General features: G+C 33.4%; 1 protein-coding gene and 1 long non-coding RNA gene across 3 annotated transcripts; both read left to right on the forward strand.

Moving 5' to 3' along the window:
• The first annotated feature begins 25,879 nt into the window (after positions 1-25,879).
• Positions 25,880-27,959, forward strand: LOC134247432 (fibroleukin-like). The gene is made up of 4 exons (XM_062729802.1): positions 25,880-26,125; positions 26,249-26,388; positions 27,443-27,539; positions 27,784-27,959. Exons 1-4 carry the CDS (start codon positions 25,912-25,914, stop codon positions 27,957-27,959), a joined length of 627 nt encoding a protein of 208 aa, XP_062585786.1. The 5' UTR covers positions 25,880-25,911.
• A 7,025-nt stretch (positions 27,960-34,984) lies between these two features.
• LOC134247433 (uncharacterized) lies at positions 34,985-52,099 on the forward strand. 2 transcript variants are annotated; one of them, XR_009987837.1, is made up of 4 exons: positions 34,985-35,255; positions 38,082-38,266; positions 45,289-45,377; positions 50,941-52,099. It is a non-coding gene; the product is annotated as an uncharacterized LOC134247433 (long non-coding RNA). The 2 variants fall into 2 exon arrangements; XR_009987836.1 differs by having other exon boundaries at positions 34,985-35,251.
• The last annotated feature ends 19,990 nt before the right edge of the window (positions 52,100-72,089 follow it).

Below are 72,089 nucleotides of genomic sequence, written 5' to 3' on the forward strand. Positions count from 1 at the left end.
CTACCCAATGAAGCCAGGCAGTTCCACTCATATGATCAATTTTCAAATTACATTTCAAATGCGGAGAACTAAATTGTAAATGCAGCTTCTACAGACTTCAGATTTCTATGCCTCATACCTAATTTTCAGTTTTATAGATGATCATCTTAAGTTATTATTTATTTATTTATTATTATTATTATTTTTACAGTATTGTGCTTTCTTAACCTTTCCTCCTTGTTTGTGTGCATGACTTTTGTTTTAAGTACTTGTTGTTCTCTTATGTTGACTCTTTTATTTTCTTTGTGTGTTGCTCGAATGTTTTGTCTTTTTAGCTCACCTGAGCTGAAAGCTCAAGTGAGCTTTTCTGATCACATTTTGTCCGGCGTCCGTCTGTCTGTCTGTCCGTCTGTCTGTAAACTTTTCACATTTTCGACATCTTCTCAAGAAACGCTGGGCCATTTTCAACCAAAATTGCCACAAAATATTCTTGGGTGAAGGGGTTTCAAGTTTGTTCAAATGAAGGGCCACGCCCTCATTCAAGGGGAGATAATTGGGAATTAATGAAAATTTGGTAGCATATTTTAAAAATCTTCTTCTCAAGAACCACTGTGCCAGGAATGATGAAACATATGGGAAAACATCCTCAGGTAGTGTAGATTCAGTTTTGTTCAAATCATGAACCCCGGGGGTAGGGCGGGGCCAAAATGGCCGACCAAAGTTTTACATAGAAATATATAGGAAAATTCTTTAAAAATCTTCTTCTCAAGAATGTCAAAGCCATAATTCATCATGTTTATATGGAAGCATGCTCAGGTAGTGTAGATTCAAGTTTGTTCAAATCATGAACCCCGGGGGTAGGGCGGGGCCAAAATGGCCGACCAAAGTTTTACATAGAAATATATAGGAAAATTCTTTAAAAATCTTCTTCTCAAGAATGACAAAGCCATAATTCATCATGTTTATATGGAAGCATGCTCAGGTAGTGTAGATTCAAGTTTGTTCAAATCTTGACCCCCCGGGGTAGGGCGGGGCCAAAATGGCCGACCAAAGTTTTACATAGAAATATATAGGAAAATTCTTTAAAAATCTTCTTCTCAAGAATGACAAAGCCATAATTCATCATATTTATATGGAAGCATGCTCAGGTAGTGTAAATTTAGGTTTGTTCAAATCTTGACCCCCGGGGGTAGGGCGGGGCCAAAATGGCCGACCAAAGTTTTACATAGAAATATATAGGAAAATTCTTTAAAAATCTTCTTCTCAAGAATGACAAAGCCATAATTCATCATATTTATATGGAAGCATGCTCAGGTAGTGTAAATTCAGGTTTGTTCAAATCATGACCCCCGGGGGTAGGGCGGGGCCAAAATGGCCGACCAAAGTTTTACATAGAAATATATAGGAAAATTCTTTAAAAATCTTCTTCTCAAGAATGACAAAGCCATAATTCATCATGTTTATATGGAAGCATGCTCAGGTAGTGTAGATTCAAGTTTGTTCAAATCATGACCCCCGGGGGTAGGGCGGGGCCAAAATGGCCGACCAAAGTTTTACATAGAAATATAAAGGAAAATTCTTTAAAAATCTTCTCAAGAATGACAAAGCCATAACTCATCATGTTTATATGGAAGCATGCTCAGGTAGTGTAGATTCAAGTTTGTTCAAATCTTGACCCCCGGGGGTAGGCGGGGCCAAAATGGCCGACCAAAGCTTCTAAAGATATATATAGGAACATTATTTAAAAATCATTTTCTAAAAATTAGCAAATCCATGATTGGTCATGGGACTACTTTTGGATTTTAATTTTACAATAAAAAGCCATTTTCTACTTTTTCCTACCATTAGTGCTCAGGTGAGCGATGTGGCCCATGGGCCTGTTGTATTTCTTTCTTTTCTTTTTATGTTTGTTTATCAATGTCTTTGGTTACACTTGTGTGTTTAAATGGACATCTGTCTTTGTGAAACTTTAATGTGATATTTGTGCTCTTATGTGTATATATGTACTTTTTATTATAAATATGTTTTTATATTTCTAGTCGGTAAAAGAGCTTTATAGCTCATGTTCTCTGTAATGTGTATGTAGTCCGACTATAAATAAAATTTACTTACTTACTTACTTACTTACTTACTTACCAGCATGGAGTCTTGTTTGAGGTCATCATTTCGTAAGTTCTATGGTCGATACAATGACCTTGTCAGCAAATTCAATTTAACATTGAGTCAAATGCTGACTAAACAAGCAAATTCAAGGAATTGTGGTCCCCCGCTTTCGGTGTCTTTGCGGGCGAAATATTATTTTTGAGGGTCAAGGTCAAAACGTCAACGTTATCGGTATCACATGTAAGGTCTTGCCACAAAGAATATAAATATTTAAAATATGATAGTCCTAGTTTCTACCGTTCAAAAGTTGTGACCAAGGTTAAAGTTTTTAAAAAGTAGTTTAAACTCCAAGGTCAAGGTCAAAGGGTCAAAGTTCTTGGTATGCAATGAAAGGCCTTCTCACAGGAATTACATACGTGAAGTACGAAAGCCCTAGCCCTTACCGTTTAAAAGTTATTGTCAAGGTTAAAGTTTTTCAGAAGTACGTAAATCTCCAAGGTTAAGGTTAAAATGTCAAAGTTGTTGGTATCCAATGAAAGGTCTTGCCACAAAGAATTCATATGTGAAATATAAAAGTCCTTGTACCTACTGTTCAAAAGTTGTGACCAAGGTTATAATTCTTAAAAAGTAGTTAAAACTCCAAGGTCAAGGTCAAAAGGTCAAAGTTCTTGGTATCCAATGAAAGGTCTTTTTACAAGAATAACTTATGTGAAGTATAAAAGCCATAGCGCTTACTGTTCAAAAATTATGGTCAAGGTTATATTTTTTTCATAAGTACGTAAATTTCCAAGGTCAAGGTCAAAAGGTCAATGTTGTTGATATCCAATGAAAGGTCTTGTCCCAAAAAATTAATATTTGAAATATGAAAGTCCTAGTACCTACCATTCAAAAGTTATGGCCAAAGTAAAAGTTTGGAATTTTTGAGTAAAAGTTGGTCAAACTCCAAGGTCAAGATCAAAAGGTCAAATTTGGTGGTACCCAAAGCAAGGTCTTATCACAAGGAATACACATATGAAATATGAAAATCATAGCTCCACTAAATCAAAAGTTATGGGCAAGGTTAAAGTTTTTGTGACGGACGGACAGACTGACGGACAGACGGACAGACAGACGGACAGACGAATGAGATTTAATGTCCCCTCGCTTTCGCGAAAGCGGGGAAAAATTAATAGTTTCATACTACTTGTAATGCCATTTTTTACACACTGATTTTTTTACCGCTATTTCTAGATCAGAAAAAGAAGTACATGGTGAGTGATAAGCGGTCAGAAGGGGATACTTATATCTCCCTAATTTCTGTTCTGATTTCTGAAGTTTTCTTTAATTGCTCTGTTTCTGTGAATTGTTTAATGGACTTTTGATCCTGAATACTGTTTGTTATCTCTATCTCCATATATTTGAAATAAATGTTTAACATAAATTTAAAATGAAACTAATTATAAATTATCATAATTTTGTCAAAACATTTTATGAAGAATTATGAATTTCTCCAACAAGTGTAAAAAAAAAAGGACCCTACCCTCTCCCCTTCCTCACTGTTTTACATTAACATTACGTATAGATTTGAAAGGAATATTTAGGTCAATGACATTTTTACCTTCTGCTGAAAATCCTTTATAAATGTACATTATTCCCAGATATTATAGGCAAATTAAATGAGCGCTATGATTTGTTTTCTTTTTCTCAGAGTTTTTTTTATATTTCAAAAGCCTTAATCGGACAACTATTTCCTGTATTTGAAGATATTGGGTAAACTATTCTTTTCAGGTTTGAAGAAAGGAAGGAGTAATTTTGATGTGATACGGTGTTGGGAAATTTCCATAGGACAAAGGGTACAAAAAACCCTAACGATCAAATCAACCCCGATATTTCCTTTCTTAACCCTCATTTTGGGGACAATTGGGGTTGGAGGGTTTCATCTTTTTCAACGCACTACGTATGATGACACATTACGATGGCTGTTCAAAAGTTTGTGGACAAGGGCGTTTTTGTCAAAAGCAATGGTTTAAGATATATTTATTTTATACCAAAATGTTAGTCATGAAAATATGGCTTTTATCTTATTGTTTGAACTTAATATTTTGGTAAAAATCTCAGTTATTAAAGATAATGGGAATGGGTAAGGGTTGAAATAATATAAACTCTCAGATAAAATCATAATTAATCTTTGTGATTAAGGATAGCCGATCCTCAGCCAGGAAGGATAACTCCAAAAGATAATATATAAATTAAAATGCATCAAAATGGCGCTTGAAAATGAAATTTTTTCATGCAACAATTTTCATTTTATTTATCTTTATAAGTTTTAATGTTTTTGGAAGTCTTACAAAAGGTCTATAAAAAATTGACATTTGTGCCCTATAAAAATGAAAAAAAATTAATAAACTTTAAGATTTTCTTGAATCCAGCCTAAGAATTCAATTCTTATTAGCATGGTATGTAATAAGAAGTGATTTGTGGTGTCTTGTAATGATAGCAAAAGCCTTGTACACTATGTATTATAGAATGCACGACGGGAATAGAAAACAGAAAATACCAAATATGTATAAAAATCATGACAATTTCTCTGAATGTCTGGATACCATCCCTTTTTTACCCTAAAGTTTATTTGTTGATCAATTTGCAGTTTGAAAATGCATTGCTGATATTCGGTTTTTCTGCAAAAATATTGAAGATTTGATATTTTTCCCTATATGATATGATTAACTTTAATTTTTAATTTTAAAGAAATACTGTGGATATATTTACATAACTTTGTGGATTCAGAAATACTTTTACAAGGAATTTTGATAACTGCTATTTTTATAAACCGAGGATCTGACTACCTTAAAATGATTATTTACTTAATAAAATGAGTCTAGGCTTAAAACTTTAATGCTTCACGAATATAGCGGTTACCATCATTTTACTGACACCTTAGTATCGCTAACTAAATAGAAAGTGAGAACATCAAGCGAAAACCATAGGTGATATGTTTAAAAAAAAACAAATAGATAAAGCTACGTCGTCCATCCGAACGGGACAGATCCAACATGCAATCATCGTTTAACAAGGTTTAACGACGTTAGACACAAAATATTTATTCAGACAACTTGAAATCATTGGGATATATTTATTCTGTTGATGTGTAATTGGTGTATACGATTTTGAAACGGTGTGTAAATTTGGAGACACTACAAGAAATGGAAAACCACTGTTATTTGATAAAAAGAGGATATCCTTATTCATGACTTTGTTATAAATATAACACCTTCGGATGGGGCTCTGTACGAGGTGTTTGTATTGATGACGCATGTTAATTTTCTTGCATCAAATAGTGTCTTTTTTATTTTTAAAAATTAAAACAATTATTTCTAAACATATGTATTATTTTACACAAATAGCAGTGTGGCCATAATAATGAAAATTAACGTGTACCCATAAACATGTGATAGAAAAATCAAAATCCATATGTTTGACGCTATCATGAAGTTAGCGTTACGTTAAACTGCCACGTTTGGCTTTTATATACAATTTTTTACGCCTATAATTTTTATTATTTTGTGTGCATTAATTTGATTTATTGTATGTTTACTAAAGCATAGTCTATATAAAAATATTACCGTACATTTTTGCCATTGTGGACATTATTAAGAACATTTAGCATTTGTCCACGAACCTTTTGGACGAACGTAGTATAACTAGATAAGTGTTTAAAGTAAGGGACAGTCAATTTATTTTGTTAAATGTATTGCATAATCTCTATAGTCTGCATCCTGTCTTCCGTTTTGTGTAGATATTTATTGCATACGGTTAATAATAGGGGATTATGATTGCACACGACATCACTTGTATTATTACTTCACGAACTTCCTTATAAAAAACCTTATGATTTGTGAATATATCTTTTCATCTTTTACAGAAAAAAAGCATTAATCATTCTTGTACACGTGTTTTATTCTTTCCTGTTTCAGCAAAACAGTTTCCTTGGAAAATAAAAATAATGATCAAAAAGCAATAGTTATGTTCTCAATAATATTAGTGCATCCTTGGTTGAAATGACTTTAATTTATTTTCTACATACATTAGTTAATATGCACAATAACTGTAATAGCTAGAATTATGGCAGTGGCGGATCCAGACCAAGCTTATGTAGGCAGATCCAGAGTGGAGTTCTGTGGTTTGCGATCCCTCCCTCCCTCCATTTTGATTAGCTTTAGATAAAAAGATGTCCATTCTTTTGTTGTGTTTTTCTAAAGAAAATGTTAAATGAAAGGCTAATGATAAAGTATATTGAGTAATGGAGAAATTTGGTTGTACAAACAACATGGAACTGCCAACAACACATCTTTACATACTATAATTTTCAGTTTCGGAGATTTCTTAACAATCCGTCAAAAACGTTGAGTTTATCTATATCTTTACTACATCCCTGTATTCCATCGATTTGTTTGATTTTATGTGAATGAAGGATATGGAGATGACGAACAGTATTCAATATCAAAGTCCATAAAACATTAATTTTAAATATTGTACATGTGAAAATCTCATTTTTAACCATCTCCATTCCAATCCCCTACCAATACCTACCAATACAAAACAGGACAGAGCATCTGATCCCACCTTTGATGGTTTGGCGGTCCCTGTTTGCTCTGCTCCTGTTTTGTTTCTTATGGTCTTTAGATCTTGAATACTGTTCGATATCTCCACATGTCTCAGTTGACGTTATAATCAAATTATTTTCCTTGACTGTGCATTGCTAGATGTGTGAAGAACGCATTCCAAAATCAAAACAGAAAATCTTTTTTTCTGTTTTAAGCATTTTGCCCTCAGGTATTGACAAAACTCAACAAATAACACAGTTTACAAGATATTTATTGGTGAATATCAAAAGTTTAAAGAACGCAAACCATCGTTTACATAGCTAGATTTTACGGAGTAAATTTCCTCCCAAAAACTATCACTGAAACAGTTTTCACTACCACATTACAATTTGAAAAAGGCAAAAATCTACGGGGTAAATTTCCTCTCAAAAATGACATTGATACAGTTAACATACAGTAGTCAATTCAAAAGCGACTATCCTTGGTATAACAAGATTTTACGGAGTAAATTTCCTCCCAAAGAATATCACTGATACAGTATTCACTACAACAATTACAATTTGAAAATAGCAGAAAATCTACAGAGTAAATTTCTTCTCTAAATTCACATTGGTGCATTGTACATTCAGTATTTCAAAGCCAAAGCAACAATCGTTTACATAGTTAGATTTTACGGAGTAAATTTCCTCCCAAAGAATATCACTGATACAGTGTTCACCACTACAGTTACACTTTGAAAATAGCAAAAATCTACAGGGTAAATTTCCTCTCTAAATTAACATCATTTGGTTCATTGCCTATTCAGTATTTCAAAGCCAAAGAAACCATCGTTTACATAGCTAGATTTTACGGAGTAAATTTCCTCCCAAATAATATCACTGATGCAGTGTTCACCACTACATTTCAAAATAGAAAAAAACTCTACAGAGTAAATTTCCTCCCTAAATTCACATTAGTGCATTGTACATTCAGTATTTCAAAACCAAAGCAACCATCGTTTACATAGCTAGATTTTACGGATTAAATTTCCTCCCAAAGAATATCACTTATACAGTGTTCACCACTACAAATACAATTTGAAAATAGCAAAAATCTACAGGGTAAATTTCCTCTCTAAATTCACATTGGTTAATTGCACATTCAGTATTTCAAAGCAAAAGAAACCATCGTTTACACAGCTAGATTTTACGGAGTAAATTTCCTCCCAAAGAATATCACTGATACGGTGTTCACCACTAAATTTCAAAATAGAAAAAACTCTACAGAGTAAATTTCCTCTCAAAATGCACGTCGGTGCATTGTACATTCAGTATTTCAAAGCCAAAGCAACCATCGTTTACACAGCTCGATTTTACGGAGTAAATTTCCTCCCAAAAACTATCACTGAAACAGTTTTCACTACTACATTACAATTTGAAAAAGGCAAAAATCTACGGGGTAAATTTCCTCTCAAAAATGACACTGATACAGTTACCATTCAGTAGTCAATTCAAAAGCGACTATCCTTGATATAACAAGATTTTACGGAGTAAATTTCCTCCCAAAGAATATCACTGATACAGTATTCACTACAACAATTACAATTTGAAAATAGCACAAAATCTACAGAGTAAATTTCCTCTCTAAATTCACATTGGTGCATTGTATATTCAGTATTTCAAAGCCAAAGAAACCATCGTTTACATAGCTAGATTTTACGGAGTAAATTTCCTCCCAAAGAATATCACTGATGCAGTGTTCACAACTACATTTCAAAATAAAAAAAAAACTCTACAGAGTAAATTTCCTCCCTAAATTCACATTAGTGCATTGTACATTCAGTATTTCAAAGCCAAAGCAACCATCGTTTACATAGCTAGATTTTACGGGGTAAATTTCCTCCCAAAGAATATCACCGATACAGTGTTCAGCACTTGAAATACAATTTGAAAATAGCAAAAATCTACAGGGTAAATTTCCTCTCTAAATTCACATTGGTTAATTGCACATTCAGTATTTCAAAGCAAAAGAAACCATCGTTTATATAGCTAGATTTTACGGAGTAAATTTCCTCCCAAAGAATATCACTGATATGGTGTTCACCACTACATTTCGAAATAGAAAAAACTCTACAGAGTAAATTTCCTCTCAAAATGCACGTCGGTGCATTGTACATTCAGTATTTCAAAGCCAAAGCAACCATCGTTTACACAGCTCGATTTTACGGAGTAAATTTCCTCCCAAAGACTATCACTGATATAGTGTTCACAACTACATTACAATATGAAAATAGCAAAAATCTAGAGAGTAAATTTCCTCTCAAAATGACATTCATACAGTAAACATACAGTAGTCAATTCAAAAGCAAATAGCCTTTATATAACAAAACTTTACAGGGTAAATTTCCTCCCAAAGAATTTCACAGATACAGTGTTCACTACTAACATTACAGTTTGGTAATAAAAATCTACAGAGTAAATTTCCTCTCTAAATTCACATTGGTGCAATGTACATTCATTGAAAGCCAAGGCAACCATAGTTTACATAGCTTGTAGATTTTACGGAATAAATTTCCTCCCAAAGAATATCACTCATACAGTGTTTACTACTACAAATAAAATTTGAAATTAGCAAAAGAGTAAGTGTCCTATCAAAAATGACATTGATACAGTGTATATTGTGTCTTGTAGACACCTTAACTTTACGGAGTAAATACCCCCCCCCCCCAAAGTATAGCAGTGATACACATGTACAGTTTTCAATATATCTATAAAACGTTAACATTTTCAAGTAAACAAAATCTACTGAGTAAACTTCCTCTCACAAATGACATTGGTGCATTGTATATTCAGTATTTGAAACCGAACCGTATTTGATTTTACCATGTTTACGGAATAAATTTCCTCCCAAAGAATATCAGTGATACAGTGTTAACCTACTAACATTTACAGTTTGAAAATAGAAAAAAAAATATACAGGGTAAATTTCCTCTCTAAATTCATATTGGTTCATTGCACATTCAGTATTTCAAAGCCGAAGCAACCATCATTAACATACTAGATTTTACAGTCATTATTCGCAGTAAAAAAATAACATTATATATAGAAAACAGCAGAACATCAGAGGGTTAATTTCCTCTAAAAATAAATTGATACAATATACACTTTTTACAGAAAAGAAACATACATGTTACATCTTATTAAAAAAAAGACTTTCGAGGGACATTTTTATCTCAATATACTAATGATGTAATACATTATTATTTAATCTATAAATAAACAACATATAATCTATACAAACGCATACAGTTTTTTGACTGATTTCAAGCCGTATTCAACGAGCGGAGGGGGTTCAAAGCGCATGCAGTAGCATGTTGACGTCACAAACAATATATCAAAGTACGTTGAAAATTGTATTGTCCAGTCTCTATCCGAGAAGGAAAAAACGGAGAAGGAGGCAAGTCCCTCTCTTGATTATTGTCAAACAATTTGATTTCAAACACATCCATCACATTTACTTTCTTTGACCGAAGCTCCACTTCTATGCTTTCCTTATGGCTGATACCATTGAACACTAGCAGAATGCATTTCCAACATGTCCAAAGGAAATCTGGCCGCCATATTTTGAACAAATCCATAGTTGACCTATTGATAAAAATTTTTAGACTCGTAAATCATCTCATATAATTATTTTTAAACTTTCAATTTTTCAAAACCCATGGGCATTTATTTCTTTAGGCATGCCGGATTACATGTTGCGCACCACAGTCGAGCAGTGGTGCTTGCACAAATGTAAAATCGAAAAATAGTCTTTCCGTTGGTTTTTCGTATAAAAATTTCATTCATCTAAAGAACACGTATATATATCCCCAGTCTACACACACATTTAGCCAAACTAAGACAAGATAATTTTTATTTGAGAATGATGTCAATTTTCTCATATAAATCCAGATCATATACTTTTGCATTAAACACGATTTTGAATTCAGATTAGTTCAGACAGTACATTTGCAATTGAAACACTAATTACTAACGCCAAAAGGGGAGTTCAGAGAGGTAAATGATAACATGTATATGCAGGTAGTTTTACTACAAATAAATTGATCGCTAAAGTGTTTAGCATTTCACACAATAAAGAGAGCAACCACCTTGATCAAGGATCGAAATCCTCATGTAACTGTAGATAGGGATAGAATTCATATGCCAGACACTACCTTAATTACACTTATTGTAACATATACATATATAATTGTAAATTTACCTTTATTATTCAATGTTTGGTCTTTGTTTCGTTTTTTCTCCATTCATCAGAAAACAGTCACTTTTATATCCAGTCGTCACTTAAACCACTCCTGAAATAATTGCGATCATTTATTGAGGGGCAGTACAACTTGGTTTTCTTTCTCTAAATTGCTTCGTGTTCTCTGCGACTTTGAAGTGGATAAGCCACTGGGCACAATGCAAATATCCGATGCCGCCAATTTCAAAACTGCCTTTCACACAAATCATCATGTGGGGTAAATAACGGGAAACGGAAAAATAAACTGAACTTGAAAACAAGTTCATTGTTTTCAAGATAAATGAATGAATTGGCGTCAATAGGTTGTTGTGAGAGAAAATTGAGATGGTCTGTTTCTTATCATTTCATCATTTTCTTTTCCGGTGCGTGAATCCCTGCTGTTACACTTGTAATCAACCCCTTGTATTGGATAGAGCTGCGGCCATGTCATAATATTCTGACCTAAATCAAGCTGTAAGTTCACATTTTTTCATCATCAAAATCTAAGCCCGACAAAATCACAGGTCGCCCTATTTACATTTTGTTGATATGTAACATATACTCAGTACTCTGCTGCAATTGCATAAACATTATCTTCTCATGCAGCAGTAACCGAGATTGAGGTTTCAAAGATGTGATAAAAATCATGGACTGTTATTCTTTTTAGTTGATCTATCGACACTAACATCATGAGGTCAAAAAAGAGAAAGCAATACTGATAAAACTTGTTTTGAACTTTTAATTTTAAAAACTCAAATAATGTAAATCATTTAAAATAGAAAAAATATATATCGCCTTCCTTTTTATATGCCTGTATTTTCTATTCCTAACTGTAATTTATTATTTACGACTTGTATTCGATAATGGTGTATTGGGTGTTATACATCTGATCTTAATTACTAAGACTGTTATTCTTAAATTTTGTAAGCATCTAGATATATTATCTATCAAACCTGAAAGCGCAAGCTGACCTCTGAGAAATTGTCAATAATGTAAATCCATTGAAGTTTATTCCATTTTACTATTTACATGTTTTACATATACTCTACTGCTACATGTATCGCATATGCATGTATAATTATTTCATGTGACAGTATATTAATTAATACATTTATTGAAAATGTTTATTTTTCAGGATGTAACAAAAATATGAACAGTTAACATTTACATGCAAAGAAATCTTGTCCGATTGACGCGCACCGATGAAGTCAATAAAAGTGTAATTGATGCAAATCACCCATATTCCCCAAACGCTGGCAAGACAGTTTACGGCAGCAGATTTCGATTTCAGGAGGGTGGATCCTAGGTTTTCAGCTTTTTTGATTAAAGAAAAATAAACTTGATACATTCCTCCATTTATTTCTATCAGTGATATTTTTACATTAAAATGAAAATATTAACATAGCCAAACAGGTTGTGTCTAGGTATCACAACGGTAAATGTTTTCACAAAAAGATCGTAAATGAAAGAATCAGGTAATTGTTTACTTGAAAAAAATATTTAGCAAGAGATGTTAAACATTACCTGTCACACTAGCTGACACATCCTCACACACAAAACAGTACCTACACGGCATTTTTTTTTTCCATTTGCAAACAGGACTACCTCAAATCCACCCGTTTTTTAATGTGTTTATAAACATTCCGAGTGCATCACAGGTAGTAGCCTCCAATGCCCGGAAAAAAGGTCCTTTCAAAAACCTTTATTTGTTCATAAAGTTCATAAAATTTACTAGACACAGGTACCAAAAATGTAAAAATGGCTTGGAAGAGAATAGAAAAACGTCTCAAAAGAAAGGAAATCAATTTGATATGTATGGACCTATATTTGACTAAGTTCATTTTGATTGGTCAATTACCGGTGTGATACCTCTACCCATTTAGTACTCCTCCTCCCTCTTGTTTAATCAGGAAATGATGCCGACTTCCGGGAATTTCGTACCCTTTTCCCCATAATTCGACGCACAGTACTTCCAGAATTACCAAGTTCATCGTACCCGAAGTTAATTTATACTAAGGGAAATAAAATTGTATGGAAATAAGTAAATAAAAAATTGAAAGACAGCTTATTTCTACTAACGATTTAGTTTACTACAATTAATAATTATTATAACTTTCTTTTTCTTTAATTTACGTTTTTCAGTATTTGATTAATATGACCCCCCCCCCCCGAAAAAAAGAATGGGTGCAAAGGCTTCTTAATAATTAGTTTTGTACTTTTGTTTTAAACCCAATTAACTTAAGACATTACTTACCTCGCCAAGATTTCTCGTGGAAGTTTCACAGATTAACGTTAATTCGGCTTTTATTGAGTTCGCTCTCCGGATAGAATGCTAAGGTTTTCTTTGCATGTTTCCTTTCTTAGAAAGGATATCTATCTATATTGCTAAAAACAACTTTTAAAAATATATAACAAAAATAAAATAATTAATAAGGAAAAGCAATACTGATAAAATTTTGTTCTGGACTTAAAAATTCAAATTTATATGTACATCATTTTTAAAATTAAGAAAAATGCATTCTTTTATTTAAGCATAATTTTTCTTGATATCTAGGCAATAAAGTGTATTTTTTCATTTAACTTAAAGTAATGGCGATCGACTTCTGCAGGATGAGCAATGTGATACCTCCATAGACCTAAAGAATACATGCTGAGCACATATTGCTCCTAATCGAGAATTAATGGGTGGAAGATCTGATAACCATATGTACTTAACTATGTGGGATTGTTTTGCATAACATGGAATGAAGAAAGTAACTTTGTAGACACTATATTTTGAACTAAGATAGAATGTCTTTTTTTTTATTTTGGCAACTTCTCCCGAACCCTTTTGGCAAGACATGTAAGATCTGTTGTCGAAAAGTTTTGCTAAAAACAGTTTTATCTTTTAATTTCTCAAAAATAATTTAGTCTATCTGTGCATTTTTTAATTATTAAATATTTCAAAGAGAGTAATGCTAAAACACTCGGGAATTCAACTTAATGAAAAAATTCGATATCAGCCAGTGTAAAAGAAAAGACAATCTCGGCCTTATCCAAGTTCCCCTGTAGTTAAATTCTTTTTTATACGTGTATATTCTCTAAATTTGTGAATATACAAATTATACAGTATTAGTGTTAAAAGTTAAAAAAAAAAGGCACGTTTAAATTAAAAAAGAAGAAATAGACAGATTGTGTAACTGTAATTACGCTACATAAAATAATATATATTTCAAATTTTTACTATCATTCTTCACAATTTTTGCAGTCTGACATCCAATAATCTGTAAATAATAAATTACAATAGGATCGAAAGACACTGGCATAAAGAAAGCAAATCATTTACAATATTGGAGTTCTATTGTCAAAAAAAAGTTTTTTTTATAAAGCTTATTTTTCTCTTTTATAATCTCATTGTGTTAGTGTAGATATATCATCGAAAAGGAATAATTGTCCGTGATTTTTTTCACATCTTCATGAAACCGCATATTTACAAAAAATAATAAATACTACGACACGAGTAGATAATGTTAATGCACTTGCAGCAGAGTATAATGTTAAATATCAACAAATTGTAAATAATAGTATGGCAACTTGTGCTTTTGACAGGTTTAGATTTTGATGGTGAGAAAATTTTGAAATTACAGCTTAATTTAGGTCAGATTATTATGACATGGCCGCAGCTCTATCCAATACAAAGGGTTGATAACAAGTGTAACAGCGGGGTTTCATACAGCGGAAAAGAAAATGGTGAAATGATGAGAAGCAGACCATCTCAATTTTCTCTCACAACTATCTAATTCATTTATCTTGAAAACGATGGATTTGTTTTTAAGTTCTGTGTTAAAACAGTTTATTTTTCCGTTTCCCGATTTATATACTACATAATGATTTGTGCATATGGCAGTTTTGAAATTGGCGGCATCGGATATTTGCATTCTGCCCAGTGGTTCATCTACTTCAAAGTCACAGAGAACACATGGCAAGTTAGGGAAAGAAAACCAAGTTTGACTGCCCCACATTCTGTGAACGCAATTATTTCAGGAGTGGTTTAAGTGACGACTGGACATAAAAGTGACTGTTTTCTGATGAATGGAGAAATATTGAAACCAAGACCAAACATTGAACAATAAAGGTATATTTACAATTATATAATTATGTATATGTTACGATAAGTGTAATTAAGGTAGTGTCTTCAAATGAATTCTATTCTTAACTACAGTTCATGAGGATTTCGATCCTTGGTCAAGGTAGTTGCTTTCATTTATCTGTCTGAACTCCCCTTTTAAAATTCAAGGCGTAGTAATTAGTGTTTTAAATGCACATGTCCTGTATGAACTAATCTGAAAGCAAAATCGTGATTAATGCAATAGTATATGATCTGGTTTTATATGAGAAAATTGACATCATCCTCAAATAAAATTTATCTTGTCTTAGTTTGTCTAAATGTGTGTGTAGACTGGGGGTATATGAACGTGTTCTTTAGATGAATGAAATTTCCATACGAAAAACCAACGGAAAGACTTTTTTTCGATTTTACAAAAATTGTGCACAACATGTAATCCGGCATGCCTGAAGAAATAAATGCCAATGGGTTTTGAAAAATTGAAAGTTTAAAAATAATTATATGAGATGATTTACGAGTCTACAAATTTTATCAATAGGTCAACTATGGATTTGTTCAGAATATGGTGGCCAGATTTCTTTTGGACATGTTGGAAATGCATTCAGCAAGTGTTCAATTGCATAAGCCATAAGGAAAGCATAGAAGTGGAGCTTCGGTCAAGGAAAGTAAATGTGATAGATGTGTTTGAAATCAAATTGTTCAACAATAATCAAGAGAGGGACTTGCCTCCTTCTCCATTTTCCTTCTCGGATATAGACTGGACAATACAGTTTTCAACGTACTTTGAATATTGTTTGTGACGTCAACATGCTACTGCATGCACACTGAACCCCCTCCGCTCGTTGAATACGGCTTGAAATCAGTCAAAAAAACTGTATGCGTTTGTATAGATTATATTTATAGATTAAAAATAATGTATTACATCATTAGTATATTGAGATGAAAATGTCCCTCGAAAGTCTTTTTTTCAATAAGATGTAACATGTATGTTTTTTTCCCTGTAAAAAGTGTATATTGTATCAATTTATTTTTAGAGGAAATTAACCCTCTGATGTTCTGCTGTTTTCTATATATAATGTTTATTTTCTTACTGAGAATAATGACTGTAAAATCTAGTATATTAAAGATGGTTGCTCTGGCTTTGAAATACTGAATGTTCAATGAACCAATGTGAATTAAGAGAAAAAAATTACCCTGTAGACTTTTGCTATTTTCAAACTGTAAATGTTAGTAGGTAGCACTGTATCACTGATATTCTTTGGTAGGATATTTGCTCCGTAAACATGGTCAAATCAAAAAGCTATGTAAACGATGGTTGCTTTGGCTTTCAAATACTGAATGTACAATGCATCAATGTCATTTTTGAGAGGAAATTTACTCTGTAGATTTTGTTAACTTGAAAATGTTAACGTTTTATAGATATGTTGAAAACTGTACATGTGTATCAGTGCTATACTTTGCGGGGGGGGGGGGGGGATGGTATTTACTCCGTAAAGTTAAGCTGTCGAAAGGACCCAATATACATTGTATCAATGTCATGTTTGATAGGACACTTACTCTGTAGATTTTTGCTAATTTCAAATTGTAATTGTAGTAGTAAACACTGTATGAGTGATATTCTTTGGGAGGAAATTAACTCCGTAAAATCTACAGGCTATGTAAACGATGGTTGCGTTGGCTTTCAAATACTGAATGTACATTGCACGAATGTGAATTTAGAGAGGAAATTTACTCTTATTATTTTTATTACCAAACTGTAATGTTAGTAGTGAACACTGTATCTGTGAAATTCTATGGGAGGAAATTTACCCTGTAAAGTTTTGTTATATAAAGGCTATTTGCTTTTGAATTGACTACTGTATGTTAACTGTATGAATGTCATTTTGAGAGTTAATTTACTGTCTAGATTTTTGCTATTTTCAAATTGAAATGTAGTTGATAACACTATATCAGTGATTCTCTTTGGGAGGAAATTTACTCCGTAAAAACTAGCTGTGTAAACGATGGTTGCTTTGGCTTTGAAATACTGAATGTACAATGCACTGACGTGTATTTTGAGAGGAAATTTACTCTGTAGAGTTTTTTTCTATTTTGAAATGTAGTGGTGAACAATGTATCAGTGATATTCTTTGGGAGGAAATTTACTCCGTAAAATCTAGCTATGTAAACGATGGTATCTTTGGCTTTGAAATACTGAATGTAAAATGCACCGACGTGAATTTAGAGAGGAAATTTACTCTGTAGATTGTTGTTATTACCAAACTGTTATGTTAGTAGTGAACACTGTATCAGTGATAGTCTTTGGGAGGAAATTTACTCCATAAAATCTAGCTATGTAAACGATGGTTGCTTTGGCTTTGAAATACTGAATGTACAATGCACCAATGTGAATTTAGAGAGGAAATTTACTCTGTAGATTTTTGCTATTTCTAAATTGTAATTGTTGTAGTGAATACTGTATCAGTGATATTCTTTGGGAGGAAATTTACTCCGTAAAATCTTGTTATATAAAGGATAGTCGCTTCTGAATTGACTACTGTATGTTACTGTATGAATGTCATTTTGAGAGGAAATTTACTCTCTAGATTTTTGCTATTTTAAAATTGTAATGTAGTTGTGAACACTATATCAGTGATAGTCTTTGGGAGGAAATTTACTCCGTAAAATCTAGCTGTGTAAACGATGGTTGCTTTGGCTTAAAAATACTGAATGTGCTATGAACCAATGTGAATTTAGAGAGGAAGTTTACTCTGTAGATTTTTTGTTATTACCAAACTTCAATGCTAGTAGTTAACACTGCATCAGTGACATATTTTGGGAGGAAATTTACCCCCTAAAATGTAACTGTCTATTACACTGTATCATTGTCATTTTGAGAGGAAATTTACCCTGTAGATTTTTGCTTTTTTCAAACTGTAATGTTAGTAGTGAACACTGTACATGTATCAATGATATTCTTTGGGAGGAAATTTACCCCCTAAAATGTAGCTGTCTATTACACTGTATCAATGTCATTTTTGAGAGGAAATTTACTCTGTAGATTTTTGCCTTCTTCAATTTGTAATGTGGTAGTGAAAACTGTTTCAGTTATAGTCTTTGGGAGGAAATTTACTCCGTAAAATCTAGCTATGTAAACGATGGTTGCTTTGGCTTTGAAATACTGAATGTACAATGCATCAATGTGAATTTAGAGAGGAAATTTACTCAGTAGATTTTTGCTATTTCTAAATTGTAATTGTTGTAGTGAGTACTGTATCAGTGATATTCTTTGGGAGGAAATTTACTCCGTAAAATCTTGTTATATCAAGGATAGTCGCTTCTGAATTGACTACTGTTTGTTAACTGTATCAGTGTCATTTTTGAGAGGAAATTTACCCTGTAGATTTTTGCCTTTTTCAAATTGTAATGTGGTAGTGAAAACTGTTTCAGTGATAGTTTTGGGAGGAAATTTACTCCGTAAAATCTAGCTATGTGAACGATGGTTTGCGTTCATTAAACTTTTGATATTCGCACCAATAAATATCTTGTAAACTGTGTTATTTGTTGAGTTTTGTCAATACCTAAGGGCAAAATGCTTAAAACAGAAAAAAAGATTTTCTGTTTTCATTTTGGAATGCGTTGAAGAATACAACTTTCCACAAATGTTGGCGGAGAAAGTGACTCAAAAAAGAACTTTTTTAACAAACTTAAGTGTGATGACAGACAACTTTTTAATACAAAAATCATTAAAAGAAGAGTTTGGGGATTAGAATATTTCCTTCATTCATGTTAAAATCACAGGTTATAATTTCTTTTAATTAAGACTTTTGTGCTTGAATGCTGTTATTTTTATATATCTCAATGTAGATTTGCATAAATATTCTGTTCCTACGGATCCTTTACTGTTTTTGCCAATAATAATAAAAATCAAAATTATTTTTGTTGAATATTGTTGGTGTCACTTTCTCCTGTTTTGTCAAGATATACTATATTAGTGTACATTATACACAGATTTTTTTAAACCAAAAATAATATACAATTCAAAATTATTACGTCTTTTTTTCCAAAATCGATGGAGTGTAGTGCTTTTGTTATCATACGGTGTTGGACATTTTCCGGGGACGGGAGAAGAGATGGTATCAAAATATATTGATTATCAAATCATCGCAATTTTTAGGAAGATGTGTGGTGAAAGAATATTGTCTTTCAAATGCATAACACAACATTTGAAAAATGTATTTAAATAAGTGCATCATTTATATATGTATTGCATAATCTGTCTATTCCATCTGCATCCTGTCTTGTGTTTTGTGAATGTATGTTTTGTCATTTTGTAAATAATAAGAATACACTCAGTACCACATGTGTATTCTCAGAAATGTGTTAAAGAAGGACCCCCTGTTTATTTACTCTTTCATCATTTACAAAATAAATGACATTATTCATACATTCTTATATAAGTGTTCTATTTTTGCCTGTTTATATCCGAAATTGAACTTAATCTCCTTGGAAAAGTTTCATAGACAAAAAAACTAAGAAATGTATTCATGACACAAGGCTTATCTAGATTCCTGTTTTTATACAAACTACAAAATGTCTTCATGGCTTGTGTCATGTTACACTGGTCATGGTAATATCACCATGCTAGAGCTGTATCACTTGGACCCTCTTCCTATTGTTATTCTAAGTATTTTAGAACGTGTATGGGAATTTCCATTGAAAGAACAAAACGCTCTCTTCTTCTACAGTTTTGATGCAATTAAGCCAATCAACCAAATCTCCACCTCACTTTATTTATTTCACACTTTTCAAAAACATACTTAGAACATGTTTTTTTTTTCAAATAGATACTTGGAACCAACATCGCTACTTTCCATACAAACGTGCGATCAGAAAAGGGGTTTTTCAACGAGTTGTATTATGTTTGTTAATTTTTTGACAGCCGTAGGCTTATCTATAGTTAGCATGCAGGACGCATTCCATATATAGTAACAACCCTCATAGAAAAAATCAATGGTGCACGACATATAACCGAAGTACATATAAATCAAGAGCTTACCAAAATAATCATTTTAATAATTCAAAATCAATGTTTTCATTGATTTATAATTACCTGTATTATAAAATTGAACTGTAATTGATCAATCAAAAACACTTTCATATCTTTATATTGTATCTGTGTTGCATAATTTTCTATCCCTTCTGCATCCTAACTTGAATTTTGAGAACATATTTATTGTCATATATTGTTACTAACAGGGTGTTGTGATTGCACTCAGTACCACATGCATTTTCTCAGAAATGTATTAATGAAAGACCCCCTGTTTATTTACTCTTTCATCATTTACAAAATTAATGACATTATTCATTCATTCTTATATAAGTATTCTATTTTTGCCTGTTTATATCAGAAAGCAAAATTAATCTCCTTGGAAAAGTTATACAGACAAAGAACCATAGATATATACTTGTGACACCAGGCTTATCTAGATTCCTGTTTTTATACAAACCACAAAATGTATTCATTGTACCCAGAAAAAAAACTTCCCAACCCACGGTAAAATAAACACATCCATAGAATACTGCGTATTTTTAAGAAAAAAATTGAAGCCAATCTTTAAACACATTTTTAATCCATAGTTAATATTTTAAAAAACACAAACAGTTGTTCTTGCTATTTTACATATATTATAACCTCAGTTACACTGCTGGACACGTTATAACAGGTGACGTTAAAATAGTTCGTAATGAGGACCTTAGATCACTTATTTTAAAAGGTCCTAAATATAGGGAACCCCGATCCTTCAACTGGCGACGGAATTTCATAAATATTATGGATTCTGTTGAAAATTTCGCCAGACGATGGGCTAGATATGAAAAAGAAGACATTGACACCTTGTCAGAATGGATTAAATGTATCAGATCCATGTTAAAGTCACGTATTAAAAGATTGAGGGGCAAAATGAAAACCATCTATCCTTCTGTGTTCAATAAACCAGAAGTGAAAAAAGAATTAGATAGATTACACGATCAGTACGTACTGGTTCCTGCCGACAAAGCAGGTAATAACATTGTCTTCGTTTGTAAGGTTCATTATATAAATTGCATTCTAGAAGAACTTGGATTTAATTCTACCAGTGGTAATCCTACTTATACATATACTTCTCTTTCTAAAGAAGAAATTCTTCAAAATCACCTGTCAGTTTTGAATACTTTTAATATTCCACAGAGCCAAAATGAATTTGAACTACCTTTTATATATTGGATTCCGAAACTTCATAAGAATCCTTACAAACAAAGATACATTGCTGGTTCCAGTAAATGTTCAACCAAGCCTCTTTCGTTACTTCTTACTAAAATATTGACAGTAGTGAAGGAAAAACTTCAAGAGTACTGTACAACTATATATTCAAGAAGTGGTGTAAATCAGATGTGGATACCTAAAAATTCTGAAGAACTTTTGGACAATTTGAAATCACAAGACTTTACAAAAATCAACAGCATAAAAACTTACGACTTTTCAACTTTATACACAACAATTCCCCACGACAAATTAAAATCCAGGCTTTTTGATATCATTGACAGCTGCTTCTTCAACAAAAATGGAACTCGTAAGTTTACTTACCTCGTCATTGGTCATTTGAAAAATTATTTTGTTAAAACAGATTCTGATTGCACACATAAGTACTCTGAAGTTGACATCAAGAAGATGCTTGAGTTTCTGATTGACAATATCTATGTGGTTTTTGGAGACCAGGTATTCCAACAATCTATTGGAATTCCCATGGGTACAAATTGCACTCCGTTATTAGCAGACTTATTTTTATATTCATATGAAGCAGAATTTATGCAAAATCTTTTGCGTGAAAAGAAGAAAACACTTGCTGTGGCCTTCAACTCGACATTTAGATATATCGACGACGTATTGTCAATTAATAATGATAATTTCCATTCCTACGTCGACACGATATATCCTGGTGAGCTTGAGATAAAAGATACCACAGAGTCCGACACTTCTGCTTCATACTTGGATATTTTACTTGAAAAAGACACTAATGGTAATCTAACAACCAAGCTATATGATAAACGTGATGACTTTAACTTTTCTATCGTCAACTTCCCTTACTTATGCAGCAATATACCTTCATCACCTGCATACGGAGTATTTATATCTCAGTTGATTCGATACGCAAGAGCATGCTCTACGTATGAACAATTTCTTAAACGAGGTAAATTATTGACAAGCAAGTTGATGAAACAAGAATATCAACAGTCTCGTTTAAAGTCATCATTTCGTAAATTCTATGGTCGATACAATGACCTTGTCAGCAAATACAATTTATCATTGAATGAAATGCTGACTGACGTTTTTCATACCAATTGTTAGTCCATTATTTATACACTGAATTGACCACGGATTTTTTCCGTTATTTCCTGATTATGACAACGAGCACACGGCGGGTGTGACCGGTCGGCAGGGGATGCTCACTCCTCCATGGCACCTGATCCCACCTCTGATGTTTTGGAGGTCCGTGTTTGCTCTGCTCTTATTTTGTATATTTGTTTAATGGACGTTGAGATTGAATACTGTTCGTTATTTCCATATCCTTCTTACATGTTTATGAAGACTCCTGTTTTTTTTTTTTCATTTATAAAATAAATGTTTTTTTTTTAATTCTTTTATGTGTTCCATTTTCGCCTGTTTTTATATGGAATGAAATCAATCTTCTAGGAAAAGTTAAAAAAATTATAAAGAACCATAGATATGTACGCGTGACTCGGGACCTATTTGATTCCTGTTTTCATTTTACACATATTCAAAGAACGCTGCATTTCTGCGAAAAAAAAAACTTTGAAAGCCGAATTTCTTACACATTTTAATCCATATATGATATAAAACTACTTATATAATAGTCTTGAAATTTTTCTTGCTATTTTTATAGATAGGGTATTGGACTTTTGCTCAACATTAAATAAAACGAAAATAACAGGCAGAAATATATTTTGTCCACGAAGAATCCGACAACTTCTCTACCCTCAAATGCTTGGAGGTCCGTGATTAGTCCTTTCCTATTTTGTATTGTTTAATGAACTTTTGATCTTGAATACTCTTCGTTATCTCCAAATCTTTCATGTCAGTGCCCCAAACACGATAACCATGACCACTAGAAATATTTTCTTATCTATAATCAATAATGTACTTCCGTATATGGTACAGGTTTAAATGTCAAAGTAAACCGTCAGTGCTTCTCTGCGCTTGTATCATATTACTCATGTGTTCCTATTGTTATTATAAGTATTTTAGGACGTGTATGGGAACTTCCATTGAAACACCAATTGAGCTCTCTTCTACAGTTTTTGTTGCAATACACACAACTGTCCAAATCTCCATCCCCGCTAAATTTATCTCCAACAAGATACTTATAACATTGATTTATTTAACACTTTTTCTCGAACAGACATTAAGAACTAACATCTCGTTTTCCAATACACTCGCAAGATTGTTTACGAAATAAATGACATTATTCATTCATACTTATATAAGTATTCTATTTTTGCCTGATTATATCCGAATCGAAATTAATCTCCTTGGAAAAACAAAAGACCATTGATATGTATGCGTGACACGGGGCCTATCAAGATTCCTGTTTTATACAAACCACAAAATGTCTTCATTGAACCCAGAAGGAGGTAAAAAGTTAATACACATCCAAAGAATACTGCATATTTCCAATAAACTTTTACTTTACACTTTATATCCTTATTTAATAATTTTAAAAAATACACAAACAGTAAAGACTTTAATTTGTTGCGTGATTTTCTTATCTATAATCAATAATGTACTTCCGTACATGGAACAGGTTTAAATGTCAAATTAGACCGTCAGTGCTTTTTACTCCTGTAACGGTAATATCATCATGCTAGGACTATATCACTTGGACACTGTTCCTACCGTTATTATAAGTATTTTAGCACGTGTATGGGAATTTCCATTGAAAGACCAATAGAGAGCTCTCTTCTACAGTTTTTGTTGCAATACAGACAACCGACTAAATCACCATCCCATGTAATTTATTTTCAGCTTTTTTTTTTTCTAAAAGATACTTTGAACACATTTCTTGAAATAAACAAGCGTGCTTCAAAAAATCTTCCAATTCTTTTTTCGTCAATGGCTTTTTTCCAGTATTTTGTATTTTTTGCTTGTATTTTTTTTTTTGGGGGGGGGGGGGGGAGGAATTTTCCATCCTTTGATAAATGGCGCATTGTATATATTCCATATACAATATGTATTATATTTCTTGTAACAATCTCCCATCTCCCTTTTTTCTCTCTAAATCAATTGGTAATCTTCTTCTATATTACAACAACACTTCAGGGTGCTGAAAATTACCTGCTAGTAATACATGTAACGGTGCCACATGTATAAAAGCCTATCAAAACAATCATTCAAAATCAATGTTTGCAATGATTGACATTTAAATTCAAATTGGACTGTAATTGATAAATAAAAAACGATTTTGTGTCTTTATAACATTTTTCTAAATACTAGAAATGGTGTAATTTTTTATTGATTTTAAGGAGCAAGAGCCACTTTGGCCTTATTTGGCCTTGAGAAAAATCCAAAACGATCAGTTTAGGTTGCTTGCAGTATTTATTACTTAGAGTGTTGGAGACCATGTATCTATTAATTTTGACGTAATTTCCAATCTAGGCAATGCATTATGGCGTCATAAATGCGTCATTTTCCTGAAGATGACCTAAAATAACCTAAATTTGAAGCATTTTTTCAATATTTCATATAGAGCACAACCTCTGAACCAAAATATGCAAATACATAATGAAAGCTCTGCTTCTGAAGATCAAAAAGCATGTTACATTTTTTGGATCGTGGGCTGTGCTCATATTTTAATTCTTTGGTGAAGGAAGTCAAATAAGCATGTTTTCTGCAAATTTCAAGAACATTGCAATTTCTCAAATCTATTATCCAATATCTGGACTTTCAAAACGAAATTCTATTATAGAAAATGAAAGCACCAAGTGTTATCTTTATTTTGATATATGAGATGGGAAAGAAGGTGATAGTTAATTAATTGATATAAGTACAGAACCATTTTATGCATAAGAAGGCTTTTGCTTTTTAGTGAAATATATCAAGAAAAAAAATTAGAAGGATTAATATTTTTTGGTGTTTACTTTTATAATTTTGGATCGGCTTTTTGTTGATTTTTTTTAAATTGATCTAATGTCAGGATTGAATGCTGTCAGAGGCTGGACTGAAAACAGACATTAAATTCCATGAAATTGGGTTCCGGTTCCATTTTCAAGGTATTTCTATATAATTTTACTTTTTTGGAAAGAGGCAAAAGACTCTCCTTCACTGTATAAACATACACAAAAACGGGTTAAATAAGAACATTTATGAATAACCCTGGTATTATCATTAACTGGGATTTTTTCTGTAAAGCCTTTTTCACGAGGTTGTCGTTTAAAGTACTCATCTAAAATTGTGCAGTTTTGTAACAAGAACAAAAGGTATTAAGAAATCCATTGTGCTCTGTATTTGTTTGTTGATGTTGAATTGTGTTAACTTGTGAAAAGCTAATAATTATTTCTTTTAAAAAAAAGCACAAGCCTTGAATAGTTGGAGTAAAGGCTTGCCTCCTCTCTGATATTAGGACCCTGATCCATGCTTGATAAGCTTATCTGACTTTTACAATTATTCCATGAATACAAAAATTTTAGCTCAACATTTAAGTGACGTTTAGGGGTTAAAGGCATTGACTTATATTATTGGTTAAATTTTAATCTTCCGTGTTTAGGGCTATATATAAAACTATGCGTATTTTCAAGAAACGCTTTATTTTAGAAGCACCTTCGGTAAGTTAGCAACAGGAAAGTCTAATCATGGCAATGGTGTGGGCAGTGATCCTTGCTTGCAGTTTCTTGTGTACAAGTCCTCAGAAAATTTACTCGGAAGAAAACGATCGCTGTGCTAGTGATGGAAAGACAATGATGCAAATACGAGAGGTTCTGATTCAGCAAGAGAGGTTCCAAGAAATTGTAGATTCCCTCAAGAAGATGATGAAGAGACTCGAGGAAGATGTAACCATGATCAAAGGTGGTAAATAAACATTTCTTTAATCCAAAAAAAAAAATACTTTTAATTTTTACTCTCACTCGATCGATGTTTGTGTATTCATTGATACAATATCATAAACGTCTTTTTTTCATTTATATTCAGGCTTAAAAATAAACTCTGATTGTCAGGATCTATTTTTTGCTGGACACAAGCAGTCTGGAAAATATCTTATCGATCCATTTGGCAACGGAAGCTACGTCAAAGTTTACTGTGACATGGAGACTGAAGAAGGAGGGTGGACAGTAAGAATCCTCTCTCTATATATTTCTCTCTCTCCCTCTCTCTCTCTCTAAAAATAATATTACTCATAAATTTATAATAATCTTAGTTCATTATCTCTGTTTCCGTCTTTTTTTTACTCGATCTTAACCCACTCTTTCTCATTCTCTCCTTCTCTTTCAAAATAATATTTACTTTTAAATATATAGTAATATAAGTTCAATACTTCTTCAGATTCTTAGTTTTTCCTTTATGCTGATTAAGAACTTGTGTGAATTAGAATGAAATTGGTATTTTATTTTACTACAACTACAACTTACTAAGTATTTTTATCGTTTTCTATATGGAAGATATGAAGATAATGAACAGTATTAAATATCAAAGTCCATAAACAATTCAAAATAGAATCAGAGCAAAAACGGACCTCAGAAACATCAGAGGTGGGATCAGGTGCAATGAAGGAGTGAACATGCCCTGCTGACCGGTCCCACCCGCCATGTGCTCCCTGTCATGATCGGGACACACAGGAAAAATCCGCTGCAAATCCAGCGCACAAACAATGGACTGTTTTTTAAAAATATATATATGCCTTAAATAATTAAGCCTTAGAAATGACGAAATTGGCATTCATATTTAAGCCACAGTCTGCATGTATATTTTTAATGATTGATTGCATATTTGTTAACGTCCCTCTGGAAAATTTTCAAGTCATATGGGGAAACCACTACTTGCCGGTGGTGAGTTACAAATTTTGTCCTATACTCGGCACTCCGGGCCATTGAGCAGGGAGGAATCTTTATCGTTCCAACACATAATACTACATGGGACCCGGTTGATACAGTCTTATCCGAACAACAGGGCATCACGACCCCCGGTGAAATTCAAACATGAGGCGTAAACATCAACTCCTTACTTTGCGACTCTAAACCAGACATTCTTCCCACTGCGCCACGTGAGCGACATGCATAATTTGAATGTTTTAAGAAATAATAAGAATAAAAAATGAACATTAATAAAAAGTTGCAAAATATGATGATCATTCCATTATTGGGAATATTTTTTCGTTATATTTTGTAGGCAATTCAGAAACGGATAAGCGGTTCTGTTGGCTTTAACAGAACTTGGGAGGAATATAAAAAAGGATTTGGAAACGTAACAGACTCTTACTGGATAGGTGAATATTTAATTAATTAAATCTCAGATTTATGTATTGCTGTCTTAGTTAAACATTTCTTATCCTATAACTAATTATAAAGATTGCTAACATAACTTCTCTGTAGAATATTTAAATATATTTGGTTGCAATTAACTAAGTTAAATAAAATTATTTTTTATATTTATCATGCTAACTTTACTACAATTCTTTTCTTCATCATGGTTATTTTTGCTGATTTAACTAGAACAATAATATAATGCAGGTAATGACGTGATTCATCAACTGACAAAGGGAAAGAACTCCTCCCTCTACGTATCCATTACATTAAGAAATGGTACAACGTTATACGAACGTTATCATCAGTTTTCGGTCTCTGACGAATCTGACAACTACAGACTCTTTCTCGGGGGACCAGCTACCAGGAATTTGGGCAAATAATATTTGTGACTATCAATAAAAAGACAGAGAAAGGGATATTTCTAAATAGGTCAAAAACTACAAATCCTCTCCAGGAAGAGTCAGCTATTGAATTATTAGGTAGATGTATTAAATTTATCTTGTGCGTTACCCAGTGATTTAATTTTAATTTCTTTCTAGCTTTCAAAAATCATTTTATTTTCACTTTTTAATCCACTTTGTGCGTAGAGGAAAACTTAAGCTCAAGCAAAAGTCCTTTTATTTTAATGGGAAATTCTAGTATGATAATAATAAAGTTTAAGAAAATAAAACGTTCAAAAGATGTGTTTGTGAAACACTATGCGCCCAGCAGCAACAAAGTTCAAAAAAGCTATTTTTAGCATAAAGGTCACAGTCAAGGTCACAAGTTCATTGACCTTGGTGTCATTAAAAGTGCTGAATTAGTGGAGTATGCATATCAAATATGAAGTCTCTATCTTTTATGGTTCAAAAGTTATGGCGAAGGTTAAAGTTTGTAGACAAACAAACAAACAGACAGACAGACAGGACAAAAACAATATACACCTCGAATCTATCGATCCGGGTGCATAAAAATGGGAATGATACAATGATATCCTATCATTGAAATAGCTGTTTCTTACCCGCATTTGTCCATATCAATTAAATAATATCATTTCTAATGCTGGTAATGAGATTAATGCAAGTGAAATTGTTCAATATCAATTTATATATAATATAGTATGTATCTTTTTTAACTTTGAATATTATAAAAAAAAAGGATTGATCTGGTTTGATATAGAAGACACTATCATGTTTTGCATATTTGATTTCTGTAGGTGACAGTATGCGAGACACTACTTATAATAACGACCTGAATGGGATGAAGTTTTCCACCCCGGAGAGGGATAATGATGGGAATGAAAGAGAAGGCCGTGCTGGTAACTGTGCTGCTTGGTACGGAGGGGGCTGGTGGTTTTATTTTTGTCACTCTGCCTTCCTTAACGGTCCCTGGTCCCCGGGGTCCTGGGCCGAACCATGGCATCCTACAGTAACTTCGGGGACAGATGTGAGGGGGACCTTGATGATGATAAAACCTCACTAGGTAAACACCATTAAATATTATATAGACAGTTTTCTTTTGTTTTTTTATTTATTTAAACATGTATATATAAAACCGGATAACTTATCATAAATTATGTCTTTATCCTAGCCATGGTATTGTTTTACATATATCATAAAATACTATTGATCTAATTCCTTTAAATGTAATGACATTATTTATATACATATCGTCTATCTTATTCTGAAAATATTTTTGAAGCTAAATGAACTGATATAATTTTGCATTATTTTTTCGTAATATATTATATTCATTTTATATAACGTCCTGTCTTTTTTTTAAATTATCTGATGATATTAGTAGGTAAACGAAATAATTAGTACTAGTTTTACTGCGTAGAATATCTCATGCGTGTATTTTGCTGTTTTGTTCAATGTGCAAGCTTAGGTACGCGCGTAGGGAATGTTGTTTGGCCGCTTATCAAATCGATGTTTTGCGTTTATTTGTTAAAATCACTTTTGATAAGAAGTTATGTATTCTTGAGGTTATTTATAAATATACAAATATTTTATTAGATTTACCGGTACTATTTGTTTGGTGTGCCATTAGTGCAATGTTAGTGAATGTTTACTTGTTATATTCAAAGTATATGCTACCTACGATTTAAACATGTTATTTACTTTAAAGGTCCTAGCCATTTTGAGTGATACTTGTGACAACCCCGTTACTTAGACCGGAAACCCAATGGGAGCCAGTTGGTGAGAGTCCGTCCGTCGTGGTTGTGTGAAATACTAGACTGTTTCTACACTTTAAGATCTATTTATTGTAAATAATAAATGTAACAATATGATGTACATATAAAATATATTGATTTTTCATGAATAAAAAAAATTGTATTGAAGGAAAGTTGTTGTGCATGACTGAACAGATCATTTCGTTTCAAAAGTGTTTTAAAGCTACAACATTCATTTCAGCAATAAAGAAGGAGGTATGGTTTCAAATAAAATTTTGCCCTGTGATTTTCTAAAAATTGAAACTGGGGTGACAGTTGAAAACTCATGCCTTTTAAATAATTGAAATTCAATGCAGAAAAATCATACAAGTCATTTTTCTCACATGTGCTTTTAAATGCTAATTATGACGTCATAATCATATGCATTTTCCCGTATTTTCTTAAAAAGTTGCAGAAGACACCAATTTTCAATGGAATTTTCTTTCAGATAACATTGTCCACAGGCATCGCCCACAAAGATCTTGAGATATGTGATTTGTTATTGAATTTTGCACAAAATATCAAAAAATTAATGTGGGCGACGGCTGTGGACACTGTTTTCTAAAGGAAAATCACCCTTGAAATGTGCCATTTTGAGGCTTTTTCTGTTGAGAATAGAAAAATGCTTCACATTAATGACGTCATATTTGCAGAATAGTAAACCTTCATACCATATTCTTTCCTGATTTATCAGAGTCATTTGACTAATATTTAAGCCAGTTTCAAAACTTTTGATGTCATTACATTTTTAGGGCGCAATAAAGCTAAAACCACACCTTCTTCTTATTATGTTTTGAGTGTAATAATAATTTTTTTGGAAAAATATAGTCTCATAACTTTTGTGAGGTGTACAAAAAAATTGAGTAACAATTTTATATCTTTCCAACAATAATAATTCATTGCTTATATCGATATGTTTTCGATCCCGTTCTGGACTGCAACAATTATTTATATTTGAAGACCCGTGCATTTGCTTACTGTAAGCTACAGTTAATGGAAGAACCATTGTTGTAGCTTCTGTTCATTGTAAGCGTTGTTTTTGTGCTGTTTTTACGTTGCACTTCCTCGGCATGTCATGGCTTTTTGAATGTTAAGGATTTTCATCAGTTTTTATGTAAAATATAAATATTAAATTACACCACAACAAGGAATGTCAGATTAAAAGATTATCTTAATTTTATGATTTTATGAGCAACTTTATCAATTAAAATTAAAAGTCGCGCTCACATTGAGCAGTTTGCAAAAGTTACTATTGCAGCGGCTTTTCCTTAATGGCAATTTACACAAATAATGGTAAAGAAATGTTCCCCATTTTATGCCTTAAACTATTTCATAGTAATGTTAGAAATTAAAATCTCAAGTGTTTTTTTTTATTCAAAATAAAGACATCAAAGTGTTTTGCATTTATCAATTACATTGAATTTAATAAAACATTTAATTCTCAATCAATGAAAATATTTATTTTAAATGATTATTTTGATAAGCTCTTGATCAATATGTACTTAAGTTATATGTCTTACACCATAGATTCAGAGAGAAAATTGGATTGCAGGGAATTGTTACTAGAAATTGAATACGCATTCCATGTATTTGCTGACAAGGTCATTGTATTGACCATAGAACCCACAAAATGATGACTTTAAACGAGACTGCTGATATATGACGCTAAATTTCTTCACAAAACACAAGACATGATGCAGAAAGCATAGATGGTTATACAGTATATACACATATTAGAAACAAGACAGTCCACCTAGTGTAAACATTTGTTTAAAAATATTTCTATTTTATGAAATTCTTTTGAAATTACCATACAATTTTACATAGGTATCCCACTCCTTCCCCAAAATGCGGATAAAGAAATACGTTGTTTGTACTTCAGATGAATTATGGCGATGCTTTAATTGTCGATATATTTTGATGTAACACCCCCTTCCCTGCACCCGTATAAATTTCCAACAATATGGTGATAACATAAGCACACCCCTCCGTCACTTTCAATATAAAAAGACAATTCACATACATGTAACACACACAAATTCTACTCTTTTTCAGGCAGGAAATAAGTGTTCAATATAGACTTTGGATTGATTGATTGGTGTTTAACGCCGAGTCGGCAATATTTCAGCCATATTTCGGCAGGAATGTTCAATGATCAGTTTTGAGAGTATTTTGGTTTTTCTGGCGGCCCCTAGTGAGCCTACTCTTTTCCGAAAACCAGAGAAACGATCTTTTGCGTGCCAAGGGGGTTGTTATATATAGACTTTGGAAAAAAAAATTACGAAAAAGACTTGGAGAATAAAATTATTTTAAAATTGATTATTATTTTTTTTGGCATAGAAATAATATCTGCGTAAATGTACATGTACTCTAATATAGGATTGTTTTATATTTAAAAAAAACTTTATCATAAATCAAAATGTGAAAACAGATACTTTAAAAAAAAAACCCGTAAAGGAGGTAAGGGGACTAAATCAGTCCCTAAATTCATGTTTAAATCCCAAGTGGCATTTTTGGATAAGGTCAATTTAGCTTAAATACTGTTATTGCCATACATTTCATTGTAGTATAACAAAAATGCTTTGCCGTAATAATCAAAATTATTTTCTTTGAACATACATTTCTATATTTGCGACTAGTCAACTTTTAATACAGACGCAGATCTAGAATTTTTTTCATTAATTATAGTAAATAAAAAAATTAGATCAACAGAAGAAAACACTATCAAGACTAGGATAAAGACTTCATTTTTAGTTACTTTATCCGACTTTATATGTACATGTATAAACGAAATAATCAATATCTTCAAATTATATTAACTGGTCAATAAATAAGATATGAGACGGTCAATGAGGTTTTATCATCTTAACAGTTTTCTATACAATTTCTCACTATAAGATATACCACAGTCAACATCAGCAGTTCATTAATAAATCATGTAACTTTATCAACGGCGTTTTATCATCATGAGCGTCTCTTTATCGATATACTATCTCTCACTGTAGAACGCCATGGGTTGCTCCAGACCCAGGGTTCTGCGGACCAGAGACCGTTAAGGAAGGCTTGGCGACATGAGTTAAACCACCAGCCTCCTCTAGTGTTACTGAGAGCAGCAATATTTCTGTCGTTATCCCTGTCTCGAGTGGAGAAGGGCATCCCAGGCAGATCCGTACCAGGAATCCCCGGGTTTAACATACTGTCTCCTACAATTGTCAGGTATAAAATATCACACTGTCATCTGTATCTACTTAGATCATTTCTATTTATAACAATTAAAGTTAACGAAAATGACATCAACTTTATTTTAAAAGTGTATGCCCTGTTAATGCACTAGTGTTGGTCTTACTGTCAATACTAAAATTTATTTGAATTTATCATTTAGAACAAAAAACGGGAATTTAAAGAAATGGTATAATGATCGGATATCAGTTAACTTTTGTCTCATTTGCATTTCTAAAACTTCTTTGAATTAAATTAACTAATTCGCGAACAGGACTATATCTTGGACATAGAATATATGATTTTTTTTATTTGCCTTCTCCTTTAGACACAAAATGGTCGGTTTATAATGTTTTAATTTTATTATCTCTTAAAACCTGACAGAAATCTTACTTCACAGTATTAGTCTCATGATCAGTCTACTACAACTCATCAATTTATTTTTTACGGTTCTGCAGGAAAGAGAATGTAGTTGTCTATTCCAAAATTTCTCTCTCTATCACTTTCTCTGTTTATTGATATTCACTCATAATTAGCTTCTAACTTACCCATTTTCCCGGTAGCTGGTCCCCCGAGGAAGAGTCTGTAATTGTCGGATTCATTAAAGACAGAAAACTGATGATAGAGTTCGTATAAAGTCCTGCCATTTTTTAAGATAATTGAGACGTAGAGGGAAGAGGTCCTTCCTTTGGTCAGATGGCGAATGATATAATTTCCTTTAATATATAATTATAAGGATCTGTATAATTAGCATAGGAATAGTGTAGCCAAATAAAATTACAGTGGAGCACCATTTATCCGGACGCTTTGGTTCCCAGTCAATTTGTCCGGATATGTGAAGCATCCGGATACCTGAATCCCCAGTTAAACAAGACAAAATAACATATGAAAAATCCGTTCCGATGAAACAAACGTTCGGATACTGAAGCATCCGGGTATCTAGCGTCCGGATATCTGAGGGTCCACTGTGTATGCACTTTATCCAAAGAAAGGAATAGTCGCATAAATAACACCAGAGAAAAATGAGTGTCTAAGCACCAACCTTTTAAAAGTTATTGCAAAAATTAAACGTTTCAAAATTTTCAAACTACTAGATAAAGGTCAAAATTTCAAATTATTGGTATCCAGGAGATGGATAAATTGATTATATGTTGTTTAGCGTCCCTCCCTAGAATTTTTAACTCATAGGGAGACGCCACCAATTGCCGATGAAGAGCTTCAAATTTTGTTTTATACTCGGCACTCAGGGCACATGAGCAGTGAGGGATGTATTTTGGGCACCGACTGCGACCTCAGGACCTCGGCTTATACGGTCTTTAGGTTTCACAGTGGGATTCAAACCCGCGACTTAATGATTGACTTCTTACTTCGCATCTCTTGAGCGACGCTCTAACCACTGCACCATGAGAGCGATGATATCCAGAAGGTATTGTCAAAAGAACATAACATGTGAAATATTTAATCCTTAGCGAGAACTTAAAATTTGCCATGACCAAGGCTTTTTTTTCAAATATAGTTCAAATTCTATGACCAGTCAATGTCTAAATGTCAATGTCTAAATCTCAAATATATGTCTAATAAACTTAACCGTGAAATCTAAAGCTATTGAGAGAGAGAGAGAAAGAAAGAAGAAATAAAGAGAGATCTTACTGTCCACCCTCCTCCTTGTGTCTCCATGTCACAGAAAACGTTGACTTGACTCTTAGTACCGAGGAGAGTGATGAGATAAACACCAGACTCTTTTTGACCGTTGATATAGTAATCCCGACAATCCTTGTAAAGTTCTAAACCTGAATGTAAAAGAAATACATTTATTGGTATGTAATTATTATTTCTATGAATATCTAAACAAACTGTTTAGATATTCCTACTGAGAGAGAGATAGAAAAATGTAAAAGTATTTTTAAAGCGTGAGAGAGAGAGAGAGAGAGAGAGAGGGAGAGAGAGAGAGAGCACTCGCGCTCACCGACTTGTGGGGAACTCACACCTCAGAATTGTGGGGAACTCTCTCGTTCCCCACAAATATGGTCATGGGGTTTTTTGAATTCTACGTGTTCTACTGATAATATTTATTCGATTTGTGGTCATTTTTGAAAAAATCCCCATAAGTCCGTAAAATTGACTCGCAGTAATTTTCTCACTGCACCGTAAAACGAATGTTTGAGGATGCTGGGAAATGTTCATTCGGAACGCAGCGGAATTTAAACTGGTCCCCATATGATACCAATTTATTGCGGGCAATGGCTGCTCCGAGAATATGTGGTAAGTAGATTTTTTATCATATTTTAAAGATATTATAGGCTGAAAACTTAATTTAACTACGTAAATCATGCATGCAGTTATTTCTTACAGACGTTCGTAAAGTAACATTTAATAATGAATGCACGTAAAACTTTGGGAAAGTTTGACCCGACCGTAGACCTCGGTTATTTTTTTTTTAATTGTATCATGTTTATAGGCCTAATGGCTATCCTGTAAGAACAAACTATGGATTTATATGAATTCAGCACCCCTGGGATATGGTAAGCGTTTAAGGCTTGTCCCCATTTTTTGTGAAACGCGACTATCCTCCTCATGCCCATACAAATTATGCTAGACGGTGCGACTGTCTGGTCTTGAGCTGTTTAGTGAGGCCTGTGTGGGCGAATTAATTGTAAAAGTTAATCTGACTTAAACTGTACGTGTATTTATAAACGATGTCAGTCACACACTGACTCAGTGTCAGAAATGTATCACAGAGAACTCCACCTTTTCAAAAGGTCCATTGAAATCAGTACATTTATAGATTTATGTAGCTAAAATTTCTTAGCTTGGTTAGATTATTTAACATGTTTAATTCTTCCAAAAAAAAAGCTTGATTTAGTTATCGTTTTTTTATCAAGTCATTCTTCCTACTTGTATATATATTTCTTCGCATGCGTTGGTTTGCATAGTGTCCATTTGCCTTCATTATCTTTCACCTGCACCCTGTTCTACATTCATCCTGATTGCCCTACTGAAAATATTTTCATGATTTTAGACCATCATTATCGATGTATCATAAGTATTTTTTTTTATTTTGCTAAGGCCAAGATAAATAGATAGTGTTTCCTATTTTAACCTTAGAAAAGATAGGGTAGGTAGGTAGGAAAAACATTTTTATTTTATTTTAACATTTTATTGGCAGGCACGCTGCCACTTTCCCCCAGGATTTCACTGTCAAAATATTTCTGATTAATATGTGTAAGATATGCATTTCTCAAACATGGAAGTGATCAAGATTGAGATTTCATTTCTAATTGTAAACTGGAATTCCGAATACTGTAATATGTGTATATAATTTGGTGCTTTCAAAATTTAGCATAATCACTGGGTTGGCATAATCATAAATTAGCGCTACACATGTATGTGCGGTGTATTGTATATTATCAATATGTAAATGATTTCTTAGCAGTATTCATGAATTAATGCATTGTTGTCTGCACCAAAGCCGCTAAAATATGAAGCCTGCATTTTAAAGTATACATACAGTAGTTTACTCATGGAAAGATATTAGCAGAAAAAATATTGAGGGTCGGCTCCTATACTTCTTAGAGTTAGGCGGGGAACTAAACATGCTGAAAACACACTACTTATTTATTTAGGCCCAATTAAAATGTCTAATAAATTCATTTTAATTAAATACTTATTGTTAATTAAAGATCACCTTTTATTTTTAAAATTTGTTACAATTCAAACCTTGGCCTTGGGGTTTAGATGCTGATGGAATAAATAAGAAACAAAATCATATGTAAAAAATAACTAAAAATCCTTTTCAAAACCTCAATTACTATTGAATTATGATTGGGCGTGGTATACAAAATAATGCGAATTGGAGGAAATGGAGAAACATAGTAATAACAATTAGATCAGCTTTTATGATAGCGAGCATATTAAAAATTTAAAATTGGTTATAAAATTGAAAGGTAATGTTGAGATTTTAAGATTCAATATCTATTATTCATAATTATTAATATTTGCTTAACTGAATTTATATCTTTTTAAATTTATTTCATAATTATTTATATTTGGTCTTTTATTTTTTTTTTAAGAAAACCATTTGAATGCACCCACTATCCCTTTTTAAATTTATTTACATATATTCTCATTTTAATTAAATTTAAATAAATAAGTTTTGGGCCATTTCTGATTAATGCATATTTCAAAATGGATTTTGGTCTTTTGTTTTTTTTTTTTTCACTAAGAAAACCAGCCAATGACATTTGATTTCTTGACAAAAAATACTCTAGTTTTATTTTTAAATCCAAGTGTAATGAGCATAAAAGTAGTGATGAATGTTTAAAACATCGAAGGAATCCATGTCATGTTGATATTCTTACCGCCATGGTTGAACATAGGGTCGAACTAATAGCAGGAAACGACAATAATGCAAGGTTTTACTATACAAAGGAAAAAAAATTGTCTAGGCAATCTGTAAATGTAATTACATATATATATATTATGAGAAATGCAAGACTAATTAATTGATAACTATTTTTAAAATAATTTTATGACTCTACTGCAATGAAAGGTAACTTGAATGGCTTAAATTTCAATAAATTTATTAAAAAAAAGAATTAACTCAAGTTGAACTTTTCTATTTAAGTTTTATGAAGTTTAATTAAATTTAAAGTTACTTAAATACTAACAGCACTATCATGCAATTTCAATGACTATCATTTAAGGTATTGATTCAGTTTTCTGTCATTCCTAAAAATAAGTTGTACTGTATCGTTGATTTTTTGCATATAAAACAGTTTCTGCTCATCAAACATCCACGAGAAAGTGTTCTGTTTCGCAGTTATTGTACGGTTGATTTAAAAGGGAAAGCTCTGGGCCATGTCACAAGAAGGAAAAAAGTAAAATATTTTTCATACCTACCTACCCACTGTTAACAATATGGTTCAGGAAAGGGCATACATTAAGTCTTAATTTTGGCATGCCGCATGGGGTCAAAAATTACTATTGAGTGATGTGGAGATATACCTGTCTTGTAATTATAGGTAAAGATATGAACACTTTAAAAAAAATATACAATGAAATCTTTGAATTGAAAGCAAAATTATCATTGCAGGTTTTCGGGTTTTCACCACAAGAGCAAATTATACAACTTTATTCTTGAAAATGTTAGAGACTGAGACTTGGAGTCAAAGTCAACAGACACGCTTGCATGGACATGAAGGATGTAAAGAACTAGAGTATTATAACTGAAAGCATTTTGTCTGGATTTGTGTATGGAAACAGAAGGATTTAGTATTGGTAAGTCAAGATAGCTGTAAAATCTCATTTTGAACTCTATATGTGAGCAGTACTGTAAACCAACTACCAGGTAGTACACATGTACCCTATTTGTGTCATCTTTTATTTGCATATCTAATCTGTGTTGATTAATTTCCGTGACTAATGAAAGGAAACATTCTCTACAAATATAAAGCAAAATTAATAGTTCAGGGCAATTAATAATTTACTATTCACTAGTAAATGTAGGTCATGAAACTGGCAAATATTTCTTGCACTCAAATAAAAGTTGGTTTACAGTACTTCCGTTGCTCTAAAAACAGAAATAATAAAAAAAAAGCATGCTGATATCATGTATACATGTTATGAAGCCTAATACATGTACATAGAAGTATATAAACCGGTATATCTAAAATAAAAAAAAAATTTGGTCCTTGTTCATGATTTCAAAGTAGGTTAAAGCCATATATGGCGTAACTGATCAAAAAAATATATTTTTGAAAAATACAAAATTAAGTAAAGAAATATGTGTAATACATTTAATTAGAAAATTTTACAAAATATAATCAAAATTTCATCTAATAATACGATTTTATCTTCTCTGTATTGTGTTATTTAAATCTTAAAGAAAATTCCGAGAATCCAAATTAAATTGTTATATCTTTTTGCAATTGTCAGATTTTGTAATTTACGGAAAAGTTAAAATCTTTATGATTTCTAATAATTTTCATTGTACATACGTCATATATGGCTTTAAAAGCCTCATGAACATGCTGAGAAGTTGTCAGAAAATATACATGTGTGCTAACCATGCTAACTGTGTAACAATAATCAGAAAATTTTACAAAATATAATCAAAATTTGGTTAATAATAATTAGTCATTGGCCAATTAAATCCATCAATGATTAAATTAGTACTTATATATACTGTCTCCTGATTTTATGACTTTTTATCCTTTTCAACATACTTATTATTTTTGAATTGAAAACATTTTTTTTACCTGAGAAAATTAAAATTTGCAATTTGTTTTAAATCTAGTGAAGGAAAACAAATGTTTTTAAAATTAATGTGCTTTGATTTAAAAGACTTGTAAACATTAGATTAGTAATACATGTAGTTTCAATACAATTATTAATATTGATGATTGATTTTTTTTAAGATTTGATAGATATTTTATTTGTTGAAAAATAATTTTTATCTGTAAGGCCGGAATTAAAAATATCTTTGTTTATAATAAAATAAATTCTCAGTTTCCCAGGTAAGTAAACAATTTTATTTTCTGATAGCAGCTTTGAAAATACATTCTAAAATTTAATGGAAAGTTACATTTATAAATAAGAAAAGTACAAAAGAAATTGATTTATGAACAATATGCTAAGTACTGGTATCATGCATATGCCTTTTAAAAGCAAAATTCTTAATTAAATAATTCACAACTGTAATTTAGTTGAACTTGTGAAATATCTCACGTCCATGTACATTTATATAAATCGAATAAAAGAGACAATATGGACACCAGAGTATATTTTTTCAAACCTTCAACAGCCTCCAGTGCTTGACAATCAATGTACTTTTTTGAGGGCCGTGAGATTTGCAGTGATTCTGGAGCATTTTGCTTTGGAGTTAAGACGTAAGTGGCTAATTTTAAGTCACAGGTTTAAATACCAACGAGGGTCGTTGAAAACGGTCCTTTAAAAACTAAGAGACCGTAAGTGTCCAGTGTCGCAGAAGATGCTGGCTCAAAAAAGATCCCCCACTGGTTAATGGCAAAAAAGTGCGTAGTACGTCTAAATTTGGAGCAATGGGGAAATGTTCAAATGTCGTCCCAACAAATCTCGAAGGGGTTATGAGCAAAGAAACAACCAGTCTTCAAGGACCTAATTAAAGAAAAATACACTGGACGTCTAAGGAAGCTGAATTGAAATGATTTAAAAACTATTTGGAAAGAGTATGTAAACAATATTTAAATGAACCAAACCAAATCATGCTATAAAAAATGCCATAGTCACAAAGTTTAATCCGTAAATAAAGGCATTAAACAGGTACTTGTGGACAGGACACCCCCCACCCCCCGATATTCAACCTGGGGCTTATTGGACATTTCTTCAAAAATAATATTTATTACACTTATTCATCATGTGTACAATATGAAGAAATCGTCAAAACCCCAAAACAATCGCTCCACAAAAAATACCCCACTACTATACAGTGTAATAAATATTATTTTTGAAGAAATGTCCAAATGCCTCGGGTTGAAAATCGGGGGTGGGGGACAAAAATGGGGGGGGTGTCCTGTCCACAAGTACCTGTGAATTATATCAGGATGAATATGCAGACATATTTACAACTCCATAATGGCATATAGTAAACATAGGAACATAGATGAATTGGTAATTAGATCAAAACTCAAATTAAATAAAATGCAGTGAAATTGAATTATGTGTTCACTAGGTGGGCCCCTCATCTGCTCAATGGCCTTTTGTATTATTAAATTCAACAGACAGATTCGTTTGTTCGTTGAATGTCCCTTTCGAAAATTTATTTTTGGAGACCTGACAGAAAATTAAAATCATTGTAAATTTTATTTTAAATCTGTTTCAAGAGAAAACAAATGTTTTTAGCCAAAATATAATGTGCTTTGATTTAAAAGAACTAATTGTAAACATTTTATTTCCAACAAAGTGAATACATGTAGTTTCAATACAATTATTAATAGTTTGATGATTGCATTTTTTTGACAATAAAAAAAAAATTTTTGATCTTATTTGAAAAATCTTTTATTTTATTTGTTGAACAAATAATTTTTATTTTGGCCTAATGTTCATGTATAATAAAATAATGCATTTCCCAATAAGTGATAAATGTTTCCCACAATTCAGCAATATACACTGAAGTGTACATTTATTGGTTGGGTTCAAAGGCAACATTTATATGGAAACAAAGTTTTAAGGGTAAAGCAATGGTCAATACATGTGTATTCCTCACAAGTGAACAGTGAGAAATATTCCCAACAAATCAACAGTGAAAAATATTACCTAAAATTGTTAACTGTGAGAAATATTCCCCACAAGTCAGCAATGATAAATATAACCTACGTGAGAAATATTCCCCACAAGTCAGCAGTGATAAATATTCCCCACAAGTCACCAATGAAAAGTATTACAAGTTAACAGTGATAAATATTCCCCACAAGTCAGCAGTGATAAATATTCCCCACAAGTCAGCAATGAAAAGTATTACAAGTTAACAGTGAGAAATATTCCCCACAAGTCAGCAGTGAGAAATATTCCCCACAAGTCAGCAATGAAAAGTATTACAAGTTAACAGTGAGAAATATTCCCCACAAGTCAGCAATGATAAGTATTACCTACAAGTCAACTGTGAGGAATATTCAATAACAACATGCAATTATTTTAACCCATTCTCAATCAAATTTGGGGACATACATGTTGACCTATTGGGATGAAAAAGAGGGAGATTCAGACCTCAAAAGCAGTAGCATTGTGCGTGTGTCGTTTAACGCTTGGATTATCAATATCTTTCATGTAATATACATGTATATTATAAGCCTTAAATGAAATCAGGTACCTAAACTAACTAATCTTAAATATCAACAGCAAAGAAGAAGACAGAAACACCTTAAGTTTGACATAAATTGTACAAATTCAAATATTTTTCATGCTCATCATTTTGCTTGGATTGGCTGCTTTACTTAGCCTTTTGAAGAGTGATCTTTGCTGAAATAGCCTAGAAGCAATAATTCTGAATGTTGATTCAGTTTTTAAACAAAACAAATGATGGCATGGTTTAATCTAGATCTAAAACAAGTTCGTATCTTTCGTTATATAAATCAGATTTCCCGCGATGATCGAAAACGAAAGTAGAGATGTGCCACATGGCTTGGTCAATCGAGTGATTTCTATTGACTTTATTGATAAAGTTATGAGCTTCTGTGCTTTTAAAGACGATGTCAAATGTTTTTATCTAATTCTTAAAAGCTGTATCTCCTTTTTCGTGGCAGGGATGTTGATTAATTTATCGTAACCAATGTAATCACTGGTAGTCTTATGTTGTTGTCGTTGTCAAATCGGTGCTTGAAATCAATGTACAAAAAAGCATTTGTATGATTCCTAGTCAAATCACGCGATATCTAGCGAGATTTTATGAGAGTGGCTTCAAAAATGGATACCCAAGCGAACCAAAAATACTTTAAACGCAGCTTTTGTAGAATAGCGGTAGATTTCTGAATTAAATCGGTAGGCGGGAGATGGAGTGAAAAAGCGGTAGACTCCCGCCTAAAACATGTATGTGGGGAGTAAATTGGAATTAGCATGTCTGTCTATCTTTCTATAGGCATTACATATTGAGGGATAATGGTGGCATTATTTTTTTAGGAAATCTCACATCAACTTCCTGTTTATCTGTGCGTGTAAATTTTTATGTTTTTTTTTTCAGCAACTACTATGGTAGCAAGAAGTTTGAAATTTTTTAACACTCTTTGTCGAGGCATATTATATACTGGTAGTGAGATTCATTTTTATGCAAATTCGATGTCAACTTCCTATATATCCACGTGTCTCGAGATCTGTACGCAATTTTTGTTGCAGTTTTTTCACCAACTGACTATCACAGATATAAAAATGTGGTACATGTATCCATTAGATTGAACCCTAGCAATAAAAATCCTGAGTAGCATTCTCTACTGAGACTAGCAAGCTAACCACTATGCTACACAAGTCCTGATGAGGATTGGCATTTAAATCATGTTTGTGATATGACCATTGACTCAGTGGACTTCAAGTTTTTCTCGAAAAGATACAAAAGTTATATCATAAAATTATAATTTTTTAAAAGGTTTATTGGGTTTTTACTCCATAATTTTGGAAATCAAAATAGTATATCTCATTTTGTATGCAAACTTTGAGGATAAACTTGAAAAAAAAAGTGGAGTGAAGACCCACTCATACATTTCAAAACATTGTTTTAAAAAGTGTGTAGTGTTGTTATGATAGTCGCTGACTATCGAAAAATCGTCGTTTAAAGGCCCAGATTGGCGACAATCGATTGTAAATATTATCATCGATAGATCACTATATTTTTCAAGCCGTATTTCTCAAGCCGAGCAGGTTTAACTTTTATATTCACCAAAGGGACATCACTCTAATCAGCAGTAAACAAAATGAGAACGTGCATGGTGAAGAGGTTATAATTATTATATCCATATCCTGGTGCATTGTCTTTTTAAAATACTTCTAAGGATGAATAAATCTAACCTTTTATAACATTTAAAATTATCAATTATATAATTATATAAGTGATTGTGTTCTTCCGATTCAATTTGATAATAGTAAATTTGTCCAATTTTACAACACTAAAAGTGTGAAAAAATGACTCAATTTGCCCTTTTTCGCGTGTGTATTATATTTTACAGGCCAAAAACTTCAATCTTCATGAGATATGTATAAGTTGTAGAGATTTGACAGATTTACATAAAGTATACTTTAATTTTAGATGAAATATTTCGGAAAATTTTGATACAATACTTGATATCGCGATTACTTAACTTAGCTGAACTCTTTCATGAAGGAGGTAGGAATCATCTGTTGGGTGGGAGCAATGTGCTATTCAATACAATTAATGCAAGATCGATCATTGTAGCATTTATAAGGACAGATAAGTAAAAAATCCTGGTGGAATACCTCGCTAGACAATCGCTGAACCAGCCTTATACATTTTTGAGAGGAGCCAATCCTAAATTGTCACATTTTTAAAGATATGTTTAATTAAGCGGACTCTTATAGTTAAATTTTCATTGAAAATCGTCACATTTTTCAGTATATAAAATATTCTTAACTTTCCTTATTTGACAATCTACTATTTGGAATTCAATATCTGGCAAAACATCGTGATTTTGGCATTAAATTGTTCGAATCATTCGATTGTCACTAATGTAAACAATGTCATTTGCCCCCAGAAATTTAGACTTTTCTTGACTCCCTCGCAAAAGAGCGGAGGTAAGTTAGATAACTGCGAGGTACTCATTGGTAGTCGCGACATAACATATTGAGATTTAATTTTTTCACCTTCATGTTTGTTGCGCTATAGGCTTATCCCTTGTTATGTTCTCGGACTCCCATCTCATTTATCATCCAATAATAAAATACATTTCCAAAGCATGTGAATTATATTTAGATGATAATTAAATACATATGATAAACAATAGATAAAAATTGATATTTTTGTCCTTTCTACTCTTCATGCATATAACATGTATAAAGTCCACAACAATAAAATGATTCATTTGATTTTTGTTAGGATTTGTTCATCGACATCCAACATATTGTTTACATGTTTATGTTACGTTTGTCCCAGAAATCCTGAAAGATTTGTACACTCTGCAACTTTTTTACAGAGGAGCGCACTAAAATCTTAAACTCTTCCATAGTTGAAATAAGACGTATTGGTAAATAGATTTTGCCCTGTAGTCCATCTGGCTGTTTGTCCTCAAAAACTTTAACCTTGCTCATAACTTTGGAGTGAGTGGGGCTATGGCTTTCATATTTCACTGCTGTACACTTGTATTTCTTGTGACAAGACCTTTCTTTGGGTACCACCACCACCAAATTTGACCTCTTGACCTTGAAGTTTGACCACTTTTACAAAAATATATCACTCTTCAACCTTAGTTATAACTTATAACTTTTGCACAGTTGGTGTTAGGGCTTTCATACTTCTCATTGGTATGTTCAATAATTTTTTTGACAGGTCTGCCCAAGTTTTGTATTAAAACGCTTCTGAAACTCATCTGTAAAAAACATTTAATATTGTTGGCCGATTTAAACATTTCGGGAAAATAGCAAAAAAAATGAAAACGTGAAAAAAAACTATGAGGTTCGGAGAGTAAAATGGAGGATAGGTCAGGTGACAGGAAACATGAGTACAGTCATGTATATTTTTTTTGCCCCGGTATAGTGTCATATTTGATATTATATGGAATATGTGATTTGCAGCACATTCTTACTGATATTTCTTTAAATTACAGGTATCCTGAATTTTTGTCAACTTCTAGCCAAGATCCTGTACTTAAGCTGAATGTGGAGGACAGATGTACACACAGTACTAGTATAGAGGGTAAGTAGACCAAAAAAAAAAACAAGATGTGTTTGTGAAACACTATGCGCCCGGCGGCAACAAAGTTTGGAAAAAGCTATTTTTAGCATTAAGGTCACAGTCAAGGTCACAAAGTCATTGACCTTGGTGTCATTTGAAAGAGGTTGATTAGTGGAGTATGGAGTGGACTCCATGCCACTAAACTGGAAGTGAACACCGCAGTGAATATTTTACGTAATTGAAGAAAAGAAAAAAATTGTATGTAAATCTTCATGTACAATATTATGTTTCCATATGTGATCAATTAAAAAAAAATATATTTTTAAAACAAAATAATGCCTCATCAGGTCGGTAAGACAAGCTGTTTGGCTCTTTGCTTTTTGACTTTTTATAAATATACTGGTATTTAAGGATTTCTTTGAAAGATATTTACAATGATATCAACTATATTTGATTTGGGCGCACACACATGCATATGCAAGATGATCATGGTTAAGCGATTAACACATCTTTCTATCCCGCGAATGATAGAAAAAATACAGAGTTACCACATTTCAAGTATATATCATTTTTTGAAATACCTATTCACATTTAAATTCTCCACTGATTTTAACCTCGGGCTCAAAGTTGGTTTTATTCCGACGACAAGGCAGTGTTAAAGTCGACTAAGGATATCACGCCGATGGCTAACCAATCCAAATGAACTTAGTCAATTTTAGTTCCATGCATAGAAAAGGGATTTTCCTTTAATCTGTTCAGATTTTTTTATATGATTATATATCTCCTCTCTGGTCAACTCAACTCTGGTACCTGTGCCTAGTAAATTTTATATACTATGTAAATAAATTTATACATGTAAAGGTTTTTGACCGGAACTATTTAAAATGCATAGGAGGCTACTTTCTGGGGTTTACAATAATAAAGACATTCGTATCAGCTAATGTGACCAATATTCTTTAAGACCTTCATATTAATATTGTTCATGAATGCTAATACCTGATATTTTTTTTACGAAGGAGCGTATATGTATATTGATTTTGAATTTCTAGGGATTGCGTAATTCAAAAAAAAAATCAATTAAATTTCAAAGGTTAAATAAACAAAGGATGCTTGGTATTAAAATATTGTTTCAAATCAGTAGAATTGAATGCTATGAACGACATCCGAATAAATACGTACATGTAAACATAGAAGGCTTATATACCAACTTTGTTCATCTGTACTTTATTTTCAAACACGACAGGATTTGTAATTAATTAAAATAATTTCTATATACTTTGGAAACTCACATCAAATATTTTAATACTCTTTAAGCTTTTTCTGCAGTTTCCTTGAGATGTTACGAGGTGTAATTTGAGCTTTACAGCGATTCTCTACTTGTGTGTGTGTGTGTGTTTTTTGCTACCCTTGGGTTAAGGTCAAAGGTTAAGGTCGATTTCAAGTTCATAGGTCAAGGTCATTTTGGTAAAAAACTAATATCAATATTTTATTCAGGTTACTAGTGACCTTGACCTAAGTATTAAGGTCAAGGGTAAAAAGATCTGCTTCAGTATGTTACATGTCTTTACATTTAGAAGTTCTTAATTCTGCATGAACATCAAAAGGTTTAAGTATACCGTCGTTTAAAGCATTGTGTGTGCGCGCATGTGCATGACGTCCCCATTTTTTTTTTGATGGTAGAATAATGTAGGCATTCATTATATCTATTCATATTCGAAATTTCACCCTGTATTATTGAGAATTAAGAAAGTTTTAGGCATTTAAACTTTTAGCCAAATTGCAGCACACGTGCATGTCGTGCGTTCATGATTATTCTTATATATCATGCTGTAGATCTTCATAATGTATGACTATGTTCAAAATTTCAAAGGATTTTGTCTGAAAACAAAAAGAGATATAAAGACTTTAGTTTCAGCCAATCGGAACGAAGCGCACGTGCATGCGCGTGTGATCTTGCTATTTTGACCATGTCATCATGTCTATACTACTATTATATCTTTATATTATGAGTTTCAAAGCATTTCATCAAAAATTTAAAATTTTACGGCTATATTATCAAGGTCAGAAAAAAATTGTGCGCACATGTAAATCTTCATGTATCACATATTAGTGTAAAAAGGTTTCACCATCGGATGTGTTTACGAGAACACTCGCGGACAAAAAAAAAAAAAATATTTTTAAAACAAAATAATGCCTCATCAGGTCGGTAAGACAAGCTGTTTGGCTCTTTGTTGACTTGGCTTTTCAATGATTTAAATTTGGCACCGTGTAAAAATAGAATTATCTGTCCCTGGTACATATCGTCTTACAAGTAAGAAAAAGAATTGATAACTTTTAAAGTTTTCTTAAATATGTTTAAAATAACTGAATCAAAATATGTTGAATAATTATTTATTTTATTTCATTTGAACAAGCTTTCATCATCATGATCATGTTCATAGACGTCAAATATACACTGCGAGATTTACTTCCAGTTTAGTGGCATGGAGTCCAGGATGAGCTGTTAAAGTGGAAAAAGGGCCAGAAACGGCCTGTAGTCGTCAAGCAGATTGGATTTCTTAACTTGAATAAATAGTAAAACGCTCCGAATACTGAATTTGTTGCGAGATTTTTTAGGCCAAGCCCAGATCTATTAGTTTAAGTGTGTCCCCCCAAAACATATTGCCATCATGGTGTATTTTAGTTGAAGGTAGGAACATTTCTTTCCGGATTTTTTTTTTTTTTTTTTTTGACGATAAGAACTTCAGACTCCTGTCCTTTAACATTTTTAAAAATATTTATTGAGTTGGCTTGCGTTTTTTTGACAAGCCATTTCAGAGCATTTTTGCATTCAAGGTGTACGCCAAAAATTAGTTGCCTAGCACAAAATGCTTTGGTTTGAGTGATTGTACAAACTTAAGAGGTAAAAAGTGTATAAAATTTCATACTGTAACATTATTTATGCTTTCATGCTTTTAAAGAAATTTTTGATTAAATATCTGTAAGATGTACAATTACTGCGTATGAATATATTGTTCAAGCTTGTTAGGCGGATCTAATCTTCCAATCTGAAGTTTATAATTGACTTAAGAATACTTCCTAACACAAACACCAGCTGCTCTCATTAGCTGCAGCTAGTTGTGGTTGAAAATCTATTTTTAGAAAATCCAGATTTGTTGTTGTAATCCTTAACCTAATTATTCCATAACACTGACCACTGCAGCTAGTGTGCTTAAATTTATTATAGAATCCAGTCAAAATAATACAGAAGCCCATTAGTGCCAACCTGTATATATAAAGGAAAAGCAATATACACTTTATTTATGAACCGAACATGGATCAGACATATAATATTCAATCTCTAAAGATGCAAAATAAACTGAATATATTAAGGTAAATGTATTAAAAAGCTCAGTTGACTCCAGCAAGTCAACTCGCAGGCCCTTCAGGTCTTTGATTGATTTTTTTTAAAGTCACTTGCCCACGGGCATGTACCTATTAAAAAAATCACTTGCCTCCCCCTTAAAAATTCACTAGCCCCGGGCGTCGGGCAATGGGATTTGTCAGACCCTGGTAGTGTAGATTCAAGCTTGTTCAAATCATGACCCCCCAGGGGTAGGGTGAGACCACAATGGCCGATCAAAGTTTTACATAGGAGTATATAGGAAAAATCTTTAAAAATCTTCTTCTCAAGAACTACTGGGCCAGGAAAGATGAAACTCATGTGTAATCATCTTCAGGTAGTGTAGATTCAAGTTTGTTCAAATCATGACCCCCGGGGTAGGATGGGGCCACAATAGCTGATCAAAGTTTTCCTAGGAGTATATAAGAAAAATCTTTAAAAATCTTTTTCTCAAGAACCACTGGGCCAAGAAAGATGAAACTCACCCGGAATCATATTCAGGTAGTGTGGATTCAAATTTGTTCAAATCATGACCCCCAGGGGTAGGGTGGGGCCACAATGGCCAATCAAAGTTTTACATTGGAGTATATAGGAAAAATCTTTAAAAATCTTCTTCTCAAGAAACACAGGGCCAGGAAAGATGAAACTCATGTGTAATCATCTTCAGGTAGTGTAGATTCAAGTTTGTTCAAATCATGACCCCCAGGGGTAGGATGGGGCCACAATGGCCGATGAAACTCTTTCATAAGAATATATATGAAAATCTTTTTAAATCTTCTTCTCAAGTACTTCAAAGCCATGATTAGTGATATTTATATGGAATCAACCCCCTTAATGTATATTTTAGTTTGTTCAAATCATAACCAAGCCCCCCCCCCCCCCCCCCCCCCCCGCCTCTCAATTTTTCAGTTTTGACCTGATCTGTGCTTTTTCCTAGACAATGTGCTCAGGTGAGCCCCGGTCAAATAAAAAGGTCAAGGATTAAAATCATTCCAAGGTCCGAAACATCTCGATCTTGTCTCACAAAAGGGACATCAAAAATTAAAACCAAAATCAAATGTTACAATGAAAACAAGACTCACCGGGGTAGGGCGGTGCCACAATGGCTGATCAAAGGTTTACATAGAATATATAGGAAAAATCTTAAAAAATCCACTGGGCCAGGAAAGATAAAACTCTTGTCGAAGCATCCTTAGGTGGTGTAGATTCAAGTTTGTACAAATCATGACACCCGGGGGTAGGGCAGGGCCACACTGGCTGATCAAATTTTTATATAGAAATATATAGGAATTTTTTTTTAAAATCCTTTGCTCAAGATCAGCAAAGCTATGATTGTGATATTAATATGGAAATATCCTCAGAGTTAATTCAAGTTTGTTCATAACATGATCTCTTGGGTTTAGGGAGGGTTAACGAGGGGTCACAATGGGAGATCAAGTAATATGTAGGACAAATCTTCTTTTCAAGTATGGCAAAATTTAGCTGCAGATCTGTAGCACTATGGTTTTATAATTTGTCTGACTCTAACGCTACAGGTCCCGTAATGCAAAAAAGGTGGAATTTACGGGGCATTGTTTGCGCACTTTTGGGGAAAATTTTTCCATTTTCTAGCATTGGTCAATCAACTACCTTTCCATTCCTAATTCTGGACTTATTCTGTATAAAATAGTGTATATTTTATCCACCTCCCAACCATTTTTAGTTATATCTACAGTTAAAAAACTCACTTGAAGTGAATTTTCAGCAGTACATGTATAACATATAATTTTAATCAAGCGAGTTCTCAAGTATTAAAAAATTTCACCCCCCCCCCCCCCCCCCAACAAGTAAACTTCAATACTGAGCTGACTTGTGTTTTTTTAACTAGCCCATGTGCTCAGGTGAGCGATGTGGGCCCATGGGCCTCTTGTTTTCATTGTAACTTTTGATTTTGGTTTTCATTTTTGATGTCCCTTTTGTGAGACAAGATCGAGATGTTTCGGACCTTGGAATGATTATAATCCTTGACCTTTTTATTTGACCTTAAATTCAAAATATTGCTTTGGAATTGACAATATATGATAGGGAATTAATATTTAACACAATATGCTATATATAATAGCACCTTACAAACTAAGACACCGAAAGCGAGGGACCACAATTATTTGAATTTGCTTGATTACATTGCTTTAAATGCTCAGAAATGATGTTTTCTAATTTCAGGTATTATCTCGGTACCTTAAAACTCCAAACGACAGGGAGAAGAAGAAAACTGCATATTTCCGATGTATCTTCACAGCAACATGACCCAAAGCACTACCATTAAAGGATTTGATTTGACATTAAGGAAGTAAAAAAATGAAGGCATTAGTCATAAAGAAAATTAAAGAACTTTATGTCTGAATATTATATCAACAATACCATAGATCTAAAGATGGATTATTTTGCCTTATAATTTATATTAATGCATGTACATGTAATTTTATTCTTTTTATATATACAATCATGTAGTGTTACCATTTTTCACAAAGCTTAAAAAGTTATGTAGGGCCACACCAATTTAATTTCTTGTTCGTCGGACATTTGATTTAAAAAAAGTACAAGCAGTTAAATGATAATATTATTACTCTTTGCTGGGCAATTTTTTAGGCGGAGCGTGAAAATTTGAGCGGACAATTATATTTTTTCTGATTTACAGAGTAAGCAGATATAAAATACAATAAATAGAGCGGAAATGGAACAGAAAATAGCACAGAATTCCTATGGTGCGAGAAATTGAAATTAATATTATTTGTATGGTTTTGTTTAAATAAGCGCGTGGGTCCGACGAACAAAAATTTTCATTAGTGTGGCCTAGATCATTTAGATTCAATTCATTTTTTTCTTCAAATTACCACATGCCAGAATTCATAAGAAGGAAATTTATATATGGCTGGTGGTTGTGGCCATTTTTAGACTATATTGATCTCCTTTAGAAGGAGAGCTCCTTATAAAATTATACAAAAAATGACCAAATTTTAAAACTAAAATGTACAGAATTTTTCTTTGCCAAATGATAGTTCATAGAACCACAATTCTTCAATCATGTCTACTTGGAGATCAGTGGATGGATATTCATATACAATACACAGCTGAAGCAGGTTTTGTTAGGTTATTTTATTTTCAAAAGGAATGCATTATTTTCTTCAGTCCATTAATGTTAAGCTCTTTAATAGAAACAATTGTAGAAGATTTATCATATTTTGTTTAGAATTTTGAAGAATTTGTTAATCACTCAGTGAAAATTATCCCTTGTCATAATACAAATTTTTAAAATGTATGTACAAATACTTTTATGTTGAAATGACCATGCAAGGAAGAAAATAAAACAAGTTTAAGTGTACACTTTATGCTTTTATATCCAAATTGGCTTCTGTGGAAGGAGAAAGGTTCATATAATAGTATATTAATTAAAGGAGTACATAATGTCCTTTAGAATTTCAGTAAAATTTCTTGACTTTCATGTTAAGGTCATACGCAACGTAGTTTTAACTTTTTTGGATTCTGCCTTGGAGTTGAAGAGTTCCACTAAATGAAGGGCCTGTGTGCAATATTTTTAATGTCTATATATGGATTTGTACACCTCTTCTTAAACAATTTTTGATGGAAAAAAATCTGGAATTCATGTTTTATAATTTTTGTACATTTTTATTTAAATAATGCAAAAATTTTCAAAATTCGATATCTTTTCAAAACCCCTGGAAACGCATGCTGATTTTTTGTCCAAGAACATTTAATGATATTATAAGTTTAAATTTAGAATATCTTGGAAAATTATCAGTAGGTAAGGTACGTTGTGTATGTCCTTAATAGACATGAATTTAATTCGAATGGGGGTTGCATTCCATTCCATCTTGTTTTGAAAATGAAAGGATTAACTTCCATTGTAATTGTCGTACATCTCAATACATTCATATACTAGAATGAGTAGATTATATAGAAGAAATTTGAGAAAAAAAGGAAAGGAAGTAAAAGTCAATACATGTGAATAAGGCCACACTGTCCGTCGGACATTTGATGAAAAAAGTACGAGCGGGGTAGCGGTTAAATAATAATATTATTACTTTTTTGAAGGCAAAATTTTAAGGCGGGGCGTGAAAAAAATTGAGCGGACAATTATATTTTTTCTGATTTGCAGAGTAAGTAGATTAAAAGTACGATAAATAGAGCGGAAATATAACAGAAAACAGCAAAGAATTCCAATGGTGCGGGAATTTCAAATTTATATTATTTGTATAGTTTTGTTTAAATAAGAGCGCGCGGGTCCGACGAACAATAAATTTTATTGGTGTGACCTAATTCCTAGCTGCAGAACTGTAGCGTTGTGGTTTTAAATATTAGTCTTGTCCATAAAGCTACAGATCCCGTAATGCAAAAAAAAAGGTACCATTTACGGCTGAAGATTTTTTTGCGCACTTTGGGGGAAATTTCTCCTTTTTCCAGCATTGTTCAATCAACTAACTCTCACTCCCGAATTCTAGACACATTCTGTAACCAATCTGTATATTTTATCCACCTCCAAATCCTTTACAGTGGTAAACTGATTTGATTAGAATCGTTTGTTAAATTGCTGAAAATACACTTCAAGCGAGTTTATCGCCTGTAGAGACTGCTATCAGGCATGTAGCATCGTTTTTGAAAGTGGAGGGGGGGGGGGGGCAACCAGAGAATTTTTTTTTACTTACCTGTAAAAGTTGACAAGCAAAAAAAAAAAAAGCCAACTTTTTCCAAGGCCAACTTCCTTTTACTTCCAATTTTTTCGCATACAATACATACAATACTACATTTCCTTCATATCACTATACGGTGGTAAGAATTGGGGGGGGGGGGGAAACCAACTTTACAGTGGACATTCTCAATAGTAAAGGTAATGTTAGGGAAAAAAGGGGGGGGGGGGCTAGGCCTCCTCCTGGCCCCCACTGTTGCTACGTCCCTGACTATAAAGAGTTGAGAGGTGGATAATATAAACAGATTGTTGAAAGAATGTGTCTAGAATTAGTGAGTGAATGGTAGTTGATTGATCAATGCTTAAAAGTGGAGAAATTCCCCCCCCCCCCCCCTCCAACATGCGCAAAACGCAATGTTTTCACTCAGGACTAGTAGCTTGTGAGGATGGACTAAAACTATATTAAGAACTTCCTGAACTAGTTTTGAAATTTTTTCTCCGGAATTGGGGGGGGGGGGGGGGGTTACTTTTTTCTATGCATAAATAAAGACAAATAATAACCCCATTGAATATGTCCGTAGAAAAAGTTCTGTCCTTTATGGAGTAAATGTAAATGTCTCAATAATTTCCGAATATCCCTCGTATATTGATAATATTACATTATACCATCATTGTATTTTTTTTAAGGTCAAGGCAATGACTCAGAATTTAGAGGAGTAAAGGGCTTATCGAGCCCAAAAGGGCAAGGAGAGCGTTGTTTTTCAATTTTAAAAAATCAGTGATCGTCATGACAGAAAAAAAAAACATCAATGAAAGTTTTATATGATTCAACGATTAAAACTGATGGAGCAGACATGTCAAGTTTCTTGTTTAAAAGTCAGAGACATGCAAACCCAATGAGACCATCGGAGCTAACATCAGCTTAATTTAACCAGTATAAGTTTTGTATTTGAAATCTTTTTTGGCAAAATGTAGAAAAACAATAAATATCGAAGCATACCAATGAAAGGTGTATTTTAAGAGGCAAAATGACAAATTACCTTAGAAATATCTTGGATCAAAAAGTTTTGTGATGTAAGGGTGATTTCCTTTTACTCTTCTGTATCAAATTTAAAACGTTTGGGGGTAGCATGAAAAGGACAATCAGACTTCCAGTGAACATTTTAAATGTTAAAAAAGAACAACAACAAAAAAATACGATCATGGAAATAGAAGTGGGAGGATACTCCACCCCTCCTGATTCTATCACCCCCTCAAATCAAGGGTTTTTGATCCGCTCCGCTTTATGCGGGCATCAAAAACCGGAGGGCAAGCCCCTTCTCAATTTCCTAGTGCCTGAATATGTTCGTTTGAGCGAAATTCGGATGCAGATGATATAACTTTTCTGAAATTGTTTTCAATCTACTGTATTTTCAGTTCAATTTAGGAATGAAATATCCTTATATTCACTAGGAAGGTCAAAATTGAAAACATTTATCTACATCAAAAATTCAAAATACACAAGACTGTATTGAAATGTTTTTACATTAGTTTCACAATTGAAGCACTGTTTTAAAGTGGTGTCATTTTGTAATTTTTGAATTTACTACCACCCGGTAATCAAAAAATTACAATATGACAATGGGATTTAAAAAATTCCTCTAAATATGCCTGTATCCAATTCTCAGACGACCATGTTATCATACATGTACACGTACTTGAATGTACATTATGCATGGAATCTTCTTTATTCTACGAGTAAATTTTGAAAAGAATTTCTCAAAGAGATTCCCACTGTTTATAAATAAAATTGAATCCACATAATACACGCACGATATTTTTCAGACATGCAGAAATTTTATGTCCTTCTTTCATGTATATGATTGCCACGTCTGATTCATATTTGGACGTTCTTCTGACTATACCAGTACTAACTATATTTAAGACCAAATTAAAAGTAAATTTTATGCCAAACGAATAACTTTAGCTTTTCTATTGTCATCTTTCCTTATTTATGAAATAATACAGGCACGTAGCAACAGAGAAGGGAAGGGGGGCTCCTCCCCCCCCCCCCCACTTTTTTCCCAACATAACTTTTACTATTGCAAATGTTCATTGATAGGCTGGTTGCCTCCCCCTTTTGTGGTACAGTAAATTGAAATAAGGGTAATGTAGCATTGTATGCAAAAGAAGAAGATACTGAAAGAAGTTGGTATCCGAAAAAGTTGCCCCCCCCCCTTCACCCACCCCACCCCCACGAAATAGGATTTTCGAGTTTGGGCAACGTCGCAGCTGTTGCAGAAAATATTATATACCTCTTATATATTTTTTTCTGCAAAAGCTCCGACGTTAATTTCCGTACTAGCAAACAAAGAAAAGCACTTAACTATTTATGTTAATTTTACATATTTATGAAAAAGGTCAAAGTTAAATTAAATAAGTTAAATATTATACATTTATTGACGGAGTTAGAGGACAACATGCGCTTTGTCAGTCCCAAGAACCAACTGTCTGTCTGAGGATGCTAGAACGACAAAACGCAGAACTTAGTCAATAAATGTTTTGCTATACCTTTCATTTTCATTTTTTTTCACATACATGTATTTTGTACTATCTACCGTGATGTAACCTCCGATCCGTCACTTCTGAACACCAATGAATGAAAATGAGATTAAGCTCCGCCCATTCTGTGACTGAAGCGATCCAACATCTCATCGACCGGTCCAACATCTCACTAAGCGGTCAAACATCGAATGTTTTTATGCCTGCTCAGCAAATCATTACACATTTATTGACTGGGTTCGAGGGCAACATGCGTTTTGTCGGACCCAAGAACCAAACTGTCTGTCTGAGGCTGTTAGACTGAAAGCACACAGTTTGGTTCGAGGGTCCGACAAAACGCATTTAGCCCGAGAACTCTGTCAATAATTATTTTGTTATACTTTTCATTTTATTTTATTGACATACATGTATTTTATACTGTATTCCGTGATTTAACGTTAACTGTTTAACGAATGAAAATGAGATTAAGCCCCACCCATTCTGTGGCGTAAGCGGTCCAACATCTCACTCAACAGTCCAACATCGATTTTTTTTGTGCCCGCTCAGCAAAACATTAAAAATGTTAGAATTTTTTCGTTTAGATTTATGTAAGAACAAATTTTTAAAGGTATAACAATAGATATGATGGACTTTTTTTCGTTTATTGCTTTGTATAGGAACAATTTTAAAAGGAATATATTGCAGACATATATGTCATTGCGTGGACCCTGGGGTCCACGAAGTAAATATATAAGCGAGGTTTAACAGGATGCCTTGGGCAAACGACAGGCTTCGCATGCGCGAGAATGCTGGAGAGTTCGCACCTTAGGTAACCTGCCCGTAGAATAATTCGCCCTATTCGAATTAGAATATGCCATTATTTGCAAATCGCGCTTTTAAATCCACATATCGCATTTACATAGTCATTGGCGGATCCGAATTTCCCTCTTATACAGTCATATACCTTTTATGTACAAACTAAACTTTGATTCTATTGTACAAGCATTTTAAAAAGTAGGAAGAACTTAGATACATGTAACTTTACAACTTGAATGAAAAACGTCATTCAACGACTAGTTCTAGATTTTAAAAAATAGAAGAAGCTTTCAACGGCATAAGTCTTGTGCATCAAGGTTCGCAAAATAATTTTTTCAGCAATCCAATGCCGTTTGATAGAGGTCTATATATAGCAACGGGTTTTAATGTGTGTGTGTGGGGGGGGGGGGCAAAAATTTCTGCGTGCTACAGAGCTGTGATACACGTGAACCATCATCAGATCTTTGTTTTTCTTCCGCATAAATCCAGAACAGGTGTCAAGTCGCAGCCATTATCGGTTACATGCATATGTATCAAAATAGCCCGATTTTTGAAACTGACAAAACTTAAGGCCGCTAATCGGAGATAAAATTTAACAACTTTGCTTTGAGACTACAATCAGTCATAAGTAGGCAGATCATTGTGGAAAATGTGAACAAACCTACATGAATATTCACTACACCTAGAAAATTTCTTAATTGAATTTCGGTTAGAAAAACATGCATATGGTCCACGTATTGCAGTCCTTTTTTAAAGGACAGCAACTTGTTGTATTTATAACTGATGGAAGAAGGATATGGAGATAACGAACAGTATTCAATATCAACATCTATAAAACAATACAAAATAGGAGCAGAGCAAACACTGACCTGCGAAACATCAGAAGTGGGATCAGGTGCCATTGAGGAGTGAGCACCCCCTGCTGACCGGTCACACCCGCCGTGTATCGACCATAGAACTAAAGAAATGATGTCTTTAAACGAGATTGCTGATATTCTTGTTTCATCAACTTGCTTGTCAATAATTTACCGTGTTTTAGAAATTGTTCATACATAGAGAATATAGGTACTCCTGCGTATCGAATCAATTTATATAGACGCCATATGCAGGTGATGAAGGTATATTGCTGCATAAGTAAGGGAAGTTGACGATAGAAAAGTTAAAGTCATCACGTTTATCATATAGCTTGGTTGTTAGATTACCATTAACACATTTTTCAAGTAAAATATCCAAGTATGAAACAGATGTGCCAGACTCTGTGGTATCTTTTATCTCAAGTTCACCATGATATATTGTATCGACGTAGGAATGGAAATTACTATTGTTAATTGACAATGCGTCGTCGATATATCTAAATGTCGAGTGTTTTCTTCTTTTCACGCATAAGATTTTGCACAAATTCTGCTTCATATGAATATAAAAACAGGTCTGCTGATAATGGAGCACAATTGTTACCCATGGGAATTCCAATAGATTGTTGATATTTTAAAATCAGTGTTCATTAATTTCACCTTTTTTTCATTAGGAAATACATAATATATTATACCAAAAGTATGTCTTCGTACGAGATATTATTAATATCCTTTTCGATACATTCTACCTAATTAACAGGACTTTATATCATCCAAAATATATACATAATTATATAACATTGCATATCTTTCCGCTTTTTTGTCTTAGCTATCAATGTCTATAATCAGTCAAACATCCAAATATGAAAGGAATAAAAGACAGCCAACCAATATAACTAATATTTGGCATTTTGCGATTTTCAATGTGTTTGAAATATAGAAATATACAAATGTAATGGTGATTTATTTAAACGTACGTCCACTGTTGGTGAATGAGGACATATTGGAGAATTAAACATTGAAGTTCAAACACTCTATTGGGAAAAAAAAATGTCAATTTTCAACAGGGGTAAAATTTTTAGATACAGTAGTGCATACAAAAAAAAATTGTTTTTTTTCTTCGGGTTTTTGTCGTTAGAAAATGACTCCGTCATTTCATTATTACTATGGTAGTCATTACACATCTTTACACTGGCCTGGCACAGTGGTTAAAATTCTTTATATAATCTAGGTTCGTAATTTTTAAAAAGGGGGCCCCCTAGCTCTTCCAAAATTGGGAAGTGAGTGATCCATGGGTGTTAAGTGTTTGTGTTAAGACGGAGCTCTATGGATCGTAAAGTGAAAATGTATGTATTCTCCTTCTAACCAAAAAGTGTTCCGCGTGGCGCCGTGTCCTTAAGTCGCGGATTCGAATCCACTGCGGGACGCGGAGATCGGTCCTTCGGATGATACCGTATGAACCGATCGAGGTCCCTCGTCATAGTAAGTGTTGACATGCACACAAAAAGACCCTCATTCATAAAGGCCCTGAGGGCCATGTATAGATGTTTATGTAAATTCACTGCCCTCTATCGACAAATGGTTGTGTCTCCATGCATACGAGAGAAAAATCCTCTAGGGGATGTTCAACAACGCACACCGATATTTCCAATACCATAGTTATGTCAGGTGGTAGTCAGAAATTCTTTTTTTCTGTTTTTAATGCCTATATTTCGAATCCAAAAATGTTTCGATTTTTTTGGTCCCATTAAGTTCGATTTGTATTGTCGTAAATGTATTGTCGTTCTCAAGGTCAATACGATGTTTTATGCACAACATAAACAAGAATGCCATTAACAAACTAGATTAATTTGTGTACGGAAAAATGAATACAACCTTCAAAGTTTACAGTATCAAGGTCCTACAAACTTAGCTGCAGAACTGTAGCTCTCCGAAAAAAATAATTATATTGACATACAGGTCTGTAAATTCGACATATATTTTTCGGAGAGCAGCTATTACACCAAGTAGGGTAAATATGTGTATTGCACACTGGTGACACGTAATTCATATTTGAAAAATGTAAGCAAACAGGGTTATTGTACTCGTTGCAGAATGCAAATGTACTTTCCTAACACACACCCCCTCCACCAACACACACACATTTTTTTTTCCAACATGCTTAATAAATCCATTTAAGAAAATTATTTCATTCTTTTTCATTCTTTTATGAAGAAAAACCTGAAATCACTGAGTCTGAATTTGTTTTGTTTTTTATCTTATTGTGGTATTGTCCAGGAACAAGGGAGCGTAAAGCCTAAGGCTATATTAAGCGACATACATTCGAGGGCTGTTCATTGTCCAATAATGTCCTTGGTGCTCGGAAAGAAGCAAAATACGCTTTTCAAAGGTTTTAATGATTTGACTGAATATTCTCTTTTAATTTAAACACATGTCCATGGTATTTGATCCAATTGCTATGGTGTTCCGCTGGGGCCACTCGCACCATCGCCTTAAATGCGAGAGTGCGAAGTTGCAAGGGCGAAGTTGCGAAATGCGATTTGCGAAGAAAGGAAAGTGCGCAGATGCGACGGCGAAGCGCGAAAATGCGAAACTTCACTAATCATTAACACATCTTTCAAGGATTGGCCGATGTATGGCCGAGCATCGTAAAGTCTCCGTTGAATCTAAAATCATCGGAGGGTTGAGTGGTGGGCAACAGAAATGGCCAATCATTGGTCAATGTTCGACCAAACAATTGCCCATAGTCGACCGACGTACAAACGATGTTCGCCAATGTATAAGCGATGTAACATACATCGGCCAATTACCCCGGACATTGTTTAAGTATAAGTCACATTATCCAACGATGGGGTATACGATGAGAAACCGATGCGTTTTTAGATGAAAATGGCGTGGTTGCCGGCCGGGCACCACTAGTGATCGGACGGTGACTGAGTCTTTTTTGCGAATCGGTGGGGTCATCGGTAGGAAATAATTCGTAGTTAAAATTCAGCGATGTCTCCAACGATGCCTCACATCGCTCCTCATTGGCAACCCATCATTAACTCATCTTTCAAGGATCGGCCGATGTATGGCCGAGCATCGTCCAATATCCGTTGAATCTGAGGTCATCGGGGGGTTGAGTGGTGTTCAACAGATAACGACCGATCATCGGTCGATGTTCGACCAAACATTGGCCCGTAGTCGACCGATGTACGAACGATGTTCACCAATGTATGAGCGATGTAATATACATCGGCCGATTATCCTGGAACATCGTTTTATGCTTAGCAATGCATCGCTGAACCTTTATGAGTCCGGCCGGCAACCACGCCATTTTTCTCATAAAACGCATTGGTTGCCCATCGTATGCACATCGCTGGATAATGTGACTGATACTTTAAGGACTACTGGGCCGATGTGGACCGATGTTAGGGCATCGTTAACACCACGGATTACTACCGATTACCACCGGTCTACGGCTACCGGCCGGGAAATGTGACCTAGGCATTAATGATTAGCAATGCATCGCTGGGACTTTGTAAGTCCGGACTACTAGACCGATGTGGACCGATGTTGGGGCATCACTCACACCACGGATTACCAACGATTACCACCGGTCTACGGCTACCGGCCGAGAAATGTGAGCAGGCATTAGTCTCAGAGCAGTATGATATTTCGGTATTTTATTCCTAGGGTTTGAATCCCACGTATACTATTTAATATTTTTATAAAATGAAAATTTTTTATGAGATATAATTTCTCTCAGAAAATGTTTTTTCCTCATAATTTCATAAATTTCAATAATGAGAAGTAAATTTAAATACGCAATTTACATATCAAAAGTGATTTCTTGATATCTGACGCTAAAGGCTTTCTGCACCCCTTACCACCACCCCCCCCCCCCATTTTCTTTAATTTGCGCTGGGTTTTGTTCCGAAAAAAAAATTATTTAACTGTCTTGCTGTTAATATAATCATACTTTGTTAAGAAAAAAGAACATAATTATTTCAAATGCACTTGTAAGACGATGCTAGTATGCCTCCATTCGTTTACGTCTTGGTTATGCATATTAAACTCATTCTTCAATATTCACGCAAGTTTATCCTTTGACTTTAATGAATTCTACGTTTATGCAATTTAGGTTTAATAAACTCAATATACATAACTTTGAAAATCTCACTGAGACCTCCTTAGCAATGTCCAGGTTGTCAAGATCGCACCACATTTTATTAACTCGACTACCGTTTTTTTTTTTTTTTTTTTTTATCAATACTGTTATTCTTCACTGAGTTATATTGATCAACTCTAAAGATAAATTATAGCTTGACAGTTGCTGAGAAAAATGAGATTTAAAGTTTTCATTCCTCGAATACGTATGTTCAATGCATCTGGTCACCATTTTAAAGAAATGACATTGTACTGCCCCTCTCCCCTTCAAGCATATTTTATTGGAGTGGTGGCTGTCGAGAAAACTGTACTTTACACCTTCTACACAGAATAGGACACCCCCTCCCCCCGGAAAATTGACCTTAGTGTGAGATTTTTGTAGGGAGGATTTTAGGGGGAGCCTACTTTACAATATTGATATGTCGCGATCGTGTTACAGAGACCATGAAACCGGTATTTACATTGTAGGTACATGCATGTAGCTATAATTTCCAGAACTTATTCATTAGGTCTTTCCACCTTTCTGTGGAAAGACCTCTTGAAATGCTTCTGTTTTTAGGTCTTTCCACCTTTCTGTGGAAAGACCTATTGATTTGCTTATGTTTATTATTATTAGGTCTTTCCACCTTTCTGTGGAAAGACCTCTTGAAATGCTTCTGTTTATTAGGTCTTTCCAGCTTTCTCTGGAAAGACCTATTGATATTCTTCTGTTTTTTTTTTCTTATTTTTTATTATTTTTCCGCCGTGTGATTTTGAGTTTCAAGATTTATCGAAAAGACTTTTAGTCGATAAGAATGTACTTCGTAAAAGATTTTCGCAGTTGACCCTGCGTATATGAACTTCGACAACTATCGGAGTTATGACCCCTTTCGCAATAAAAGCTTGTTATCGCTACTCCTCCGAAACCGTAAACTGCAGAGATTCCAAACCTTTATTAATGTCTACGACTGATTTAGTAGACTCTTCAATCAAACATTGCGAAAGGATTCGTAAACTCCTATAATGAATTATTGCCCCTGAATGTTTGCGATGTTTACGAATATCAAGAACTTTTCTAAAACGACAAAGCGTAGAGACATGGGGCCAACTGCAAAAGATTTCTTGACCTTTGACCTTAAAATCTAGGTCAAGGTCAAAGGTCAAGGTCATTCAAAATATGTAAAATTAAGCATTTTTTATACCTCTTTTGTTCTTAACCAAATTCTAAACTTCTTTGCATTTTTAGTATGTACTCTTAAAACCATTTCAGAGATTCCATGCTTGTCCCTTAAGATTGAACCCTCTAAAAGTTAGTGCCCCTTTCATTGTAAACCCTTGTTATCGCTACTCCTCCGAAACCGTAAACCGTAGAGGTATAAAACCTTCAACAATGTCTGCGACTAATTAAGTACACTTCTCATTCTATTGATGCGAAAGAATTTGTAAACATTTAAAGTAGTTATTGCCCCTGGCAGTTTATGATGTTTACAAAGAACTAAAAACTTCTTAACGACAAGTCGTAAAGACATGGGCCAAACTGCATGAGATCTTCTGACCTTTGACCTTGAATATAAGGTCAAGGTCAAAGGTCAAGGTCATTGGGAAAGTATCAAAATTGCTTATTTACGGGCTTTTGGTTAAAATGACCTTGACCTTTGACCTTGATATTTGAACTTGACCTTTGACCTTGACCTTTTCTCAAAAGTTTAAAAAGATATATTCATTTTCTTTACCTAGATTCAGCTTCAAGTGTAAAACTCAAGTTTATAAAAGTGGTTTTTTTTTTTTGCATGACTTTGACCTTTGACCTTGATAAATGACCTTGACCTTTGACCCGATGGTCACATTCAAGCTTAAGTATGTGGAGGTATTTATAATTCTCACGTCAACAAACACTTATATAATACCCCCCCCCCCTGATTTCTCTAAAAAAAAAAAAATCAATAGCGGCATAGAAAATTTTTCTACAACTCAAAGGACATAAAAGATCAAGATAAAATTCAGTTTAGCATGTAGAAGACACCTCAAAGAAAGTGCCCTGAGAGTTTTACGGTGAGTCTCTTAAGTACAAATAAATTTTAGTGAATATCGGCGAAATCTACATTTTTTTCTGTCTGAAATTTAATTGTTTCTGAGTATAAAAAATAATTTAAGCTTGTATTGGCCATTTCTTCGATTGTTGTTAATATCACTCGATTCTCCTGCTCCAATACGATGTTTCGATACTAAATATTCTTGCTTTCTTTAGAATGTGGAATTTATTTCAATTTTATTTAGATTTAATATTAATGAAATGAATCTCGAAAATAGCGTTTTTTCCTGTCAAATAAATTTCCACGCTCTGAATGACACGTTTTTGTTTTTTTTTTTCCTGAGATGCATGTTTCAAGTTTAATTTATGCTGGTAACTATGAATTCAATTCAAATAGAAATGATTATTAAATCATACTGTCAAAACGAACGCGGCCTTTTTCAAATACATAAATTGCTACGCAACCTCAAATGCATGTATCCCCGTTAATAGCAATATCATAATTGTAATCAGACAATATCCCTTACATATTAACTCGAAAACAATCTCATTCCAACTCACATATACAACCAGGAGCTTGTCAGAAGTTTATTAACTGGATCTCTTTGACTAGTCAATGAATCAAGGAAATTCCGGTAACTTTAACTCGACTATAATACGAGTCAATTTCAACAGAACCCGTGGCGTAGTGGTTAGAGCGCTCGCCTGCTGATCAGAGGGTCCAGGGAACGAATCCTGTTTTTCTGGAGACACGGAAACACTTAAAAAGCTGGAAAGACCTCTTATTGTTCTGTGAACAATAAGTCTCCTAGTTATTTTTATTTTTATAATATTTATTATTTTCTTTAAAGTATGTAAAAGGTGATATAGGGTATTATCAATTGTAACAAGAGGTCCATGGGCCACAACGCTCACCTGAGCACATCGACTAGGAAATAGCACAAACCAGTTCAGTATTGGAAAGTTTACTGAGGGTTGGGACTTGCATTTTAATTTACCTGAAGATGATCCCATCTCAAAATAACAAATTTTAATGGCTTTGCTGTTCTTAGCACAAAATTTTTCATGATTTTTTCCTACTTATTCCTTTGTAAAAATTTGATCCTCCATTATGTCACCACCCAACACCGGCCCCCATTTTTGAACTAACTTGAATTTACATCACCTGAGGATGCTTCCATTTCAAAATGACAAAACATGGCTTTGCTATTCTTGAGAAGAAGATTTTTAAAGATTTTCCACTATATATACATATATATTAGGGATGTCAACGAATATTCCAATATTCATTCGATGAGTTAATATTCGAATATAAATATATGATTCGAATATTCGGTTTTTAAGCATACAAGCCTCTATGAGAGAAAAATTTGGTAAATTTTATTTAAAATTGAACCAAATTTGTACCGTTGACTAGGAATAAGATTTGATTTAAAAAAAATTAAAAGACACCCCTGTTGGGTTACTTTAAAAGTGTGAAGAGTGTAACTACTAGAAGAAATTATTCTTTGATCATTTAATAAGTGGTATAACAGTGCCAAGTACTTACAATCAGTTTGTATTGTTGTAAAGACAGCATTTTACAGAATACACATGGATCCCTTTTTATGTATATATCATTAAGAATAATTATCAGGAAATTAATTAGAAAAAAAATTAATTGATTTAAATTTTTCTTCAGTAGATAATTGTTTAGGGTGGTATAAATTTGTAAGAGTAATTAGTATAGACTTTGGTAAGATGATCAATAAATCTAGAACTTACTAAAGGATATTTTGAATCTACAAAATCAAATGTTCATTACATTTTGGATGCATACTCTTTTAATATTCTGTTAACTTTTTAAAAATATTCTTAATTACTTTTCATTAACAAAACTATACGTGAAATTCTATTCCAAAATAATGACATAAAACGTTACTATACTGATTGACAGTAGAGACAGGAGTATATTTTATAATGCAAAATGTACTTATTTTATCGAATATTCGAATATATTCGAATACTTCTATCGAATATTCGAATATCAATTATTGACAATTTTGACATCCCTAATATATATATATATCAAGGTTTGAACAAAATTGTATCTACACAATCTGAGGATGCTTTCATAACAATATGATTAAACAAGGCTTTGTTGTTCTTGACGAGGCCCGATCTACTTGATTTGAGCATACGTTTTAACGCAGCGTCGACTCAGGCACGTCACAATACTCTTGACTGCCGTCACAATTGAACAAAATAACATCACAATTAAAATGGCGTCAAATTGTGCTAAAATGTTTCGCTGACCTTGCTTACCTGGTAGCTCTATAGACAATGCATTGAAAGCTGGCATTTCTATTATTTTTCAAAGTATTTAAATTAATAAACAACATTGGAACCTAATTAATTTTGAGGGATCAATTTTTTGGTACAGATTCATTAATTTTATCCTGTTTTATTTCAATTTGTGATAAAAAAAAAAAAAAAAAACGTTGCAACTAAAAGTAAACGATTTTAGTCTTTCTCTTTGAAAATGTTGACGTGTTTATACACACTCTTTTTATTGCGAACTTAGATATGCATGGATTATCTTCGTTTTAAAAAATAAAATAAGTCTATAAATCTTTTAAATTGAACCCCCGAAATATTTAATTTTTATATATATTACATGATTTTAGTAAAAATCGCAATTTTGTCGCCTTTACCCCCCCCCCCCCTACCCTTATTTTCCACGTAAAACAACGTTGCGTGTTAAGAGAAAAATAAAGCATGGCGAGAAAATTACAGTGGATTCCATTTAATCGGATAGCGGTTAAACAAATATTTCGGCTAATCTGATACAATATCAGAGCACAAAACCATTTCTTATATATTTATTAATAAATTCACCTGATATTCTGATAGGAAAATATTGGATTTTCGTTTTATCTGATGCAAAAATTTCGCCTATCATAGTGATTTTCATAATAATTGTCTTGTTCACACCTCTACCTTCCGTGTGAAAATCCTTTGTTTACACAAGTTTGACACTTCCACCAGTCAAATTACGACAATGAGGGGATTAGTCACGGCTGAACGCACGCCAGCACCTTACCTGTGTTAGCAGAGGGCACAGTAGATCGATATGTTTTGATAACAATAGTGATGACCGGCTTGGGTGTTAATTTTGATCATTGATAATTGGCTTGTGTTCAATTTTGGGTACATTGGCAATCTGGTGGCTGGCGTGAAATTTTAATTATTGAACTTTTCAGTTTGAGTATGACACTTCGCTTGGGTATTAAATTAAATTATCAGAATTAGACTGTCTATTAAATGGTAGCGCTTGGTCATTTAGTTGGATATGTGTTCACTTTTAAGTGCAATTTTAAGATTCCAGATCGCAAGTTTAAATATTGCCATGACGACAATTAAAATAGGTATGCACACATTTGAAACATGGTATTTTTGAAACTCGTGACAACAAAACAGTAAACTTTTAATTAAATCCGATGTTTTACCACACATGAATTTATATTTTTTCAAGGGGTGCTCCGATATTAGCTGGATATGCTTTCTACGCACGAACGCGTTTTCAATTTGCACCACCGAAAATTGAAAATGCCGTGAATAGAAAATCGGCAGAATTACATGTAGGATAAAATGAAATTAGTGTTTGTCATCAAACGATATACATGTACAGTCTGCGATAGGAATATATCACATGTTATAAAGTGATTTCATAGTAAGTCTTTGTTTGTTTTTGTTTTTTTTTGTTCAAAAAGTCACCATCGGTTTTTGACCATCACAAGGCCGTTGGACGCTTTCCAACTTACAAAGGCAAAGGATACTGCATGAGAGTGGGCGGCAAATATTGCAATCGGCTATTCCAATATTCGGCTATACGGATAAAACTATTCTGACAACCTGACTATCCGTTTAAACGGGACCCACTGTATTTCATAATGTAAGAATTATTTATTTTTTAGAAACTAATACAGTATTGCAATCGTTTGTTGGTGTAATGTAAACCAATTGTGACCTATAAAGTACTTAGTTGGATAGAATAAATCTAAATTTTGTGTTTTGACATGCCCCCTTTTCACTGCAATAACCCCCCGTTCACACAGAGCTGCGACTCTACGGCGATCATCCCGATCAAGCCACCATCTAAAAATATTTTGGTTCGGGGCAGATCGCAGCCAATCGGCGTCTAAATAAAGCAATTTGGCAAATTGTGATCTTCGTTACGACCGTACTACGATGTCCCTACATCAAACCCGCTGCTTACACGCTTCTACTACGATGTTACGCAGACCTTTGCTGACAAGCAGCCGTGTTTACTGCGTTTACGCTACGCTGCCACTACGATATTGAAGACCATACTACGACGCTACACAGACCTAGATGACTGTACCGCGATGTCGCTACGGTGGTGCCGATCATATTACGATTGCATTAAGCTTCTAGTACGATTTTGGAGATGATGTAAATATATCTTGAAACTGCAGATTTTTGTGGTAAAATTTTAGCGATGATATATATTTTGCGACCGCAGTTTTTTTTCCCCGGCCTTTGCCACATGGTTTAGGACATTTTCAATTATTATAACTGTAACAAGATATGAAAATGCTTAATTGTAAATGATTATCAAGCATAGTGTCACCCTTTACATGTAGTAAACAGATGATGATTGGTCAAATATCAGCGGTATAAGAACAAACTCTTGTCTGATAGGTTGTGATATGATCGGCGTGAGGTCATTGTAGGTCTTCGTAGGATCTTCAGGAACGTAGAGAGATCGTAGTGAGAACGCAGTACGAACGTAGAGGGAGCGTTGTATGAGCGTGCTTGGTAAGTTCCTACGCTCTCACGGCGCTTTTACTACGATCATGAAGATCTCTCTACGATGCTTCCTCGCTGCTTGTACGATTATGGCGCTCTACTACGCTCTCTTTACGACTTCACCCTGATTTTTGTTGGCCACGATCCCGCTACGCTTGTTTTGAACATGTTCAAAATAAGCGTGGTGAGAGCGTAGATATCTCCGATCATGAAGACTCTACTGCGATCATGCTACGCTTCTGACAACCCCACGACATTCCTCCTGCGATTTGTCACGATCGGCCATGCTTTTGACCACACTTTTATCGTAGTAGAAGCAGAGTCTATGTGTGAACGGGGGGGAAAGGCTACCTCCAATTTTCCTTTCATTTTTTATAAGAAGAATGAAAATTGCATGATATATGTGAAAAACAAAGAATTTTATCATGTATTTTTTTTTTATTTGTAATTTTCTTTGTTTATTGAAGAGTTTTAGTATGTAATTGTGTATGAAAACACGAAAAATGGTCCATATCTTGACAATGCCCCCATTTCACTACAATAAAGGCAAGGTAACAAAATTTCATTCTAATTTTTCTAAGCTTAAAACATACAAGTATATTTCCAAGAATTAAAATTTTTCATCATTCCGTATTCGTACTTTTCAACTAGATCGGGCCTCGTTAAGGAGAAGATTTTTTCCAATATATTCATATATGAAACATTGATCACCTAAAGCGGCCCCACCCTACCCCGGGGGGTTACGATTTCAACAAATTTGAAACTACACAACCTGAGAATGCTTTGAATTCATATCAATATGATAAACATGGATTTGTTGTTCTTGAAGAGGAGATTTTTACAGGTTTTTAAAGATTTTTTTTTCTCTATATTCATATGTAAAAATTTGCTCACCCATTTTGACCCCCACCATAACCCCCAGGGGTCATGATTTAATTAGTTGGTCATGTGATCAAATCCTGTGAAGCCCATAGGGCTTCTCAGTAGATTTGATCATGTACCAACTAAAATTTCATTTCCCAGTGAACTTTTTAACATTGTTCTTTATTACTTATATTTACATTTGAGACAAATAAATTTCGAGTAAAACTGCATTTATTACATGAATGGGCCCCTGTATTGGTATGTTGTGATGCGCAATGATCTAGAAGTTGTTTGGTCTTAGTTCACCTCGCTCCAACATTTAAATGTTTACGTTCATGTTTAGTAGTCCAGTTCAGGAAATATCTGTATATATTATACTTTCATGTGACTAAATTACTTGAATCTGATTCGTCGAGAAACATTTGATAAAAAACACTACTACCCGCTGAATAATGAAGCCACGCCCTCCTGCGTAGCAACAGTCAACATTGCTTGACGACGGGTGGTATTACAAAAAATAGCGACTGCGCGGAATTTATGCGCGCATGGTTCACTGTAATATGTATTTGTATAAAACATTCAGTATAATATAATAAATATTGCATGTAGTTGAGTGTAACATTGAAAATTTTCACCCCTCGAAAACCATTGTCAACCTCGGCTGCGCCTCGGTTGACAATAGTTTTCTTGGGGTGAAAATTTTCAATGTTACACTCAACTTCATGCAATATTTATATAATAGTGAAGGAACAATGATCACTGCTGAGAAAAATCTAACTTTTTCATAAGTTTTTTTTTAATTTTTGAAGGCGTTGGTATCGCCTGTTTTAGTTTACATAACTCCAAAGAAATTTCAGGTTAAAAAAGTAAGTGCGGTTTTAGGCTAATTATAGTATTCAAAACCTTATTCACATCGAAAGAAGATTTACTGTTCATCTTGTGATTAAAAAATATCCATATTGTTTATTATTTCATCTTTTTCATCTTTTTTAACTTAGAAATATTCCAAAACAAGATGCATCTACAGACAAAATATCATCTCACTCTGTGATTGGTCGCGCTATGACCTCTGACCCCCAAATAAAATTCACACAGAATTGAACATATTTTCTCTTCAATAGGTTCAGCTAAGAAAGATATTTGCAAATGTAAATACAATGTATATATAAACTTGAATCTACACTTTGTATAGAATGTTTCCTATAAGTTTCAACATTTTTTGGCATGTTGGTTCTTGAGAAGAAGATTTTTAAACACCAAATTCTCACTATTTTCTAATTATTACCCCTTAAAAGAGGGTGTGGAACTTCATTAACATCTTGAATCCCCTTCACCCAAGGATACTTTTTTTGTTGAACTTGGCCCAGTTGTTCTGGAGAAGGCCAAAATAAGAAAAGTTTACAGATGGACTGACAGACAGATAGATGAACTACAGACAAATTTGATCAGAAATGCCCACTTGAGCTTTCAGCTCAGTTGTGCTAAAAACAACCACTCTTGTGGATGATAACAGGTAAAGACATTCTTGATCATATCTAAAATCATCTTTGCTAGCCGAGTTTTCTGATCCGAAATCTACTCCACAGATTGGAAACCCTTGGCTAGCGAAGACGATCTGTGATTCATGACAATGGGATTTTAAAAACAGTATTGATTTTCTCTGAAATTATAATTCAATTAAGTGAACTAGCAGCAGTGTAAGGTACCTGAATCTGGGTGTCCATTAGCTCCCATGTCTCCTGTAGTACATCTAACCGCTGCTTGTGAGTTCCTACATTATCAAATCTCCCAAAATACTGGTCTAAGAAAGAAGAATTTACTTTAAATTAATCAAGACATAGTAAAATATGAAATATTAGGAAAAAATATATCAAGGTGATATGTAATTACTGTGAATTGAACATATTTTATTGACAAATTAAGTCAAAAGGATTGGATACAAGTTCAGAAACTAAGATAGACTTCTCCTAATACAACATTCTGCAAAATTGCCAAAATAAAAAAAAAAGAGGCCCATGGGCCACATCACTCACCTGAGCACTGTGGCTAGGAAAAAGTAGAAATTGGTTTATTATTAAAAAGTTTAAATCCAAAAGTAAACATTTGAACTGTTATGGTTTTGTTATTCTTGAAAAAAAGATTTTTAAGAATTTTCCTATATATTTCTATGTAAAACTTTGGTCGGCCATTGTGGCCCCGCCCTACCCCCAGGGGTCATGATTTGAACAAACTTGAATTAACACTACCTGAGGATGCTTCTATATAAATATGATCAATTATGGCTTTGTTATTCTTGAGAAGAACATTTTTAAAGAATTTTCCTATATATTTCTATGTAAAACTTTGGTTGGCCATTGTGGCCCCGCTCTATCCCCGGGGGTCATGATTTGAACAAATTTGAATTTACACTACCTAAGGATGTTTCCCCATAAGTTTCATCTTTCCTGGCACAGTGGTTCTTGAGAAGAAGATTTTTAAAACATACCACCAAATTTTCAATAATTCCCAAATATCTCCCCTTGAATGAGGGCGTGGCCCTTCATTTGAACAAACTTGAATCCCCTTTCCCTAAGGATGCTTTGTGGCAAGTTTGGTTGAAATTAGCCTAGCGGTTCTTGAGAAGAAGTCGAAAATGTGAAAA

The sequence above is a fragment of the Saccostrea cucullata genome, unplaced genomic scaffold (assembly GCF_032062105.1).
Source record: "Saccostrea cucullata isolate Sc308-1 unplaced genomic scaffold, CSIRO_AGI_Scuc_v1 ctg4039, whole genome shotgun sequence".
In the NCBI taxonomy this organism is placed as follows: domain Eukaryota; kingdom Metazoa; phylum Mollusca; class Bivalvia; order Ostreida; family Ostreidae; genus Saccostrea; species Saccostrea cuccullata.

Excerpts from the sequence above, each read along its gene's own strand:
- LOC134247432 (XM_062729802.1), top strand. The coding sequence starts at position 25,912 with ATGGCAATGGTGTGGGCAGTGATCCTTGCTTGCAGTTTCTTGTGTACA. Across the intron at positions 26,126-26,248 it reads AGATGTAACCATGATCAAAG|GCTTAAAAATAAACTCTGAT; the intron begins GTGGTAAATAAA and ends ATTTATATTCAG. Across the intron at positions 26,389-27,442 it reads CTGAAGAAGGAGGGTGGACA|GCAATTCAGAAACGGATAAG; the intron begins GTAAGAATCCTC and ends TATATTTTGTAG.